Source organism: Arachis hypogaea, chromosome 6 (genome assembly GCF_003086295.3).
Source record: "Arachis hypogaea cultivar Tifrunner chromosome 6, arahy.Tifrunner.gnm2.J5K5, whole genome shotgun sequence".
Lineage (NCBI taxonomy): Eukaryota > Viridiplantae > Streptophyta > Magnoliopsida > Fabales > Fabaceae > Arachis > Arachis hypogaea.
In genome coordinates, this window is record NC_092041.1 from 37416506 (window position 1) to 37488594 (window position 72089).

General features: G+C 38.9%; 2 non-coding genes across 2 annotated transcripts; one reads left to right on the forward strand and one right to left on the reverse strand.

The window, feature by feature from the left end:
• Nucleotides 1-19641: 19641 nt before the first annotated feature.
• On the forward strand, nt 19642-19745 carry LOC112700414 (small nucleolar RNA R71). Its single transcript, XR_003153321.1, has one exon. It is a non-coding gene; the product is annotated as a small nucleolar RNA R71 (small nucleolar RNA).
• Nucleotides 19746-27006: 7261 nt separating this feature from the next.
• On the reverse strand, nt 27007-27110 carry LOC112700039 (small nucleolar RNA R71). The gene has a single exon (XR_003152964.1). It is a non-coding gene; the product is annotated as a small nucleolar RNA R71 (small nucleolar RNA).
• Nucleotides 27111-72089: the final 44979 nt, after the last annotated feature.

Here is a 72089-nt window from a genome sequence, read left to right on the forward strand (position 1 = left end):
GCTCCATTAGAAAGCTCTCTTAGTTTTCATTCTTGCTTTGGATCTTTGGTGAAGAATTGAAGAACTTCTGTTTCAATCTCACCTTGAGATCTCTTCTTTAATTTTCTGCATAATTGAATTCTACTTTCTGTTCATTTCTTCTTCTTCTACGATTTCTGCAATTTGCTTTCCTTTATTTCTTTTGCAATTGTTGCTGTTGGATCAAGGAAGGGAGTGAGATCTAGACTTGTTTTCTAGTCTCTTTGGTTCCTTGAGATCTTCAATTTTATTTTGCAATTGAGTTGAGTTCTTGGCAGCTCTTCTGTTTTTACTGTTCCATTGGCTTTCAATTTACTTTCAAGCAATTTAATTCTTCTGCACTTGTTCTTTATTTTACATTTCTGTTCATGATCCTAAATTACTTTCCTGCAAGTTAATCTCCCTGCAATTGTTCTACGCTTTGCTTTACTGCTCTCTTTAATTTCCAGCACCCAACCCCCTTTACATTTGATGCAATTTACAATTCTTGCAATTTAAGTTTCAGCTATTTTACTTTCTTGTTCTTTAAGTTTCAGCAATTTAATTATTCTGCACTTTTAATTCTCTGCCATTTATTTTCTGTTGGCTATACTTCATCCAAATTCACTTCAATGTTAGCTTGACTAAACTAATCACCCACTAAAATTGCTTGATCCATCAATCCCTGTGGGATCGACCTCACTTTAAGTGAGTTATTATTACTTGATGCGACCCGGTACACTTGCCGGTTGGATTTGTCTGTTGGAAATTTATTTTTCCACAAAAACACCATCAAGTTTTTGGCGCCGTTGCCGGGGATTGATTAGATCAACAATGATTAAGTGGGTGAGAAGTCTAGATCAAGCATTTTTTTGTTTTTGTTCTCTGTTTTAAAGTGAAACTAAGGTGTTTGAGTTTTTGCCTCACTAAGAAATTCTCATCTCTGATATGAGTAATTTAAATTTTTCTTGGTGTTGTGTTTTCCAAAATTTAAATGGAGTTCAACTCATCTTATGATCAAACAAATTTTATGGGATATTACCCACCATCACCAATCTCTAATGGTGGTTGGGAATATCACCAAGGAATCACAGATTCTGAGCACTCCAATCCATGGAGATTTGCTTCACAGACACAAGATGAGCAAGAAAATCATATGGTATATTTTCTTCCACCACAAAATGATGCTAGTCATGATTCTAATGGTGGCTGGGAAGGAAATTCTAATGCTCCATATGATATTCATCCAAAGATATCATCACTTGACCATGCTTCAACAGAAAGCCTCTATCAAAATTCACCACCCACACAAACTTCCATGAACCAAAGCCTCTCAAAGCTTGAGACCATGATTGAAAAATATGAGAGCGAGGCACAGATATCCTGGAACGAGCAAGAGAATTCATTCAAAAACATGGAAATAATGTTAGCTCAATTGGTGAGTGCAACAAGGAAAGAGGAAAAACAAGAGGAAGAGACTAATAAGTCAAGTGAATCTTTAGTGAAGAAGAAAGAGGTGGTGGAAATATTTGAACCTGAAACTGCCCTTGAGATGACAAGAGTACATGACAACTCACAACTCTCACAAACTTCCCTGGACCAAAACGCCTCAACACTTGAATCCATGATTGAAAGGTATGAAGAGGAGATGAAGAAAGCTTGGGAAGATCAACAAACCTCCTCTATGAAAGAGCTATTAAAGCAAATGTTGAGTGTAAAAGAGGAAGTGGAAGAACAAGCTAGTGAGGAGGATAATCAAGAACGTCCGAACTCAAGGGAAACAGAGAGGCACATGAAGGATAAGCTCATGGAGCCACCAATTCAAAAGGCTCTGGATGAAGATCAAACTCCAAAAATCACACAGCAACCATGTCTTAACAACAAAGAAGTGAAGGCAACTAACAAGAGCACCAATTCTGTCCCTAAGTCAGCAAGCAAGCTCAACCAAGCCAATTTCAAAAGAAAGCTTGCTGAGAGGAAACCAAGAAAGGGGACAAGAGCTGAAACTTCTCCCCCCTTGAAGTCATTCCTCTTAACCAATTGGAAGAAGAGGAAGAAAGTGAAGAACAACATGTCAAGCTAATGACACTAAAAGAGCACTTGTTGGGAGGTAACCCAACCGTAGGTATAATTTCTTCTCTGCTTTGTTTTCGTTCTTTACTTTGTTTAAATTCAATAAATGGGCATATGGTTACATTCTAAGTTTGGTGTTGTCTTGCAACAACTTGTTTTCAATCTTTTTGGATGATTGCATCAAATCAAAAATGGAAGTGACACACTAAGATTCTAAGTTTGGTGTGCCACTTAATTCTCTATGCAATTCATTAAGCAACACCACTTGTCTGCATAATCATAAGGCCTTTGCAGTGTTGTTTTTCTTTTGGTTTGACACTTTGTTATTCTATTTACTTTAATTATTTCCTTATTTTTAATACTTCCACTTATTTTGCTTCTTAACTGTTTTTGTTAATATATTACCAAGAGATCCTTATTCATGACATATTGATGGCTTGGTGATTGTATTTAACATATAACAGTTTCTTTTGTTTAGTTTTAATTCAAATAAATTGACATATGGTTGTATTCTAAGTTTGGTGTTGCTATGCAACAAAATTTGGTTCCAATCCTTACAAGATACTTGCATCAATTCCAAGTGAAAGTGTCACACTAAGTTTGGTGTGCCACTTATATTTTTTTATGCAATGTATCATGCACACCATCTTATGTTTGTGATCATAGTGTTTTTATTTATCTGTGCCTTGATTGTTATCTTAATCTTGCTTGCCTAAACACATATGCTACTGACATCCTTTTGTGTGAGACATTCATGATCCATTTTAGACCCCACCACCATTGTTCTAATTGTTGCTTAAGGAAGAGCAAGCATTCTGATTTGGTATGGGAAAGAGAAGAATGGGAGGAAAATGAAAACAATAGAGAAGATGGACTACAAGGTTGTAAAGTTCCTTTTCCTCTCATTTGTTTCTAGCACTGTAAATTGCATGATTGTCACATTATCTTCTTTGTATGCATGTGTGGTATGAATAAGCATAGGCTAAATTTTGATTTGTAACATGTTGCTGTGGCATTATAACTACCAACTTGAGCTTTGTGAATTCAAAAGCAAAAAAAAAAGCATCATGATCATAAACAAACAAGGAATTAAAGAAGAATTTAGCATGTGCGTACAAGTATTGGAAAGCTAGTATGATTGATTGTTGCTCAATTGCATTGGATTTTATTTAATTAAAGTTTTTCATCTAGTATATTTTGTGAAATCTTTTGAAATCATGAAAACCTTGAAGAAGCAAATACAATTAAAGCAAGAAAAGAAAAAGGGAAAGAATGAGGAAGCTGAAGGCTCTGAGTACCAATGGCAATTTATTTGCTAAGTGCTTGTGGTGTTTATGTATCAAGCCAAATGCTTGAAAACAAAACACTTAGAAGTCAAGGCTAGGCTCAAGTGCAAAAGCACTCCCTCAAAGCTCAAGGCTCTGAGCATCAATGATTAGAGAGTCAAGAAAAGAAAAGAAAAATGAGCTTAATGAAGTCCTCTAATTAAATGCTTGTGGTGCTTATGTATCAAGTGGTAATACTTGAAAACAAAGCATTTAGAAGTCGTAGCTTTGTTATTAACTCATGGGCAAAGCACCCAAAAGGAGAAGCTAAAAAAAAAAAATTCAAAAGCTTGTTTCAAGGAAGAATTATAAGAAAAAGATTTCATAAAATATGCTAGATATAAGCATCAATCATTTACATCTCTTGTGTAATTGTAGCATGCATAGAAAACTAGCTTTTCATGAACATTAACTTGCTACTCTTCTTACCTTGGATTGTCAATTTCTATTGCATGATTCTTTTCTTGCTTGGGGACAAGCAAGGTTTAAGTTTGGTGTTGTGATGACAAGTCATCATATACCCATTTTCTATGCTTTTTCATACAAGAAATTGATGATTTGTGTTTAAATATTAAATGCTTTTGTGCTTAAATGATATATTTTCTTGATCTTTTAATTTTATAAATCTTGTAGAAAAAAAAAGAAGAAAAAGAAGCAAAGACGCACAAAAAAGGAGAAAAAAAGAGCTTTGGGACACACTTTGAAGTTGGAGCACACTTTGGAGCCTTAGGCCACGCTTTTAAAAGCGTGGCCCATGACAAAATCAAAGAGGAAAACATCCAGCACGCACACTGCCCTGCCCTTGCCAAGGGCAGGGCAGAATCATAATGAAGCAAAGTGAGGATGAAGCAAATTTTCGCTAAGTTAAAATCTGGCCGCTCACAGCATGACCATGCCTACTTCAAAAGGGCTATAACTTGAGCTACAGACGTCCGATTGATGTGCTTCCAGTTGCGTTGGAAAGCTGACATTCAGAGCTTTCCAACGATATATAGCAATCCATATTTGGCGTACAATTGAGGCAGGAACGAAAGGCATCTTTAAGGGCCATGAGAAAGCAAGAAACTAGGCCTTACTTTGGTGCCAAGAAAACCAAGGAAAAGAAGAAGCGTGTGTAGCATCTAAGTTTCGAACTTGGGACGTCAAAGTGAAAACACTGCCCTGCCCTCCGCGAGGGCAGGGCAGCATTTTGGTGATGCACACACATGCACCAATCTGGCGCACCAAGGGAAGGCTCGGCAGCATCATTCTGGCGCACAGGCATCATCCGGCAGCACCATTCTGGTGCACCAAAAAACTCTGCCCTGCCCTCCGCGAGGGCAGGGCAGCATCCTGCAGCACCAACTCACACCAACCAGCACGCACCAAGGGCGCACGAACATTTTCTGCCCTGCCCTCCACAAGGGCAGGGCAGCCTCCTGGGAGTGTTATGGGCCAAAAATCAACCAAAATTCAATTTAATTCAATTCCTCACCAAATTGAAACAAGGCCAACCAAACCCATTTCTCCTCAAATCCAAAGCAAGCTAAGCCCACATCATCACTCAAAGGCACATGGATCAATTAAATTAGGATTTTCATTTTTGTAATTTGTTTTAATTTCATTTTCATTTTTCATTTTTAAAGGCTATATAAAGGCATCATTTTCATCTATTGTGGAGAGCCCCATTAGAGAATATTTGAGTGCAGCTCCATTAGAAAGCTCTCTTAGTTTTCATTCTTGCTTTGGATCTTTGGTGAAGAATTGAAGAACTTCTGTTTCAATCTCACCTTGAGATCTCTTCTTTAATTTTCTGCATAATTGAATTCTACTTTCTGTTCATTTCTTCTTCTTCTACGATTTCTGCAATTTGCTTTCCTTTATTTCTTTTGCAATTGTTGCTATTGGATCAAGGAAGGGAGTGAGATCTAGACTTGTTTTCTAGTCTCTTTGGTTCCTTGAGATCTTCAATTTTATTTTGCAATTGAGTTGAGTTCTTGGCAGCTCTTCTGTTTTTACTGTTCCATTGGCTTTCAATTTACTTTCAAGCAATTTAATTCTTCTGCACTTGTTCTTTATTTTACATTTCTGTTCATGATCCTAAATTACTTTCCTGCAAGTTAATCTCCCTGCAATTGTTCTACGCTTTGCTTTACTGCTCTCTTTAATTTCCAGCACCCAACCCCCTTTACATTTGATGCAATTTACAATTCTTGCAATTTAAGTTTCAGCTATTTTACTTTCTTGTTCTTTAAGTTTCAGCAATTTAATTATTCTGCACTTTTAATTCTCTGCCATTTATTTTCTGTTGGCTACACTTCATCCAAATTCACTTCAATGTTAGCTTGACTAAACTAATCACCCACTAAAATTGCTTGATCCATCAATCCCTGTGGGATCGACCTCACTCTAAGTGAGTTATTATTACTTGATGCGACCCGGTACACTTGCCGGTTGGATTTGTGTGTTGGAAATTTATTTTTCCACAAAAACACCATCAATCCCTGGCTAGTGTTCAACGCTAGCAAAACACTCTATCCAGACTATTATGTTTTCACTGCTAAACATTGCTATCTCTGTTTTGGCTGCTGCACCTAATCATGAACCTAAAAAAACTTAAAAAAATAAAATTAAGTAATAAAAATAAATAGAAATAATTAATTAGCGTTGGGTTGCCTCCCAACAAGAGCTTATTTAAAGTCACTAGCTTAACGGTTAGCTCCTTACGGAGAATGATATGGGCTCAGAATTTCGTCCCTTACAGTGAACTTTCTTCCTGTTTTCTCGTAAATGAGCTCTACATGCTCTAGATATAGGACACAACTCACTGTATGTGGTGTGACTGGCTTCTTGGTGAAGACAACTCACATGGCAAGTGAGAGGCCTTCAGTGGAGAATTTCTTGTCCCTCCAGCCTTTAGGTACTTTCTTCCTAGTACCTTTGTTCTGAGTACCTGTTAATGGCTGCCCAACACCAAACTTAGAATTGATGTTTGGGGGCTTAGTAAAGCTCTGCACTGAAAGATATGGTTGGAACACTAAGTGTTGCACAGTTATCTCTCTATTTTCAGAGGGAGAGTTAGGATGAGGCATATTGAACAAGATGTGATCCTTTCCTAGTTGTAAAATTAGTTCGCACTTAGCTACATCAATGATAGCATTGGTAGTGGCTAGGAAAGGTCTTCCAAATAATGATGGATTCATCCTCATCTTCCCTAGTGTCTAAGATTATGAAGTTTGTAAGGATGTAAAGGTCTTCAACCTTGACCAATACATCCTCTACTGAGCCATATGCTTTCTTCATTGATTTGTCTGCCATCTCTAATGAGATGTTCGCAACTTGTACCTCAAAGATTCCCGACTTCTCCGTTACGGAGAGTGGCATGAGATTTATACTTGACCCTAGGTCACAAAGAGCCTTCTCAAAGGTCATGGGACCTATTGTGCAAGGAATTAGGAAGTGATGAGCGGATAATTTATACGCTTTTTGGCATTGTTTTTAGGTAGTTTTTAGTATGATCTAGTTACTTTTAGGGATGTTTTCATTAGTTTTTATGTTAAATTCATATTTCTGGACTTTACTATGAGTTTGTGTGTTTTTTTGTGATTTCAGGTAATTTCTGGCTGAAATTCAGGGACCTGAACAAAACTCTGATAAGGAGGCTAACAAAGGACTGCTGATGCTGTTGGAATCTGACCTTCCTGCATTCGAAATAGATTTTCTTGAGCTACAGAACTCCAAATGGCACACTCTCAACGGCGTTGGAAAGTAGACATCCAGCGCTTTCCAGCAATATATAATAGTCTATACTTTATTCGGGAATTGATGACGTAAACTGGCGCTCAACGCCAGTTCCATGTTGCTGTCTAGAGTCAAACGCCAGAAACACGTCACGACCCGGAGTTGAACGCCCAAAACACATTACAACTTGGCGGTCAACTCCAAGAGAAGCCTCAGCTCGTGGATAGATCAAGCTCAGCCCAAATATACACCAAGTGGGCCTCGGAAGTTGATTTATGCATCAATTACTTACTCATGTAAACCCTAGTAGCTAGTTTATTATAAATAGGACTTTTTACTAGTGTATTAGACATCACTGGACGCCTAGTCCTTAGACCATGGGGGCTGGCCATTCGGCCATGCCTGAACCTTTCACTTATGTATTTTCAATGGTGGAGTTTCTACACACCATAGATTAAGGGTGTGGAGCTCCGCTGTACCTCAAGTTTTAATGCAATTACTACTATTTCCTATTCAATTCCATTTATTCTTGTTCTAAGATATTCGTTGCACTTCAACTTGATGAATGTGATGATCCGTGACACTCATCATCATTCTCACCTATGAACACGCGTGATTGACAACCACTTCTGTTCTACCTTAGGCCGGGCGCATATCTCTTGGATTCCTTAATCAGAATCTTCGTGGTATAAGCTAGAATTGATGGCGGCATTCATCGGAATCCGGAAAGTCTAACCTTGTCTGTGGTATTCCGAGTAGGATTCCGGGATTGAATGACTGTGACGAGCTTCAAACTCCTGAAGGCTGGGCGTTAGTGACAGACACAAAAGAATCAAGGGATTCTATTCCAACCTGATTGAGAACTGACAGATGATTAGCCGTGCTGTGACAGAGCATTTGGACCTTTTTCACTGAGAGGATGGGATGTAGCCATTGACAACGGTGATGCCCTACATACAACTTGCCATGGAAAGGAATAATGTAAGAAAAATGTAATTTGAGCAGTAGGAAAGCAGAGATTCAGAAGGAACACAGCATCTCCATACGCCTATGTGAAATTCCCACCATTAATTTACATAAGTATTTCTATCCCTTTATTTTATTTATCTTTTAAATATCTAATCCGATTACCTATAAGTCTACCTGACTGAGATTTACAAGATGACCATGATGGTGTTTTTGTGGAAAAACAAATTTCCAACACACAAATCCAACCGGCAAGTATACCGGGTCGCATCAAGTAATAATAACTCACTTAGAGTGAGGTCGATCCCACAGGGATTGATGGATCAAGCAATTTTAGTGGGTGATTAGTTTAGTCAAGCTAATATTGGTGAGTGAGATTTGTTGCAGCAGAATGTAAATAGCAGTGAACTTAAATTGCAGAAAGTAAAGTGGCAGGAAACTTAAAGAGCAAGAAAAGTAAATTGGCAAAATCTTAAATGACAAGAAATGTAAATTGCATGAAAAGTAAAGGGGGTTGGGTGCTGGAAATTAAAATTCAACAGGAAAGTGTAAATAGCAATCAAACAGAGAAGTAAAAGGTGCAAAATCATGCAACAGATCTAAACAGAAAATGGAAATTGCTTGAAGAATTCTAAACAGAAAAGCAGTGCTTAATTTGCAGCAATTTAAAAGAATGTTAAAGATCTCAGGATTGGAGGAGACTAGATAACAAGTCTAGATCTCAAATCCTTCCTTGATCCAACAAGAACAATTGCAGAAGAAGTAAAAGAAAGCAAATTGCAGAAATTGCAGAAGAAAAAATGAACAGAAAGTAAAATTCAACTATGCAGAAAATTAAAGAAGAGATCTCAAAGTGAGATTGAAACAGAAGTTCTTCAATTCTTCACCCAAGATCCAAAGCAAGAAAAGTAAAGAGTGCTCAAGAAGGAACCAGGAGGAAGAGAGATCAATTCTCCTTCCTAATTCTCTAAGAAATTCCAAAGTTTAAAATTAAAATGCAAGTAGAAAAGAAAATTCAAAAATAAAGTCTCGAGCCCCCCAATTACATAAAACTAGCTCCTATTTATACACTTTCTATTCTTGGATTTTGGGGTTTGGATGGGCTTTTGATTTGGTGAATAAATGAATTAAAATGGGGTTTTAATTTGAATTTTCGGCCCATGAAAAGTTACTCCCAGGAGGCTACCCTGCCCTTGTGGAGGGCAGGGCAGGATTTGGTGCGTTGTGGTGCATCCTTGGTGCAAGCTGGTGCGGCCTTGGTGCGTGAAATGCTGCCCTGCCCGCGCCAAGGGCAGGGCAGGAAAAGTTGGTGCGCCAGAACGTGCCACGGTGCTGCCAGAATCAAGAATTGGTGCGCCAGAAATTTTCCTTGGTGCATGGAATGCCGCGAGGGCAGGGCAGAAAAATATGGTGCTGCCAGGATTGAGTTGCGATGCACGCTGGTGCTGCCAGGAGAGAATTGGTGCGCCAGATTTGTGTGTGGTGCGCCAGATTTGTGCACCAATCCAAATGCTGCCCTGCCCTCGCGGAGGGCAGGGCAGTGTTTCCACTTTGATGTTCCGTGTTCAAAACACGGCTGGCACACACGCTCTATTAATTTCCTTGGTTTCCTTGTGTCTCCCTCTTCGAGCCTTGGTGGAAGCATTTTGGTTTATTTTCGCTTGTTTTTGGCTCTTAAAGATGCTTTCCGTTCCTGCCTCAATTGTACGCCAAATATGGATTGCTATATATCGTTGGAAAGCTCTGAATGTCAGCTTTCCAACGCAACTAGAAGCACATCAATTGGACGTCTGTAGCTCAAGTTATGGCCATTTGAAGTAGGCATGGTCATGCTGTGAGCGCCCATATTTTAACTTAGCCAAAATTTGCTTCATCCTCACTTTGCTTCATTATGATTTTGCCCTGCCCTTGGCAAGGGCAGGGCAGTGTGCGTGCTGGGTGTTTTCCTCTTTGATTTTGTCATGGGCCACGCTTTTAAAAGCGTGGCCTAAGGCTCCAAAGTGTACCCCAACTTTAAAGTGTACCCCAAAGCTCTTTTTTCTCCTCTTTTTTGTGCTTCTTTGCTTCTTTTTCTTCTTATTTTCTACAAGATTTATAAAATTAAAATATCAAGAAAATATATCATTTAAGTACAAAAGCATTCAATATTTAAGCACAAATCATCAATTTCTTGTATGAAAAAGCATAGAAAAATAGGTATATGATGACTTGTCATCACAACACTAAACTTAAACCTTGCTTGTCCCCAAGCAAGAAAAGAATCATGCAATAAAGATTGACAATCCAAGGTAAGAAGAATAGCAATTCAATGTTCATGGTAAGCTAGTTTTCTATGCATGCTTCAATCACAAAAGAAATGTAAATGATTGATGCTTCCATTTAGCTCAATTTATGAAATCTTTTTCTTATAATTCTTCCTTGAAACAAGCTTTTGATTTTTTTTTTAGCTTCTCCTTTTGGGTGCTTTGCCCCATGAGTTAATAACAAAGCTACGACTTCTAAATGCTTTGTTTTCAAGTATTACCACTTGATACATAAGCACCACAAGCATTTAATTAGAGGACTTCATTAAGCTCATTTTTCTTTTCTTTTCTTGACTCTCTAATCATTGATGCTCAGAGCCTTGAGCTTTGAGGGAGTGCTTTTGCACTTGAGCCTAGCCTTGACTTCTAAGTGTTTTGTTTTCAAGCATTTGGCTTGATACATAAACACCACAAGCACTTAGCAAATAAATTGCCATTGGTACTCAGAGCCTTCAGCTTTCTCATTCCTTCCCTTTTTCTTTTCTTGCTTTAATTGTATTTGCTTCTTCAAGGTTTTCATGATTTCAAAAGATTTCAAAAAATGTACTAGATGAAAAACTTCAATTAAATAAAATCCAATGCAATTGAGCAACAATCAATCATACTAGCTTTCCAATACTTGTATGCACATGCTAAGTTCTTCTTTAATGCCTTGTTTGTTTATGATCATGATACTTTATTGCTTTTGAACTCACAGGATTCAAGTTGGTAGTCATAATGGTATAGCACCATATTATAATTCAAAATTCAAGCTATGCTTTATTCATACACATGTGTAAACAGAAAAGATGAAGACAATCATGCAATTTAAGTGCCGGAAACAAAGGAGAGGAAAAGGAACTTTACAACCTTGTAGTTCATCTTCATTATTGTTGTCCTTTTTCTCCAATTCTTCCGTTTCCCTTGCCAACTTAGAGTGCTTGCTCATCCTCAAGCAATAATTAGAACAATGGCTATGGGGCTTAAGATGGATCATGAATGTCTTACACAATGCAATGTTAGTAGCACATGTGTTTTAAGCAAGCAAAATGAAAGATAACAATCAAGGCACAAGAGACATAGACATTTTGATTGCATAGATAAGAAGGTGTGCACAATACATTGCATAAAAGATAAGTGGCACACCAAACTTAGTGTGACACTTTCACTTGGAATTAATGCAAGTGTCTTGTAAGAATTAGAATAAAATTTTGTTGCATAGCAACACCAAACTTAGAATGCAACCATATGTCAATTTATTTGAACTAAAACTAAACAAAAGAAACTGTTATTTGTTGAATACAATCACCAAGTGAAGAATCTATCATGAGTAAGGATGTTTGGGTGATGTATTAACAAACACAGTTAATAAAAGAAAGCATAAAAAACAAGGAAATGACTAAAACAATCAAGAAAACTAAAATTATCTAACTAAAAAAAAATTAACACTGCAGCGGCATTATGATTATGTAAACAAGTGGTGTTGCTTGAATGAATTGCATAGAAAAATAAGTGGCACACCAAACTTAGAATCTTGGTGCGTCACTTTCATTTTTGATTTGATGCAATCATCCAAAAAGATTGAAAACAATTTGTTGCAAGGCAACACCAAACTTAGAATGTAATCATATGCCAATTTATTGAATTTAAACAAAGCATAGAAAGAAATGTACCTACGGTTGGGTTACCTCCCAACAAGTGCTCTTTTAGTGTCATTAGCTTGACATGTTGTTCTTCACTTTCTTCCTCTTCTTCCAGTTTGTTAAGAGGAATGACCTCAAAGGAGGGAAAGATTCAGCTAGTGTCCCTTGTCTTGGCCTTTCCTCAACAAGCTTCCTTTTGCAAATGGCTTGATTGATCTTGCTTGCTGGATTAGGGACAGAATTTGTGTTCTTGTTAGTTGCCCTCACTTCTTTGGATTCAAGACTTGGTTGCTGTATGATTATTGGAGTTTCATATTCATCTAGAGCTTTTTGAATTGGTGGTTCCATGAGCTTTTCTTCTATGTACTTTTCTACTTCACTTGAGTTTGACTTCTCTTGAGTATCCTCCTCACTAGCTTGTTCCTCCACTTCCTCTTTTACACTCAACATTTGCTTTAATAGCTCTTTCATGGAGGAGGTTTGTTGATTTTCCCAAGCTTTCTTCATCTCCTCTTCATATTTTTCGATCAGTGTTGAGCATCTTTGGTCCAGTGGAGTTTGAGGAGGTTGTGAGTGTTCAGGTTCTCTTGTCATCTCAAGTGCAGTTTTAGGTTCAAATGTTTCCACCACCTCTTCCTTCTTTGCAATTTCACTTGATGCAGTAGCCTCTTCCTCTTGTTTTTCCTCCTTCTTCGTTGCACTCACCACTTGAGCTAACATTATTTCCATGTTTTTTAATGAATTCTCTTGCACGTTCCAGGATATCTGTGCCTCCCTCTCATATTTTTCAATCATGGTCTCAAGCTTTGAGAGGCTTTGGTTCATGGAAGTTTGTGTGGGTGGTGAATTTTGATAGAGGCTTTCTGTTGAAGCATGGTCAAGTGATGATATCTTTGGATGAATATCATATGGAGCATTAGAATTTCCTTCCCAGCCACCATTAGAATCATGACTAGCATCATTTTGTGGTGGAAGAAAGTATACCATATGATTTTCTTGCTCATCTTGTGTCTGTGAAGCAAATCTCCATAGATTGGAGTGCTCAGAATCTGTGATTTCTTGGTGATATTCCCAACCACCATTAGAGATTGGTGATGGTGGGTAATATCCCATAAAATTTGTTTGATCATAAGATGAGTTGAACTCCATTTAAATTTTGGAAAACACAACACCAAGAAAAATTTAAATTACTCATATCAGAGATGAGAATTTCTTAGTGAGGCAAAAACTCAAACACCTTGGTTTCACTTTAAAACAGAGAACAAAAACAAAAAAATGCTTGATCTAGACTTCTCACCCACTTAATCATTGTTGATCTAATCAATCCCCGGCAACGGCGCCAAAAACTTGATGGTGTTTTTGTGGAAAAATAAATTTCCAACACACAAATCCAACCGGCAAGTATACCGGGTCGCATCAAGTAATAATAACTCACTTAGAGTGAGGTCGATCCCACAGGGATTGATGGATCAAGCAATTTTAGTGGGTGATTAGTTTAGTCAAGCTAATATTGGTGAGTGAGATTTGTTGCAGCAGAATGTAAATAGCAGTGAACTTAAATTGCAGAAAGTAAAGTGGCAGGAAACTTAAAGAGCAAGAAAAGTAAATTGGCAAAATCTTAAATGACAAGAAATGTAAATTGCTTGAAAAGTAAAGGGGGTTGGGTGCTGGAAATTAAAATTCAACAGGAAAGTGTAAATAGCAATCAGACAGAGAAGTAAAAGGTGCAAAATCATGCAACAAATCTAAACAGAAAATGGAAATTGCTTGAAGAATTCTAAACAGAAAAGCAGTGCTTAATTTGCAGCAATTTAAAAGAATGTTAAAGATCTCAGGATTGGAGGAGACTAGATAACAAGTCTAGATCTCAAATCCTTCCTTGATCCAACAAGAACAATTGCAGAAGAAGTAAAAGAAAGCAAATTGCAGAAATTGCAGAAGAAGAAATGAACAGAAAGTAAAATTCAACTATGCAGAAAATTAAAGAAGAGATCTCAAAGTGAGATTGAAACAGAAGTTCTTCAATTCTTCACCCAAGATCCAAAGCAAGAAAAGTAAAGAGTGCTCAAGAAGGAACCAGGAGGAAGAGAGATCAATTCTCCTTCCTAATTCTCTAAGAAATTCCAAAGTTTAAAATTAAAATGCAAGTAGAAAAGAAAATTCAAAAATAAAGTCTCGAGCCCCCCAATTACATAAAACTAGCTCCTATTTATACACTTTCTATTCTTGGATTTTGGGGTTTGGATGGTGGTGGATGAAATTGTGATCACTATTCTTTGTACTTGTATGGATTTATTCAATAATTGTCTTTATTTGAATTCACAACTCCGTTCAACTAACCAGCAAGTGTACTGGGTCGTCCAAGTAATAAACCTTACGTGAGTAAGGGTCGATCCCACAGAGATTGTTGGTATGAAGCAAGCTATGGCCACCTTGTAAATCTCAGTCAGGCAGATAAAAATGGTTTATGGGTTTTCGAAAAAAAAGATAAGAAAATAGAAATAAAAAGGGATAGAAGACTTATGCAGATTCATTGGTGAGAATTTCAGATAAGCGAATGGAGATGCTGTATGGCTCAAGGACGCCTGCTCTCCTACTGCTTTTACTCAATCCTTCTTACTCCTTTCCATGGCAAGCTTTGTATAGGGGTTCACCATCAGCTGTGGCTACTTTCATCCTCTCGGGAAAATGATCCTATGCGGTTGTCAGTCGCACGGCTAATCGTCTGGAGGCATCACCCATGGTTGATGGCTACATCCCATCCTCGCAGTGAAAACTAATGCTCACGCACTCTATCACAGTACGGCTAATCACTGGTTGGTTCCCGCTCCTACTGGAATAGAATCCCTCGATTCTTTTGCGTCTGTCACTAACGCCCAGCAGGTTGCAAGTTTGAAGCACGTCACAGTCATTCATTACCGGAATCCTACTCGGAATACCACAGACAAGGTGAGACTTTCCGGATCCTCATAAATGCCGAATGGCCAGCCCTCTCCATGATCAAGTGACCGAATGATAAAAGGCTTAAAGTGGTCAAAAGATGTCTAATACAATAGATAAATGTCCTATATATACCAGTCTAGCTACTAGGGTTTACATGAGTAAGTAATTGATGCATAAATTCACTTCCGGGGCCCACTTGGTGTATGCTTGGGCTGAGCTTGATTAATCCACGAGCTGAGGCTTCTCTTGGAGTTGAACTCTGAGTTTTGACGTGTTTTGGGCGTTCAACTCCGGATCATGACGTTTTTCTGGCGTTTAACTCCAGACAGCAGCGTGTACTTGGCGTTCAACGCCAAGTTACGTCGCCATTCTTCGAATAAAGTATGGACTATTATATATTGCTGGAAAGCCCTGGATGTCTACTTTCCAACGCCATTGAGAGCGCGCCAATTGGAGTTCTGTAGCTCCAGAAAATCCATTTCGAGTGCAGGGAGGTCAGATTCCAACAGCATCAGCAGTCCTTTTGTCAGCCTTCTTCATAGTTTTGCTCAAATCCCTCAATTTCAGTCAGAATTTACCTGAAATCACAGAAAAACACACAAACTCATAGTAAAGTCCAGAAATGTGAATTTAACATAAAAACTAATGAAAACATCCCTAAAAGTAGCTTAAACTCACTAAAAACTATCTAAAAACAATGCCAAAAAGCGTATAAATTATCCGCTCATCACAACACCAAACTTAAATTGTTGCTTGTCCCCAAGCAACTGAAAATCAATTAGGATAAAAAGAAGAGAATATACTATAAAGTCCAAAATATCAATGAATATTAATTTAATTAGATGAGCGGGACTTGTAGCTTTTTGCTTCTGAACAGTTTTGGCATCTCACTTTTTCCTTTGAAGTTTAGAGTGATTGGCTTCCCTAGGAACTTAGAATTTCGGATAGTGTTATTGACTTTCCTAGTTAAGCATGTTGATTCTTGAACACAGCTACTTATGAGTCTTGGCCGTGGCCCTAAGCACTTTGTCTTCCAGTATTACCACCGGATACATAAATGCCACAGACACATAACTGGGTGAACCTTTTCAGATTGTGACTCAGCTTTGCTAGAGTCCCCAGTTAGTGGTGTCCAGAGCTCTTAAGCACACCCTTTGGCCTTGGATCACGACTTTAACCACTTAGTCTCAAGCTTTTCACTTGGACCTTCATGACACAAGCACATGGTTAGGGACAGCTTGATTTAGCCGCTTAGGCCTGGATTTTATTTCCTTGGGCCCTCCTATCCATTGATGCTCAAAGCCTTGGATCCTTTTTACCCTTGCCTTTTGGTTTTAAGGGCTATTGGCTTTTTCTACTGCTCCTTCTTTTTCTTTCTCAATTTTTCGCCATTTTTTTTTCGCAAGCTTCCTTTTTCACTGCTTTCTCTTGCTTCAAGAATCAATTTCATGATTTTTTTCAGATCATCAATAACATTTCTCTTTGTTCATCATTCTTTCGAGAGCCAACAATTTTAACACTCATAAACAACAAGATCAAAAGACATATGCACTGTTCAATCATTGATTTAGAAAACAAAAAGTATTGTCACCACATCAATATAATTAAATTAAATTCAAGGATAAATTCGAAATTTATGTATTTCTTGTTCTTTTGAATTAAAACACTTTTTATTTAAGAGAGGTGAAGGATTCATGGAATTATTCATAATCTTTAAGGCATGGTTACATACTAATGATCATGAAGTAAAGACACAAAACATAGATAAACACAATATTAAAAACGAAAAACAGAAAGAAAATAAAGAACAAGGAATGAATCCACCTTTAGTGGCGTCTTCTTCTTGAAGGACCAATGATGTTCTTCAACTCTTCTATGTCCCTTCCTTGCCTTTGTTGCTCCTCCCTCATTGCTCTTTGATCTTCTCTTATTTCTTGGAGAATGATGGAGTGCTCATGATGTTCCACCCTTAATTGCTTCCAATATTTGTGTGGAGGACAACTTATCCCCTGAGGTATCTCAGGGATCTCTTGATTTGCAGCCACATGTTCTAACCAACTGAGCTATTCCAGCTTATATATAAGTCTTTCCATCTCCCAAGACTCAGAGGTGGAAGCTTTTGTCTTTCCTTTGAGGTTTCTCTGGCCTTAGGTGCCATTAATGGTAATGGAAAAGCAAAAAGCTATGCTTTTACCACACCAAACTTAAAATATTGCTCGCCCTCGAGCAAGAAAAGAAAGAAGAGAAGAAGAAGAAGATGGAGGTGAGTTAGGGGAGATGGATTCGGCTATATGGGTGGGGTTGGGTGGGAAAGAGGAGGTTGATGTGAATGGTGAATGGGGTGATTGGGAAGAGGATTTGAGGTGATTGATGAAGAAGATTGGGAATTGTGACATGGGGAATTCAAATCACAAAAATAGGATTAGGAGGGAAGGTGGGAATATGGTAGGTGGGGATCCTGTGGGGTCCACAGATCCTGAGGTGAAAAGAAATACCATTCCTTCACCATATAGGCATGAAAATTGCCTTCATGCATCATTCTGGCGTTCAAACGCCCATTGGTGCATGTTCTGGGCGTTCAACGCCCATGTGATGCATGTTTCTGGCGTTGAATGCCAGTTTCATGCTTGTTCCTGGCGTTCAGCGCCAGTTTGTCCTCTCTGTGCACCATCCTGGCGTTTAACGCCAGGTTGTTGCTTGTTTTGGGTGTTCAGCGCCAGAATGGTGCTCTGTTCTGGCGTTAAACGCCGGCCAGATGCACCTTCTGGGCGTTGAACGCCAGCCCGTGCGTCCTCCAGGGTGAAAAAATTTTTTTCTTCTGTTTTTGACTCTGTTTTTAATTTTTTTTATTTTTTTGTGATTCCTCATGATCATGTACCTAATTAAACACAAAAATAACACTAAAACAAAATAAAATAAAATTAGATAAATAAAATTGGGTTGCCTCCCAACAAGCGCTTCTTTAATGTCAATAGCTTGACAGTGGCTCTCATGGAGCCACAAGGTGATCAGGTCAATGTTGTATAGTTGCCAACACCAAACTTAGAGTTTGGATATGGGGTCTTAACACCAAACTTAGAGTTTGGTTGTGGCCTCACAACACCAAACTTAGAGTTTGACTGTGTGGGCTCTTCTTGACCTTGAACTGAGAGAAGCTCTTCATGCTTACTCTCTTTTGTCACAGAGGGATGGCCATGTGCCTTAAACACAAGGTAGTCCCCATTCAATTGAAGGACTAACTCTCCTCTATTGACATCTATCACAGCTTCTGCTGTGGCTAGGAAAGGTCTTCCTAGGATGATGCATTCATCATCTTCCTTCCTAGTGTCTAGGATTATGAAATCAGCATGGATGTAAAGGCCTTCAACCTTTACTAAAACGTCCTCTACTATTCCATAAGCTTGTCTCACTGACTTGTCTGCCAGTTGTAATGAGAACAAGGCAGGTTGTACCTCAATAATTCCCAGCTTCTCCATTACAGAGAGTGGCATAAGATTTATCCCTGACCCTAGATCACATAGAGCCTTTTCAAAGCTCATGGTGCCTATGGTGCAAGGTATTAAGAATTTGCCAGGATCTTGTTGCTTTTGAGGTAGAGTTTTCTGAATCCAAGTATCTAGTTCACTAATGAGCAAGGGAGGTTCACTTTCCCAAGTCTCATTACCAAACAGCTTGGCATTCAGCTTCATGATAGCTCCTAAATATTGAGCAACTTGCTCTTCAGTCACATCTTCATCCTCTTCAGAGGAAGAATAGTCTTCAGAGCTCATGAATGGCAGAAGGAGATTTAATGGAATCTCTATAGTCTCTGTATGAGCCTCAGATTCCTCAGGATCCTTAATAGGAAACTCCTTCTTGCTTGAAGGACGTCCCAGGAGGTCTTCCTCACTGGGATTTTCGTCCTCCTCCTCCTTAGTACATTCGGCCACTTTGATTAAATCAATGGCTTTGCACTCTCCTTTTGGATTCTCTTCTGTGTTGCTTGGGAGAATACTGGGAGGAGTTGCAATAACTTTCTTACTCAGCTGGCCCACTTGTGCCTCCAAATTTCTAATGGAGGATCTTGTTTCATTCATGAAACTGAAAGTGGCCTTTGACAGATCAGAGACTATATTGGCTAAATTAGAAGTGTTTTGTTCAGAATTCTCTGTCTGTTGCTGAGAAGATGATGGATATAGCTTACTATTGTTCAGCCTATTGCGTCCACCATTGTTAAAGCCTTGTTGAGGCTTTTGTTGATCCTTCCAGGAGAAATTTGGATGATTTCTCCATGATGGGTTATAGGTGTTTCCATAAGGTTCACCCATGTAATTAACCTCTGCCATGGCAGGGTTCTTAGGATCATAAGCTTCTTCAGAAGCTACCTCTCTAGTATTGTTGGATGCATGTTGCAATCCATTCAGATTTTGAGAGATCATGTTGACCTGTTGAGTCAACACTTTGTTCTGAGCCAATATGGCATTCAGAGCATCAATTTCAAGAACTCCTTTCTTCTGAGGTACCACATTATTCACGGAATTCCTCTCAGAGGTATACATGAACTGGTTGTTTGCAACCATGTCAATGAGTTCTTGAGCCTCTTCAGGCGTTTTCTTCAGGTGAATAGATCCACCTGCAGAATGGTCCAGTGACATTTTCGAAAATTCAGAGAGACCATAATAGAATATATCTAACATGGTCCATTCTGAAAACATGTCAGATGGACATCTTTTGGTCAGCTGCTTGTATCTTTCCCAAGCTTCATAGAGGGATTCACCATCTTTTTGCTTGAAGGTTTAAACATCCACTCTCAGCTTGCTCAGCTTTTGAGGAGGAAAGAATTTATCCAAGAAGGCAGTGACCAGCTTATCCCAGGAGTCCAGGCTATCCTTAGGTTGTGAATCCAACCATATTCTCGCCCTGTCTCTTACAGCAAAAGGGAAAAGCATGAGTCTGTAGACTTCAGGATCAACTCCATTCGTCTTTACAGTCTCACAGATCTGCAAGAACTCAGTTAAAAACTGATAAGGATCTTCAGAGGGAAGTCCATAAAACTTGCAGTTTTGTTGCATTAATGCAACTAGTTGAGGCTTAAGCTCAAAGTTATTGGCTCCAATGGCAGGAATGGAGATGCTTCTTCCATCAAACTTGGACGTTGGCTTTGTGAAGTCACCAAGCATTCTCCTTGCATTATTATTATTATTTTCGGCTGCCATGTCCTTCTCTTGTTCGAAAATTTCTGAAAGGTTGTTTCTGGATTGTTGTAATTTAACTTCTCTTAATTTTCTCTTCAGAGTCCTTTCAGGTTCTGGATAAACTTCAACAAGAGTGCCTTTTTCCCTGTTCCTGCTCATATGAAAGAGAAGAAAACAAGAAAAGAAAGAGGAATCCTCTATGTCACAGTATAGAGATTCCTTTATGTTAGTAGAAGAAGAAAGGGGTGAAGAATCCAAATACAAGGGATATAAGAAGTTTGGATTCTTAGATGAAGAGAGGTGAAGAGAATTGTTAGTAATTAATTAATTAAATAGAAGAAGAGAAGAGAAGAGAAATTTTCGAAAATAATTTTTGAAAAAGAGGTTAGTAATTTTCGAAAATCAAAGACAAAATATAATTAAAATTAAAATTTAAAACAAAAAAAGAATTTTTGAAAAAGAGAGGGAGAATTTTCGAAAATTAGAGAGGGAAAAGTAGTTAGGTGGTTTTGAAAAAGATAAGAGACAAACAAAAAGTTAGTTAGTTGATTGAAAAAGATTTGAAATCAAATTTTGAAAAAGATAAGAAGATAAGAAGTTAGATGAGATATTTTGAAATCAAATTTTGAAAAAGATAAAATTTTTGAAAAAGATAAGATAAAAGATAAAATAAAAGTTTTAAGAAAAAGATATTTGAAAAAGATTTAATTTTTAAAATTACTTAACTAACAAGAAACTACAAGATAAGATTCTAGAACTTAAAGATTGAACCTTTCTTAACAAGAAAGTAACAAACTTCAAATTTTTGAATCAATCACATTACTTGTTAGCTAATAAAGATAAGAGAAAGATTTTTGAAAATATTTTGAAAAATAATTTTGAAATTTTCGAAAATGATAAAAAAAAATGAAAAAGATATGATTTTTGAAAAAGATTTAAAAAGATAAGATTTTTAAAATTGAAATTTTGACTTGACTTGTAAGAAACAACTAATTTTAAAAATTTTTGACCAAGTCAATCCAAAATTTCGAAATTTTTGGAGGGAAATAAGAAAAAAAGATATTTTTTTTTATTTTTGAATTTTTAATTAAGAGAGAGAAAAACAACAAAAATACTCAATGCATGAAATTTTTAGATCAAAACAATGAATGCATGCAAGAATGCTATGAATGTCTAGATGAACACCAAGAACACTTTGAAGATCATGATGAACATCAAGAACATAATTTTGAAAAATTTTTGATGCAAAGAAAACATGCAAGACACCAAACTTAGAAATCTTTAATGCATGGAAAATATGAATGCAAAAATGCACATGAAAAACAACAAACAACACTAAACAAGAATTCATCAAGATCAAACAAGAAGACTTATCAAGAACAACTTGAAGATCATGAAGAATACTATGAATGCATGCAATTTTCGAAAAATGCAAGAAAAATTTTAAAAGCATGCAATTGACACCAAACTTAAAAATTGACTCAAGACTCAAACAAGAAACACAAAATATTTTTGATTTTTATGATTTTCTAATTTTTTTGTATTTTTATTTTATTTTTTCGAAAAACATAATTAGAAAAATGAAAAAGAAAAGAAAAATTTTGAAAAATATTTTTGAAAAGAAAATTACCTAATCTGAGCAACAAGATGAACCGTCAGTTGTCCATACTCGAACAATCCCCGGCAACGGCGCCAAAAACTTGGTGGACGAAATTGTGATCACTATTCTTTGTACTTGTATGGATTTATTCAATAATTGTCTTTATTTGAATTCACAACTCCGTTCAACTAACCAGCAAGTGTACTGGGTCGTCCAAGTAATAAACCTTACGTGAGTAAGGGTCGATCCCACAGAGATTGTTGGTATGAAGCAAGCTATGGCCACCTTGTAAATCTCAGTCAGGCAGATAAAAATGGTTTATGGGTTTTCGAAAAAAAAGATAAGAAAATAGAAATAAAAAGGGATAGAAGACTTATGCAGATTCATTGGTGAGAATTTCAGATAAGCGAATGGAGATGCTGTATGGCTCAAGGATGCCTGCTCTCCTACTGCTTCTACTCAATCCTTCTTACTCCTTTCCATGGCAAGCTTTGTATAGGGGTTCACCATCAGCTGTGGCTACTTTCATCCTCTCGGGAAAATGATCCTATGCGGTTGTCAGTCGCACGGCTAATCGTCTGGAGGCATCACCCATGGTTGATGGCTACATCCCATCCTCGTAGTGAAAACTAATGCTCACGCACTCTGTCACAGTACGGCTAATCACCGGTTGGTTCCCGCTCCTACTGGAATAGAATCCCTTGATTCTTTTGCGTCTGTCACTAACGCCCAGCAGGTTGCAAGTTTGAAGCACGTCACAGTCATTTATTACCGGAATCCTACTCGGAATACCACAGACAAGGTGAGACTTTCCGGATCCTCATAAATGCCGCCATCTATCTAGCTTATACCACGAAGATTCTGTTGGGGAATCTAAGAGATACGCATTCAAGCTCTGTTGCATGTAGAACGGAAGTGGTTGTCAATCACGCGCGTTCATAAGTGAGAATGATAATGAGGGTAATCTGACTCATAACATTCATCATGTTCTTGGGTACGAATGAATATCTTGGAATAAGAATAAGAGAGATTTGAATAAAAGATAATAGAATTTCATTAATACTTGAGGTACAGCAGAGCTCCACACCCTTAATCTATGGTGTGCAGAAACTCCACTGTTGAAAACACATAAGCAAAAGGTTCAGGCATGGCCGAATGGCCAGCCCTCTCCATGATCAAGTGACCGAATGATAAAAGGCTTAAAGTGGTCAAAAGATGTCTAATACAATAGATAAATGTCCTATATATACCAGACTAGCTACTAGGGTTTACATGAGTAAGTAATTGATGCATAAATTCACTTCCGGGGCCCACTTGGTGTATGCTTGGGCTGAGCTTGATTAATCCACGAGCTGAGGCTTCTCTTGGAGTTGAACTCTGAGTTTTGACGTGTTTTGGGCGTTCAACTCCGGATCATGACGTTTTTCTGGCGTTTAACTCTAGACAGCAGCGTGTACTTGGCGTTCAACGCCAAGTTACGTCGCCATTCTTCGAATAAAGTATGGACTATTATATATTGCTGGAAAGCCCTGGATGTCTACTTTCCAACGCCGTTGAGAGCGCGCCAATTAAAGTTCTGTAGCTCCAGAAAATCCATTTCGAGTGCAGGGAGGTCAGATTCCAACAACATCAGCAGTCCTTTTGTCAGCCTTCTTTAGAGTTTTGCTCAAATCCCTCAATTTCAGTCAGAATTTACCTGAAATCACAGAAAAACACACAAACTCATAGTAAAGTCCAGAAATGTGAATTTAACATAAAAACTAATGAAAACATCCCTAAAAGTAGCTTAAACTCACTAAAAACTATCTAAAAATAATGCCAAAAAGCGTATAAATTATCCGCTCATCAGATGGGCTTTTGATTTGGTGAAGAAAAGAATTAAAATGGGGTTTTAATTTGAATTTTCGGCCCATGAAAAGTTACTCCCAGGAGGCTGCCCTGCCCTTGTGGAGGGCAGGGCAGGATTTGGTGCGTTGTGGTGCGTCCTTGGTGCAAGCTGGTGCGGCCTTGGTGCGTGAAATGCTGCCCTGCCCGCGCCAAGGGCAGGGCAGGAAAAGTTGGTGCGCCAGAACGTGCCACGGTGCTGCCAGAATCAAGAATTGGTGCGCCAGAAATTTTCCTTGGTGCATGGAATGCCGCGAGGGCAGGGCAGAAAAATATGGTGCTGCCAGGATTGAGTTGCGATGCACGCTGGTGCTGCCAGGAGAGAATTGGTGCGCCAGATTTGTGTGTGGTGCGCCAGATTTGTGCACCAATCCAAATGCTGCCGCCCTCGCGGAGGGCAGGGCAGTGTTTCCACTTTGATGTTCCGTGTTCGAAACACGGCTGGCACACACGCTCTATTAATTTCCTTGGTTTCCTTGTGTCTCTCTCTTCGAGCCTTGGTGGAAGCATTTTGGTTTATTTTCGCTTGTTTTTGGCCCTTAAAGATGCTTTCCGTTCCTGCCTCAATTGTATGCCAAATATGGATTGCTATATATCGTTGGAAAGCTCTGAATGTCTGCTTTCCAACGCAACTGGAAGCACATCAATTGGACGTCTGTAGCTCAAGTTATAGCCATTTGAAGTAGGCATGGTCATGTTGTGAGCGCCCAGATTTTAACTTAGCCAAAATTTGCTTCATCCTCACTTTGCTTCATTATGATTCTGCCCTGCCCTTGGCAAGGGCAGGGCAGTGTGCGTGCTGGGTGTTTTCCTCTTTGATTTTGTCATGGGCCACGCTTTTAAAAGCGTGGCCTAAGGCTCCAAAGTGTACCCCAACTTTAAAGTGTACCCCAAAGCTCTTTTTTCTCCTCTTTTTTGTGCTTCTTTGCTTCTTTTTCTTCTTATTTTCTACAAGATTTATAAAATTAAAATATCAAGAAAATATATCATTTAAGTACAAAAGCATTCAATATTTAAGCACAAATCATCAATTTCTTATATGAAAAAGCATAGAAAAATAGGTATATGATGACTTGTCATCAGACCATAGCTTGCTTCATACCAACAATCTTTGTGGGATCGACCATTACTCACGTAAGGTATTACTTGGATGACCCAGTACACTTGCTGGTTAAGTTGAACGGAGTTGTGTCCACACATAGCATAGAGCCATAATAATGATTCCATACAATAACAAAGAGACCAACTTTGATGATCACAATTTCGTCCACCAAGTTTTTGGCGCCATTGCCGGGGATTGTTCTAGTTTGGACAACTGACGATTCATCTTGTTGCTCAGATTAGGTAATTTTCTTTTCAAAATTTTTAAAAAAATCTTTTTCAAAATTTTTCTTTTCTTTTTCGTTTTTCCAAACTTTATTTTCGAAAAAATTAATAAAAAATCCAAAAAAAAAATTAATAAAATCAAAAAAATCAAAAATATTTTATGTTTCTTGTTTGAGTCTTGAGTCAACTTTTAAGTTTGGTGTCAATTGCATGCTTTAAAAATTTTTCTTGCATTTTTTCAAAAATTCATGCATTCATGGTGTTCTTCATGATCTTCAAGTTGTTCTTGACAAGTCTTCTTGTTTGATCTTGATGTTTTCTTGTTTTGTGTTGCTTGTTGTTTTTCATATGCATTTTTCGTTTGTTAGAGTCCATGCATTAAAGATTTCTAAGTTTGGTGTCTTGCATGTTTTCTTTGCATCAAAAATTTTTCAAAAAAATGTTCTTGATGTTCATCATGATCTTCAAAGTGTTCTTGGTGTTCATCTTGACATTCATAGTGTTCTTGCATGCATCATGTGTTTTGATCCAAAATTTTTAAGTTTTGGGTCATAATTGTGTTTTTCTCTCTCATCATAAAAAATTCAAAAATCAAAAAAATATATCTTTTCCTTATTTCTCTCCAAATTTTCGAAATTTTGGGTTGACTTGGTCAAAAATTTTCAAAATTAGTTATTTCTTACAAGCCAAGTCAAATTTTCAAAATTTAAAAATCTTATCTTTTCAAAATCTTTTTTCAAAAATCATATCTTGTCCAATTTTTCCTCTTTTTCAAAAATTTCAAAAATCTTTTTCAAAATATTTTCAAAATCTTTTTCTTATCTTTATATCTAATTTTCGAAAATTATGCTAACAATTAATGTGATTGATTCAAAAATTTGAAGTTTGTTACTTTCTTGTTAAGAAAGGTTCAATCTTTAAATTCTAGAATCTTATCTTGTAGTTTCTTGTTAGTAAAGTAATTAATTTTAATTTAAAAAAAATTAAATCTTTTTCAAACATATCTTTTCTATCTTATTTTCTTATCTTTTTATCATATCTTTTTCAAAATTTTATCTTTTTCAAAAATTTGATTTCAAAATATCTTATCTAACTTCTTATCTTCTTATCTTTTCAAATGTGATTTTAATATCTTTTTCAACTAACTATTTGACTTTTGTGTGTTTCTTATCTTTTTCAAAACAACTTAACTACTTCTCATTCTCTAATTTTCGAAAATACCTCTCTCTTTTTCAAAATTTCTTTTTAATTGTTTTAAATTTTAATTTTAATCATATCTTATCTTTAATTTTCAAAATTACTAACTCCTTTTCAAAAATTAATTTTCGAATTCTCCCTCTCTTTTCTCATTCTATTTAATTATTTATTTACTAACACTTCTCTTCACCTCTCTTCATCCAAAAATCCGAACTCACTCCTCCCCCTGTGTTTGGATTCTTCACTCTTCCTTCTTTTATTCTCTTCTTCTTTTACTAACATAAAGGAATCACTATACTGTGACATAGAGGATTCCTCTTCTTTTCTTATTTTCTTCTCTTTCATATGAGCAGGAGCAAGGAAAAAGGTACTCTTGTTGAAATTGATCCAGAACCTGAAAGGACTCTGAAGAGGAAACTAAGAGAAGCTAAATAATCCAGAAACAACCTTTCAGAAATTTTCGAACAAGAGAAGGAGATGGCAGCCGAACCCAACAACAATAATGCAAGGAGAATGCTTGGTGACTTCACAAAACCAACGTCCAAGTTTGATGGAAGAAGCATCTCCATTCCTTCCATTGGAACCAACAATTTTGAGCTTAAACCTCAACTAGTTGCTTTAATGCAACAGAACTGCAAGTTTTATGGACTTCCATCTGAAGATCCTTACTAGTTTTTAACTGAGTTCTTGCAGATTTGTGAGACTGTTAAGACAAATGGAGTAGATCCTGAAGTCTACAGGCTCATGCTTTTCCCTTTTGCTCTAAGAGACAGAGCTAGAATATGGTTGGATTCACAACCTAAGGATAGCCTGGACTCCTGGGATAAGCTGGTCACGGCCTTCTTGGATAAATTCTTTCCTCCTCAAAAGCTGAGCAAGCTTAGAGTGGATGTTCAGACCTTCAAACAAAAAGATGGTGAATCCCTCTATGAAGCTTGGGAAAGATACAAGCAGTTGACCAAAAGGTGTCCATCTGACATGTTTTCAGAATGGACCATATTAGATATATTCTATTATGGTCTATCTGAGTTTTCGAAAATGTTACTGGACCATTCTGCTGGTGGATCCATTCACCTAAAGAAAACACCTGCAGAAGCTCAAAAACTCATTGACATGGTTGTAAATAACCAATTCATGTACACTTCTGAGAGGAATTCCGTGAATAATGGGATGCCTCAGAGGAAGGGAGTTCTTGAAATTGATGCTCTGAATGCCATATTGGTTCAGAACAAAGTGTTGACTCAGCAAGTCAACATGATCTCTCAAAGTCTGAATGAATGGCAAAATGCATCCAACAGTACTAAAAAGGCAGCTTCTGAAGAAGCTTATGATCCTGAGAACCCTGCAATAGCAGAGGTAAATTACATGGGTGAACCTTATGGAAACACCTATAACTCATCATGGAGAAATCACCCAAATTTCTCATGGAAGGATCAATAAAAGCCTCAACAAGGCTTTAATAATGGTGGAAGAAATAGGCTCAGTAATAACAATCCTTTTCCATCATCTTCTCAGCAACAGATAGAGAATTCTGAACAAAGCTCCTCTAATTTAGCAAATTTAGTCTCTGATCTGTCAAAAGCCACTTTCAGTTTCATGAGTGAAACACGATCCTCCATCAGAAATCTGGAGGCATAAGTGGGCCAGCTGAGTAAGAAAGTCATTGAAACTCCTCCCAATATTCTCCCAAGCAATACAGAAGAGAATCCAAAAGGAGAGTGCAAGGCCATTGATGTGATCAATATGACCGAATGCACAAGGGAGGAGAAGGACGAAAATCCTAGTGAGGAGAACCTCCTGGGACGTCTCGCAAGCAAGAGGGAGTTTCCTAGTAAGGATCCAAAGGAATCTGAGGCTCATATAGAGACCATAGAGATTCCATTAAATCCCCTTCTGCCATTCATGAGCTCTGAAGACTATTCTTCCTCTGAAGAGGATGAAGATGTGACTGGGGAGCAAGTTGCTCAATATTTAGGAGCTATCATGAAGCTGAATGCCAAGTTGTTTGGTAATGAGACTTGGAACAGTGAACCTCCCTTGCTCATTAATGAACTAGATACCTGGATTCAGCAAACTCTACCTCAAAAGAAACAAGATCCTGGCAAGTTTTTGATACCTTGTACCATAGGCACCATGACCTTTGCAAAAGCTCTGTATGATCTGGGGTCAGGATAAATCTTATGCCACTCTCTGTAATGGAGAAGCTGGGGATCATTGAGGTACAACCTGCCTTGTTCTCATTACAATTGGCAGACAATTCATTGAGACAAGCTTATGGATTAGTAGAGGACGTGTTAGTAAAGGTTGAAGGCCTTTACATCCCTGCTGATTTCATAATCTTAGACACTAGGAAGGAAGAGGATGAGTGCATCATCCTTGGAAGACCTTTCCTAGCCACAGTAGGAGCTGTGATAGATGTCAACAGAGGTGAATTAGTCCTTCAATTGAATGGGGACTACCTTGTGTTTAAGGCACATGGCCATCCCTCTGTGACAAAAGAGAGTAAGCATGAACAGCTTCTCTCAGTACAGAGTCAAGAAGAACCCCCACAGTCAAACTCTAAGTTTGGTGTTGGGAGGCCACAACCAAACTCTAAGTTTGGTGTTGGAACTATACAACATTGACCTGATCACCTTTGTGGCTCCATGAGAGCCCACTGTCAAGCTAATGACATTAAAATAGCGCTTGTTGGGAGGCAACCTAATTTTTTATTTATCTAATTTTTAATTTATTTTATTGTTATTTTGTGTTTTATTAGGTACATGATCATGTGGAGTCACGAAAAAAATATAAAAATTAAAAACAGAATCAAAAACAGCAGAAGAAAAATCACATACTGGCGTTCAACGCCAGTAAGAAGCATCTGGCTGGCGTTCAACGCCAGAACAGAGCATGAATCTGGCGCTGAACGCCAGAAACAAGCAACATTCTGGCGTCTGAACGCCAGGAATGTGCCTTGAGGAAAGCTGGCGCTGAACGCCAGTAACAAGCATAGAACTGGCGTTCAACGCCAGAAACATGCTACACATGGGCGTTGAACGCCCAGAGTGTGCATCATCTCGGTGTTCAAATGCCAGAATGGTGTGCAAAGTCATTTTACTTGCCTAATTGGTGCAGGGATGTAAATCCTTGACACCTCAGGATCTGTGGACCCCATAGGATCATCTCAGGATCTGTGGACCCCACAGGATCCCCACCTAACATATTCCCACCTTACCTCCTAATCCTATAACACTGTTCCCCAAAACACACTTCCCAACAACTTCAATCTCTCTTCCCAATTACCCCCTTCACCACTCACATCCATCCACTCTTCCCCATAAACCCCACCTACCTTCAAAATTCAAAAACACTTTCCCACCCAAACCCACCCTAAATGACCGAAACTACACCCTCTCCCCTCCCTATATATACCCTTCCATTCTACTTCATTTCCACACAACAAAACCCCCTCTTCTATACCTTGGCCAACTCCATCTCCCCTCACTCTCCTCCATATTTTCTTCTTCTTCTTCTCTTCTTTCTTCTCTTGCTTGAGGGCGAGCAATATTTTAAGTTTGGTGTGGTCAAAGCATAATCTTCTTTGTTTTCCATTACCATCAATGGCACCTAAGGCTGGAGAATCCTATAGAAAAGGAAAAGGGAAGACAAAAGCTGCCACCTCTGAGTCATGGGAGATGGAAAGATTCATCTCCAAAAGCCATCAAGACCACTTTTATGATGTTGTGGCAAAGAAGAAGGTGATCCCGGAGGTCCCTTTCAAGCTCAAGAAAAATGAGTATCCGGAGATTGATGCAAGTGGAAATTGTCTCTCAACAAATTTCCTTCGGCGAGTGTACCGAATTTGTCGTCAAGTAAAAACTCACAATAGAGTGAGGTCGAATCCCACAGGGATTGATTGATCAAGCAACTTTAATTAGAAGATTGTTCTAGTTGAGCGAATTCAGAATTTGGGTTGAGAGTTGCAGAAAATAAAATGGCTGGAATGTAAATGACGGAAAAGTAAATGCTAGAATTAAAGAACTGGATGTAAATGACTGAAATTAAATTGCAGAATTGTAAATGGGAATGGGGTGTTTGCTCATGAAAATAAACGCAGAAATTAAAGAGAATGGGTGAGATCAGAATTGGGGAGTTCATTGGGCACAGGAGATGTTGCAATTCTCCGGATCAAGTTCATTTTCATCTCTTCCTCAATTAATGCACTCATTGATCTCCTTGGCAATCTTAATTGATTGAATTACAATTTCTTGCAATTCAATCTCTCAAATCTTGATCAATAGCCAATTCCTTGGTCAGTTGCTCATGAGAAGAGATGAAGTGTGGTCACTAATTATACCACATGCATTTCCCAAATCAAGTTTTGAGAGGATTATAGTCACATATCCATCCAAACCCAATTTGGTCCAGCAAGAGAAAGCATTTCTAGCTTGATCTCTTCATTCCTCTTTCAAGGTTCAGAAGGGATCCAAGTTTGAATAGTTTCTTTTCCAAGATAACTACCCAATGGGATGAAGATCGAAAGCTTTCAAGTAAAATCAAGAGAAAAGATAGAAGAAGAATGAAGAAAATTAGTATTGATCCATCAAATTTCAACAGAGCTCCCTACCCAATGAAATGGGTTTAGTTGTTCATAGCTCTAAAAAATGAAAACAAAGATAGAGAATACATTCTGAACTAAAAGAGTAGAGAAAGTAAAAATTAGAGAGTAATGCTTTCTCCCCCTTTCCATAACTCTTTCCAACTCCCCAAAAAATTCAAAGCTACTCCTATATATACTACTCTTCTATTCTTCTAGTTGATTATTCAAGTCTTGGGCCTTTGGATCTTCAGTTTTGAGCAATTCTCTTCTTCAGTTGGGCTTGGTTTTACTTGTAGAGAGAAAGTGTGAAGTGGGCAGAGACTTTAGCTCAGGACGTTAGAGGTGTTAACATTCAGTGAGAAAATGGGTTCGAAAACGTTAGTGTCATTCAACTTTTTCACTAACATTTCTTACCCAAGTAAGGCTACGTTAACCTCAACGTTAGTGGCACAAACGTTGCCACTAACGTTGCCTCTTTGTCCTTCGCACACGTTATTGGGACTCAACTTTCCCAATAACGTTGAGAGCCTCCCCCTTTCCTACGTTAGAGTCCACATTAACTCAGTTAACGTGGCTCTTTTAATGTAGGCGTGCCAATCTTCGAGAACGTTAGTGACACTCAACATTGTCACTAACGTTCCAATATGCCCCTATCTCACGTTAGAGTCCACGTTAACTAGGTTAACGTGGCTTCTAACGTGGCCTTGCAAACCATTTCCATCGTTAGTGACAATGTTGAGTGTCACTAACATTGGCTTATCTTTCACTCATCGCCGTTAGCTTCCACGTTAACTAAGTTAACGTAGAAGTTAACGTGGCTCCTTGGGGTTTTGTGGTTGCTTCCAACTTTAGTGACAATGTTGGGTGTCACTAACGTTGTCGACCATTCTTGCTTCTCACGTTAGCTCCCACGTTAACCAAGTTAACGTGGAAAGTTAACGTGGTACATTGCACCTTAGGCCAACGTTAGTGACAATGTTGAATGTCACTAACGTTGGCTTCCTTCCCCTTGTTAACGTTAGAGGCCACGTTAACCAAGTTAACGTGGAGTCTAACGTGGCCACTTATGATCATTGGCCAACGTTAGTGATAATGTTAAGTGTCACTAACGTTGGCTCAAAGTCCTTTCTTCACGTTAGAGCTTACGTTAACTTAGTTAACGTGACTCTTTACGTGGGCAATGATGGCTTCGAGAGCGTTATTGGCAATCACTTTTCTCATTAACTTTGCAAGTTACCTCCCATTCCACGTTAGTGGCCACGTTAATTAGATTAACGTGACTGCAAAGTGGTTCTTCCTTGCTTCCTTTGGTCCTGAAATCAAGCAATAGAGTGCATCAAAGTTCTAGTCCAAGTCATGGGTAATGCAACATACAATTTGTCACTAAATTCATGCAAAATCCTCATGAAATCATGTAAAATGCACAATGTATGCTTGAATCAAGGTGTAAGTGAATATCTACCCAAAACTAGCTTATTTCCTAAGAAAATGCATGAAACTACCCTAAAAACAGTAAAGAAAAGGTCAGTGAAACTGGCCAAGATGCCCTGGCATCACAACACCAAACTTAAAGCTTGCTTGTCCCTAAGCAAGTACTGGAACAAGAAAATGATGAATGAAATAGCAAGAGGAATAAGTCATTCTTGTGGAGGTCATGTTACTGATTTTATGGTGGTTTCATGCATAGCAACTTAGGTTCATTCCATTACTGGCTTTCAGACCTTTATCATGTTCTAAAACACTGGCTTTGCTTACATACCATGAGACTTTTATTGATCCTTTTATTGTCATTTCAGGGCTTATTTGTGTTCTTCAGGCTAGGTGCTCTGTAATGGGGCAACTCTTTAAGATAAGCTTTCAGCCAACACTCCCGAACCAGTTGGTTCAAGGTGCTAGGTGTTGAGACACCCCTAAGGACTTACTCCCTCAAGTCTCTCCCCCATACATATACACCACAGGCATCTGGTTCATTTATTTTCCTTCTTGAGACCTTGGTGTCCGGCACTTCTTTGGGTTACTAAATGCTCTGTAGTGAGGGTTACTCTTGATAGTGGACTTTCAGCTGATAATCCCGGGTTAGTTAACCCAAGTTACCAAGTGATAAGGCACCCCTAAGAGCTTATTCATCCAAGTAAATCCCTCAACAGGAGCACCACAGACACATGCTTCAAGATTAAAAACCATTGGTGCCTAGCCTTATTGCTTACTCTTTTTCTTTTGTTTTTCACTTTCATTGTTCTTTCCCTTTCTCTTATTAGAATCTTCTTACTTAGCTGGTCTCATGGGGTGTGTTCAAAGCATAGTATTCAGAACAGATAGTTGTCTTCCCACCTTATGGTTGAACCAACTTAGCTAACTTATGATCACACCAAAGATTCAGAAAATTACTCCTTATGATGAACTCCACTGGTCTTTTTAAAACACAATCATTCTCTTTTTTATTTGATTCAAAAGGACACGCATACAATAAGTAATGGTATGATGCAGTAACACTTAAAGAACCAACAAACATAGACCTAAGCAATAAAAACTTAAAATGCAGAGTTGCATTAGGTTCCAATTAACGCATGACTATTAATTAACAGTGCATTCGGACTTCCAATTTTTGACACGATGAGTAGATGGAATTAAGTAGCAATACAACCTTTGAGAGATGGTTTGCTACGCCAATCCAGTTGCCTTCATGTTGTCATTGTCATAGTTCTTGATGCCTTACTTTCTTAGTTGAAGGTGCACCATCTCCTCACAAGCTTCCTGCAAGGTTATTGGAAGTTGCTTGTTTCCCAAGCACTTGAGGAATAGTCAGCTCGCATGTATGCTTATGATTTCTGAACTTATTTTGGTTGTGTGAACACCAAACTTAGTTCCTTGCCTACTACAAAACCTTGCATGCATAAGTAAAACCTCGTATCTTACTGTTAGCAACCAATTAACTAAAGACTAATCTATATCCAAGTGGTTCCCTTAGTTGGTTAGAGCTAGCAATGTGCTTTGAGAGTATAGTGTGATTTTAACTAGCATCCTCTGATGGGACACCAAACTTAGAATCGCACTTTCACTCTTGAATTGTTTTGGTGTGGAACACCAAAACTTAGCTCCTTGCAATGTCGGGGAAACAACTTGTGATATTTATTGAAATGCAGCTGAAAAAGTAGTTACCTAAGGTTGGGTTGCCTCCCAACAAAGCGCTTCTTTATCGTCACTAGCTTGACTATTCCTCCTCTACTTGAGATGATAGTTTACTCTGGGGTTTTCCCCCATGTTGCCCAGATAATGCTTGAGTCTTTGTCCGTTCACTGTAAAAGTCCTCCCTGACCTTTCATCCATGATTTCGATGTGTCCATATGGTGAGAGTTTAGTGACAATGAAAGGCCCTGACCACCTCGATTTGAGTTTTCCTGGGAATAGTCTCAATTTGGAATTGTAGAGGAGTACTTGCTGCCCCTTTTCGAAATCCCTGGGTGCAAGATGCAGGTCATGTCTCCTTTTTGCCTTCTCCTTATATATCTTAGTATTTTCATAAGCTTGTGACCTGAATTCCTCCATTTCTTGCAGTTGCAAGATCCTCTTTGCACCAGCAGCAATGCTGTCAAAGTTCAGTATCTTGATGGCCCAGAGAGCTTTGTGTTCCAATTCTAGTGGTAAATGGCAAGCTTTCCCATAAACCAGTTGATATGGGGACATTCCCAGTGGTGTTTTGAATGTTGTCCTGTATGCCCAAAGAGCATCATCCAGCTTCTTCGCCCAATCCTTTCTTGATGCATCTACAGTCTTCTCCAGAATTCTCTTTAGCTCTCTATTGGATATCTCCGTTTGTCCACTTGTTTGGGGATGGTAAGGTGTGGCAACCTTGTGTTTCACCCCATATCGTAGGAGAAGAGTCTCTAGTGGTTTGTTACAAAAATGGCTCCCTCCATCACTGATGAGGGCTCTTGGGACTCTGAACCGGCTGAAAATATTCTTCCTGAGGAAGTTCATGACCACTTTGTTTTCATTTGTTGGGGTTGCAATGGCCTCTACCCATTTGGACACATAATCCATTGCTACCAAGATGTACTTGTTTGCATATGAGGTTGGGTATGGTCCCATGAAATCTATTCCCCACACATTAAATACTTCCAGTTCCAAAATGAAATTCTGTGGCATGGCATTTCTTTTGGGCAAGTTCCCAGATCTTTGGCATTCATTGCAACTCCTTACCAATTCTTTGGCATCCTTGAAAAGGGTGGGCCAAAAGAATTCACTTTGTAACACCTTTGCTGCAGTCCTGTCCCCTCCAAAGTGGCCTCCGTAGCATGAGCCGTGGCAATTCCATAGTACTTCTCGTCCTTCCTCTTCTGAAACACATCTTCTAAGGATTCCATCTGAACACTTCTTGAAGAGATAAGGCTCGTCCCAGAAAAAGTATTTTGCATTATTCATGAGCTTCCTCTTTTGATGTTTATTGATCCCTGGAGGTAGAGCCCCAGTTGCCTTTAAGTTGGCAATGTCTGCAAACCATGGAGCTTTGTTTACTGTCATTAACTGCTCATCAGGGAAGAGCTCGTTCACACTCATATCATGTGTTCCCCCTTCCTCAAGAGGAATCCTGGATAGGTGATCTGCCACCTTGTTCTCCACTCCCTTCTTGTCTCTGATTTCAATATCAAACTCCTGCAATAATAAGATCCATCTTATTAGTCTTGGTTTTGATTCTTGCTTGGCAAATAAATATTTAAGTGCTGTGTGATCTGTAAGAACAATTACTTTAGCACCAATGAGGTACGATCTAAACTTGTCAAATGCAAAAACTATGGCTAGCAATTCCTTTTCAGTAGTGGTATAATTTCTTTGAGCATCATTGAGGACCTTACTAGCATAGTATATCACATGGACTAAGTTATTTTTCCTTTGCCCTAACACTGCCCCTACTGCAAAGTCAGATGCATCACACATCAATTCAAAGGGTAAGTTCCAATCAGGTGGGGAGATGATAGAGGCAGAGGACAATCTTTCTTTCAAATGCTTGAATGCCGATATACAGGTTTCATCGAAGATGAATGGTGTATCTGACACAAGGAGATTACTCAAGGGCTTAGCTATTTTTGAAAAATCTTTAATAAATCTTCTGTAAAATCCAGCATGCCCTAAAAAGCTTCTAATTGCCTTGACATCACTGGGTGGAGGAAGCTTTTCAATAAGTTCCACTTTAGCCTTGTCCACTTCGATTCCTTGGTTAGAAATCTTATGGCCAAGAACTATTCCTCCTGTCACCATAAAGTGACATTTCTCCTAGTTCAACACCAAATTGGTCTCTTGGCATCTTTTCAATACCAAGGTTAGGTGATTCAAGCAACTAGTAAAGGAATCTCCGAATACCGAGAAATCATCCATAAAAACTTCAATGAATTTTTCTATCATATCTGAGAAGATAAAAAGCATGCAGCGTTGGAAAGTCGCAGGTGCATTACATAGCCCAAATGGCATGCGCCTGTAGGCAAAGACTCCATATGGATAGGTAAATGAAGTTTTCTCTTGGTCTCTAGGATCAACCACTATTTGGTTATATCCTGAATAACCATCAAGAAAATAGTAATAAGCATGTCCTGCGAGTCTTTTCAACATCTGATCCATGAATGGGAGAGGGAAATGATCCTTTTGTGTAGCTTCGTTGAGTTTTCGATAGTCAATGCACATCCGCCATCCTGTGACGGTCCTTTTAGTATCAGTTCGTTCCTCTCATTGGGAACCACAGTGATTCCTCCCTTCTTGGGCACAACATGCACGGGGCTGACCCAAGGGCTGTCTGAGATCGGGTATATTACTCCTCCTTGCCAAAGCTTCATAACCTCTTTCTGTACCACTTCCTCCATGATTGGGTTCAGCCTCCTTTGGGATTGAATGGATGGTTTTGCATCATCTTCCAACAGTATTTTATGCATGCATATAGCTGAATTGATTCCCTTCAGGTCAGCAAGGGTCCATCCAATGGCGTCCTTATGCTCCCGTAGCACCTTGAGCAGTTCATCCTCTTGATCTTGGCTGAGGCACGAGCTTATAATCACTGGGTAGTTTTCATTTTCTCCTAGGTATGCATATTTGAGAGTGGGTGGCAATGCTTTGAGTTCAACCTTAGGTGCTTCTGAGTTTTCAGTCTCTTCCTTTGGTGCATCTTGAACGTGACTCTCTACTGTTGCAGCATCCTCACTTGGTATATACTCCTCCTCCATTGATCTCTCGGGCTCTTCATGCTCTTTTTGTTCGAAACACTCCTGCACTTCTTCTTCAAGTGCGTCTATCCTCATGCATTCCCCTAATTGTTCTGGTGGGTAACTCAGGGCCTTGAACACATTGAATGTCATCTTTTCATTGTGTAATCTCAAGGTAAGATCACCTTTTTAGACATCAATGATAGCTCCAGCAGTAGCCAAGAACGGCCTTCCCAGAATAATGGAGGTTTTGGCTTCCTCCTGCATGTCCAACACTACAAAATCTGCCGGGAATATGAAGTCTCCTACGTTCACCAACAAATCCTCTACTATGCCATGAGGGAATTTGAACGATCGATCTGCCAGTTGTAAGGCCATTTTTGTTGGTTTAGCCTCCTCGATCCTCATCTTCCTCATCATTGCTACTGACATTAAATTGATGCTAGCTCCTAAGTCACAAAGGGCCTTCTCTACTGTGATTTCCCCTATAATTCAATAGATCTGAAAGCTCCCAGGATCTTTCAACTTCTGGGGTAGTTTGTGCTGGATGATAGCACTACATTCTTCAATTATTATCACAGTCTCATTGTTCTTCCAGCTTCTCTTCTTAGTCATCAGCTCCTTCAGGAACTTGGCATAGAGTGGCATTTGTTCTATTACTTCAGCAAAGGGTATGTTGATTTGTAGTTTCTTAAATATTTCCAAGAATCTCACGAACTGGTTGTCATCTTCCTTTTTCTTCAACTGCTGAGGATATGGAGCTCTTGAGATGTTCAGTTTTGGCATCCCTTTTTCTTTTTGTGGACTTGAAGTGGGAGTTTGAACTCCATCTTGCTCTTCTCCCTTTTCAGTTGAGCCTTCTTCTTGTGGTTTTTGGGAGAGTTCTTTAAGTTCCTTCCCACTCCTAAGTGTTATAGCTTGACACTCCTCCTCTTTGCTTGAATTATTATTATTGCAAAAGTTGTGGTTAGAAAGCTACTTAAATAGATAACCAATTTGTGTCTCCAGTTTCTTGATGGCAGCATTTTGATTATGCATGTTTGACTGCACTTCCTCTCAAAATACCTTACTGTTTCTGACGTTCTTGCATACTCCTTCAAGTAAGGTTTCAAGCTTAGAGAGTCTGTCATCAATTGATGGTAAATTGGGATTAGAGGTGGAAGGATGAGAGGTGTTGTTGTGGGGGTGTTGATATATCCTCTGTGTGAATTGTTGATGAGCTGCATTGTTGTTGGAGTTGTAACATCTTTGGTCTTGGCTTTGCTCTTGCTGATTCCCCCACCCAAAGTTTGGGTGGTTCCTCCATCCAGAGTTGTATGTCTTGGAGTATGGATCATGGTTCTGTCTAGGTGAATTCCCAATGTAGTTGGCTTGCTCAAGGTCCTCTTCTTCAACTTCTTCTTGGTTGTTGATGAGGTGGTGATTGTTGCCACTTGGTTCCTTTCCATCTCTTGGTCAGGTCAGCTAACTGCTTGGTAATGAGCTTGTTCTGAGCCAGCAAAGCATCTACATTGTTTAGCTCCATTACTCCCTTAGTGTTCCCTCTTTCAGAAGCATAGAAGTAGTCATTCTCAGCTACAGTTTCAATGACATCTATGACTTCTTCAATGGTCTTCTTCTTGTTCAAGGATCCTCCAGAGGAATGATCTACTGCCTTCTTTGATTCATATGACAAGCCTTCATAGAAGATATGCAACTACACCCATTCATTAAACATATTTGGTGGACACCTTCTTGTTAGGTCTTTGAACCTTTCCCAAGCATCATAAAGTGTCTCCCCATCTTGCTGTCTAAACGTCTGTACTTCAGTTCTCAGCCTATTGATCCTTTGCAGGGGGTAAAACCTTGCCAAAAATTTATTCACTACCTCCTTCCAATTTGTCAGGCTTTCTTTTGGGAAGGATTCGAGCCATTTAAATGCCTTGTCCCTGAGTGAGAAAGGGAACAAGAGCATCCTATAGACATCCTGGTGGACTCCATTGGACTTCACTGTGTCACAAATCCTCAAGAAGGTGGTCAAGTGTTGATTCGGATCTTCTTGAGCACCTCCTCCAAATGAGGAATTATTCTGCACAAGAGTGATGAGCTGAGGTTTTAGCTCGAAATTGTTGGCATGTATGGTGGGCTTCTGAATGCTGCTCCCACAGTTTCCTGGGTTGGGATTGATATAAGAGCTTAACACTCTTCTATCCTCCCCAACATGATTTGCTCTACCTCCTCCCCCATGGTTATTAGCCTCTTCTTCATGTTGGTTTTCTATGTTGCCTTCCATGTTTAGTTCAAAGTGTTCCTCCTCCTCTTCAGCACCGATTGCACATTTCCCTCTTGCTTCCCTCCTTAATCTAAGGAGGGTCCTTTCTAGTTTAGAATCGAAGGAATTTGAAGCCCCGCTTCTTCTCCCTGTCATACAACCAACAAGTACAAGCAAGTAAAAATATGTGCAGATAGTTTTGTTGTCAGAATTAGTGTTAGTTGTGAGTGATGCAATATATCAAACAGTTAGTGGGTTAGCAAACTGAATTGTAAATAACAAAGAAAAACGAAAGAGTAGAGGGGGAAGGGAAGAAGTTAACTAAGATAGAAAGTAAATTACTCAAACAGAAAATTAAATAAAAAAAAACAAAAATGCTCAATCTAGTAATCTTCAAATCTAATCATTGTTGATGCACAATTAATCCCCGGCAACGGCGCCATAAACTTGATGCAAGTGGAAATTGTCTCTCAACAAATTTCCTTTGGCAAGTGTACCGAATTTGTCGTCAAGTAAAAACTCACAATAGAGTGAGGTCGAATCCCACAGGGATTGATTGATCAAGCAACTTTAATTAGAAGATTGTTCTAGTTGAGTGAATTCAGAATTTGGGTTGAGAGTTGCAGAAAATAAAATGGCTGGAATGTAAATGACGGAAAAGTAAATGCTAGAATTAAAGAACTGGAAGTAAATGACTGAAATTAAATTGCAGAATTGTAAATGGGAATGGGGTGTTTGCTCATGAAAATAAACGCAGAAATTAAAGAGAATGGGTGAGATCAGAATTGGGGAGTTCATTAGGCACAGGAGATGTTGCAATTCTCCGAATCAAGTTCATTTTCATCTCTTCCTCAATCAATGCACTCATTGATCTCCTTGGCAATCTTAATTGATTGAATTACAATTTCTTGCAATTCAATCTCTCAAATCTTGATCAATAGCCAATTCCTTGGTCAATTGCTCATGAGAAGAGATGAAGTGTGGTCACTGATTATACCACATGCATTTCCCAAATCAAGTTTTGAGACGATTATAGTCACATATCCATCCAAACCCAATTTGGTCCAGCATGAGAAAGCATTTCTAGCTTGATCTCTTTATTCCTCTTTCAAGGTTCAGAAGGGATCCAAGTTTGAATAGTTTCTTTTCCAAGATAACTACCCAATGGGATGAAGATCAAAAGCTTTCAAGTAAAATCAAGAGAAAGGATAGAAGAAGAATGAAGAAAACTAGTATTGATCCATCAAATTACAACAGAGCTCCCTACCCAATGAAATAGGTTTAGTTGTTCATAGCTCTAAAAAATGAAAACAAAGATGGAGAATACATTCTGAACTAGAAGAGTAGAGAAAGTAAAAATTAGAGAGTAATACTTTCTCCCCCTTTTCAGAACTCTTTCCAACTCCCCAAATAATTCAAAGCTACTCCTATATATACTACTCTTCTATTCTTCTAGTTGATTCTTCAAGTCTTGGGCCTTTGGATCTTCAGTTTTGAGCAGTTCTCTTCTTCACTTGGGCTTGGTTTTACTTGCAGAGAGAAAGTGTGAAGTGGGCACAGACTTTAGCTCAGGACGTTAGAAGTGTTAACATTCAGTGAGAAAATGGGTTCGAAAACGTTAGTGTCATTCAACTTTTTCACTAACGTTTCTTACCCAAGTAAGGCTACGTTAACCTCAACGTTAGTGGCACAAACGTTGCCACTAACGTTGCCTCTTTGTCCTTCGCACACGTTATTGGGACTCAACTTTCCCAATAACGTTGAGAGCCTCCCCCTTTCCTACGTTAGAGTCCACGTTAACTCAGTTAACGTGGCTCTTTTAACGTAGCCATGCCAATCTTCGAGAACGTTAGTGACACTCAACATTGTCACTAACGTTCCAATATGCCCCTATCTCACATTAGAGTCCACGTTAAGTAGGTTAACGTGGCTTTTAACGTGGCCTTGCAAACCATTTCTATCGTTAGTGACAATGTTGAATGTCACTAATGTTGGCTTCCTTCCCCTTGTTAACGTTAGAGGCCATGTTAACTAAGTTAACGTGGACTCTAACGTGGCCATTTATGATCATTGGCCAACGTTAGTGATAATGTTAAGTGTCACTAACGTTGGCTTAAAGTCCTTTCTTCACGTTAGAGCTCACGTTAACTTAGTTAACGTGACTCTTAACGTGGGCAATGATGGCTTCGAGAGCGTTATTGGCAATCACTTTTCTCATTAACTTTGCAAGTTACCTCCCATTCCACGTTAGTGGCCACGTTAATTAGATTAACGTGACTGCTAAGTGGTTCTTCCTTGCTTCCTTTGGTCCTGAAATCAAGCAATAGAGTGCATCAAAGTTCTAGTCCAAGTCATGGGTAATGCAACATACAATTTGTCACTAAATTCATGCAAAATCCTCATGAAATCATGTAAAATTCACAATGTATGCTTGAATCAAGGTGTAAGTAAATATCTACCCAAAACTAGCTTATTTCCTAAGGAAATGCATGAAACTACCCTAAAAACAGTAAAGAAAAGGTCAGTGAAACTGGCCAAGATGCCCTGGCATCAGAGATCCGACATGAGATCCGAAGAAGAGGTTGGGAAGTCCTAACCAACCCCATGCAACAAGTCGGAATCTTAATGGTTCAAGAATTCTATGCCAATGCATGGATCACTAAGAACCATGATCAAAGTATGAACCTGAGTCCAAAGAATTATCTCACAATGGTTCAGGGGAAATACTTAGATTTTAGTCCAGAAAATGTGAGGTTGGCGTTCCACTTGCCCATGATGCAAGGAGATGAACGCCCCTACACTAAAAGGGTTAACTTTAATCAAAGGTTGGACCAAGTCCTCATGGACATATGTGTGGAAGGAGCTCAATGGAAAAGAGACTCCAAAGGCGAGCCAGTTCAACTGAGAAGACTGGACCTCAAGCCTGTGGTTAGAGGATGGTTGGAGTTCATTCAACGCTCCAACATTCCCACTAGCAACCGATCTGAAGTTGCTGTGGATTGGGCCATCATGATTCATAGCATCATGATTGGAGAGGAAGTAGAAGTTTATGAAGTCATCTCCAATGAAATCTACAAAATAGCCAAAAAGCCCTCCACCATGGCAAGGCTAGCTTTTCCTCACCTTATTTGCCATCTATGTTACTCAGTTGGAGTTATCATAGAAGGAGATGGTGCACGAAATTGCAATCACACTTTGCAATCCCGCACAACTAACCAGCAAGTGCACTGGGTCGTCCAAGTAATACCTTACGTGAGTAAGGGTCGATCCCACGGAGATTGTCGGCTTGAAGCAAGATATGGTTATCTTGTAACTCTTAGTCAGGATATCAAAGATTATCAGGATTGATTGTAAAAAGCAAAAGAACATAAAACAGGTACTTGAATTGCAGTGATGGAGAATAGGCTGAGGTTTTGGAGATGCTTTGTCTTCTGAACCTCTGCTTTCCTACTGTCTTCTTCTTTAAACACGCAAGGCTCCTTCCATGGCAAGCTGTATGCAAGGGTTTCACCGTTGTCAGTGGCTACCTCCCATCCTCTCAGTGGAAATGTTCAACGCCCCCTGTCACGGCACGGCTATCCATCTGTCGGTTCTCGATCAGGCCGGAATAGAATCCAGTGATGCTTTTGCGTCTGTCACTAACGCCCCGCCTTCAGGAGTTTGAAGCTCGTCACAGTCATTCAATGATTGAATCCTACTCAGAATACCACAGACAAGGTTTAGACCTTCCGGATTCTCTTGAATGCCGCCATCAGTTCTAGCTTATACCACGAGGATTCTGATTAAAGAATCCAAGAGATATCTACTTAATCTAAGGTAGAACGGAGGTGGTTGTCAGGCACACGTTCATAGTTGAGAATGATGATGATTGTCATGGATCATCACATTCATCCGTTTTAAGAACAAGTAATATCTTAGAATGGAAGCAAGCATGATTGAATAAGAAACAGTAGTAATTGCATTAATCCATCAAGACACAGCAGAGCTCCTCACCCCCAACCATGGGGTTTAGAGACTCATGCCGTGGAAAGTACACAAAGAAACGTGTAAAGTGTCATGAGGTCCAGATACAATGTCAAAAGATCCTATTAATAGTGAACTAGTAGCCTAGGGTATACAGAAATGAGTAAATGACGTAAAAATCCACTTCTGGGTCCACTTAGTGTGTGCTTGGGCTGAGCAATGAAGCAATTTCGTGTAGAGACCTTTTCTGGAGTTAAACGCCAGCTTTTATGCCAGTTTGGGCGTTTAACTCCAAGTTTTATGCCAGTTCCAGCGTTAAACGCTGGAAATTCTGAGGCTGATTTGCCACGCCGGTTTGGGCCATCAAATCTTGGGCAAAGTATGGACTATTATACATTGCTGGAAAGCCTAGGATGTCTACTTTCCAACGCCGTTGAGAGCGTGCCAATTGGTCTTCTGTAGCTCCAGAAAATTCACTTCGAGTGCAGGGAGGTCAGAATCCAACAGCATCCGCAGTCCTTTTCAGTCTCTGAATCAGATTTTTGCTCAGGACCCTCAATTTCAGCCAGAAAATACCTGAAATCACAGAAAAACACACAAACTCATAGAAAAGTCCAGAAAAGTGAATTTTAACTAAAAACTAATAAAAATATACTAAAAACTAACTAGATCATACCAAAAACATACTAAAAACAATGCCAAAAAGCGTATAAATTATACGCTCATCACAACACCAAACTTAAATTGTTGCTTGTCCCCAAGAAACTGAAAATCAAAATAGGATAAAAAGAAGAGAATATACTATAGACTCCAAAATATCAAGGAAACTTAGCTCCAATTAGATGAGCGGGACTAGTAGCTTTTTGCCTCCGAACAGTTTTGGCATCTCACTCTATCCTTTGAAGTTCAGAATGATTAGCATCTATAGGAACTCAGAACTCAGATAGCGTTATTGATTCTCCTAGTTAAGTATAATGATTCTTGAACATAGCTAGTGTATGAGTCTTGGCTGTGACCCAAAGCACTCTGTTTTCCAGTATTACCACCGGATACATACATGCCACAGACACATAATTGGGTGAACCTTTTCAGATTGTGACCCAGCTTTGCTAGAGTCCCCAATTAGAGGTGTCCAGGGTTCTTAAGCACACTCTTTTTGCCTTGGATCACAACTTTATTTCTTTCTTTTTCTTTCTCTTTCTTTCTTCTCTCTCTTTTTTTTTCGAATTTTTTTTTTGTATCCACTGCTTTTTCTTGCTTCAAGAATCAATTAAATGATTTTTTTAGATCCTCAATAACAGTTCTCTTTTTCCTCATCCTTTCAAGAGCCAACAATTTTTAACATTCTCAAAACAACAAATTCAAGAGACATATGCACTGTTCAGGCATTCATTCAGAAAACAAAAAGTATTGTCACCACATCAAACTAATTCAACTAGTTTCAAGGATAAATTTCGAAATCCTGTACTTCTTGTTCTTTTGTGATTAAAGCATTTTTCATTTAAGAGAGGTGATGGATTCATAGGACATTCATAGCTTTAGGACATGAATTTTAAATTTTATTAATTATGAAATAAGAACAAGACTCAAAAATAGATATAAGATTAGACTAGAAAATAAAAATAGAAAACAAAAATTTTTAAATAGGCTCCTAATGATAGAGGTTTTCATAGAGTTAGGACTCAACAACCTTGATTTTGAGAAGTGGATGCTCCCTCAACTTGAGATGAGAGCTTTTGGCGTTTCAACTCTTGGAGTTCACGCCCCTGCATCTCTTGTTCCTTCAGCAATTTGCAGAGCATGCAGTTCTGATTCTGATGTTCTTCCTTCAGTTGCTCCATAGTTTCTTGTAACTTGATGATAGATGCTTCTAGGCTGGTCCAGTAGTCAATTTTAGGAAATTCAGGGAGGAACTCCTGCGCCCTCCTTTTGATAGAGTTGTCTTGCATTTGTCCTTCCATTGACTTCTTGGTGATTGGATGTTCAATGGGTATGAATTCATCTACTCCCATCTTTACCCCAGCCTCTTTACAGAGCAAGGAGATCAAGCTTGGGTAAGCCAATTTGGCTTCAGTGGAATTTTTATTTGCAATTGTGTAGATCTCACAAGCAATCACATGATGAACCTCCACTTCTTTTCCAAGCATAATGCAATGAATCATCACTGCTCTCTTGATAGTGACCTCAGAACGGTTGCTAGTGGGCAATATGGAACGCCCAATAAAGTCTAGCCAACCTCTTGCAATTGGTTTGAGGTCTCCCCTCTTGAGCTGGTTTGGGACACCCTTAGAATTGGTTATCCACTTAGTTCTAGGGAGGCATATGTCCTCTAGAACTTGATCCAACCCTTTATCTGCTCTCACCATTCTCCTATTAAAGGATTCAGGATCATCTTGCAGTTGAGGCAATTTGAAGATTTCTCTTATTTTGTCCAGATGGAAGTACATAACTTTCCCTCTGACCATGGTTCTGTAGGTATGGTAAGCAGTTCCAGTCATTCTCTGCTTATCTGTTAGCCACAGATTTGAGTAGAATTCCTGAACCATATTCCTTCCAACCTTTATCTCAGGATCGGTTAGAACTTCCCATCCTCTGTTTCGAATTTGCTCTTGGATCCCCGGATATTCATCTTCTTTCAGATCAAATTTAACTTCCGGGATCACTGACCTAAGACCCATTATTTTGTGATAATGGTCTTCATGTTCTTTGGTTAAGAACTTCTCTTGATTCCAAAGATTCTTTGGATTATTCTCTTTCTTTCCTCTTAAATTGGTTTGTTTTCCCTTAGGAGCCATGATCTTGATGAATCTTGGCTTAGTGATCACGGAAAAGCACACCAAACTTAGAGGTTTGCTTGTCCTCAAGCAAAAGAAAGGAAAGAAGAGAGAGAAGAGAAGAGCAAATTCGAATGGTGTGGGGGAATTAGGGGGCCAAACGTGTATTTATAAAGTGGGGAGGAGAGATTTCGAAAAAAAGAAAAATTTGAAAGAAGATTTGAGAAGATATGGAAAGAATTTGAGAGAAGGGTGAGTTTTTGAAGAAGATTTTGGATTGATTTGAGAGATTTGAAGAATGATTTTAGATTTTTGAAAATTTGAAAGTGAATGATGAAAGGTTAAGATGCATTTATGTAGAAAAGTATGGGTAAGAAAAGGAAAGTTTGAAAAAAAATTGATTTGAAAACAAAATCTTGGTCCCCCCACCTTTCTGGCGTTAAACGCCCAGAATGGCACCCATTCTGGCGTTTAACGCCCATTTGTTGCCCCTTGTGGGCATTTAACGCCCAGCCAGGTGCCCTGGCTGGCGTTAAACGCCAGAATTCCTTTATCACTGGGCGTTTTTCTAAAACGCCCAGGATGCTGCACACCTGGCGTTAAACGCCCAGAATGGTGCCCATTCTGGCGTTTAACGCCCAAAATGGCACCTTTACTGGCGTTTTTTCGCCAGTAAGCTCTTTTTCTCTGCTTTTTGAGCTGAATCCTTCTGTAACTCTGTGAATTCCTTCATTTTTGATACTTGCCTTTGTAAAAACAAAACATATAACCTGCTAATGACTGGGTTGCCTCCCAGCAAGCGCTTCTTTACTGTCTTTAGCTGGACTTTTACTGAGAATCACTCAAGTCTCAGTTTTGAGCATTCCTGCTCAAAATTGCCTTCAAGATAATGCTTGATTCTCTGTCCATTAACAATGAACTTTTTGTCAGAATCAGTATCCTGAAGCTCAACATATCCATATGGTGACACTCCTGTAATCACATACGGACCCCTCCACCGGGATTTAAGTTTTCCTGGAAACAATCGGAGCCTAGAGTTGAAGAGTAGAACTTTTTGTCCTGGCTCAAAGACTCTGGTTGACAACTTCTTGTCATGCCACTTCTTTGCCTTTTCCTTATAAATTTTTGCATTTTCAAAGGCATTGAGTCTGAACTCCTCTAGTTCATTTAGCTGGAGCAATCTTTTTTCACCAGCTAACTGAGCATCCATGTTTAGGAATCTGGTTGCCTAGTAGGCTTTATGTTCCAGTTCCACGGGCAGATGACAGGCCTTCCCATACACCAGTTGGTATGGAGAGGTTCCTATAGGAGTCTTGAATGCTGTTCTGTATGCCCACAGAGCATCATCCAAGCTCTTTGCCCAATCCTTTCTTCGGGCTATCACAGTCCGTTCCAGGATTCTTTTTAGCTCTCTATTAGAGACTTCAGCTTGCCCATTTGTCTGTGGATGATACGGAGTTGCCACTTTGTGTCTAATTCCATATCTAACCATAGCAGAGTATAGCTGTCTATTGCAGAAATGAGTGCCCCCGTCACTGATTAGTACTCTGGGAACACCAAATCTGCTGAAGATGTGTTTCTGGAGGAATTTCAGCACGGTCTTGGTATCATTAGTGGGTGTAGCAATTGCTTCTACCCACTTAGATACATAGTCTACTGCCACCAGAATGTAAGTGTTTGAGTATGATGGTGGGAATGGACCCATGAAGTCAATTCCCCAAACATCAAACAATTCTATCTCTAATATCCCGTGTTGAGGCATGGCATATCCATGAGGTAAGTTACCAGCTCTTTGGCAACTGTCATAGTTACGCACAAACTCTCGGGCATCTTTATAGAGAGTAGGCCAGTAGAAGCCACATTGGAGGACTTTAGTGGCTGTTCGCTCACTTCCAAAATGTCCTCCATACTGTGATCCATGGCAGTGCCATAGGATCCTTTGTGCTTCTTCTCTGGGTACACATCTGCGGATCATTCCGTCTGCACATCTCTTAAAGAGATATGGTTCATCCCAGAGGTAGTACTTGGCATCTGAAATTAATTTCTTTCTTTGCACTCTGCTGTACTCCTGGGGTATGAACCTCACAGCTTTATAATTTGCAATATCTGCAAACCATGGAGCTTCCTGAATGGCAAAGAGTTGCTCATCTAGGAAGGTATCAGAGATCTCAGTAGAAGGGAGGGACGCCCTAGCTACTGGTTCTATTCGGGACAGATGATCAGCTACTTGGTTCTCTGTCCCTTTTCTGTCTCTTATTTCTATATCAAACTCTTGCAGAAGCAACACCCATCTGATAAGCCTGGGTTTTGAATCCTGCTTTGTGAGTAAGTATTTAAGAGCAGCATTGTCAGTGTACACAACCACTTTGGACCCCACTAGATAGGATCTAAACTTGTCAATGGCATAGACCACTGCAAGTAACTCTTTTTCTGTGGTTGTGTAATTCTTCTGTGCGTCATTTAGAACATGGCTGGCATAATAAATGACGTGCAGAAGCTTGTTATGCCTCTGTCCCAACACTGCACCAATGGCATGGTCATTGGCATCACACATTAGTTCAAATGGTAATGTCCAATCTGGTGCAGAGATGACTGGTGCTGTGACCAGCTTAGCTTTCAGGGTCTCAAATGCCTGCAGACACTGTGTGTCAAACACAAATGGTGTGTCAGCAGCTAGCAGGTTACTCAAAGGTTTTGTAATTTTCGAAAAATCCTTTATAAACCTTCTGTAAAATCCTACATGCCCCAGAAAGCTTCTGATTGCCTTAACATTGGCAGGTAGTGGTAATTTTTCAATTACCTCCACCTTTGCCTTATCCACCTCTATTCCCCTGCTTGAAATTTTGTGCCCAAGGACAATTCCTTCAGTCACCATAAAGTGACATTTTTCCCAGTTTAAAACCAGGTTAGTCTCTTGGCACCTTTTCAGGACAAGTGATAGGTGGTTAAGACAGGAGCTGAATGAGTCTCCGTATACTGAGAAGTCATCCATGAAGACTTCAAGAAATTTCTCCACCATATCAGAGAAGATAGATAGCATCCATCTCTGAAAGGTTGCAGGAGCATTACACATACCAAAAGGCATCCTTTTGTAGGCAAACACGCCAGAAGGGCAAGTAAATGCTGTTTTCTCTTGGTCCTGAGGATCTACTGCAATTTGGTTGTAACCTGAATAGCCATCCAAAAAGCAGTAATAATCATGACCGGCTAGTCTTTCTAGCATTTGGTCTATGAATGGTAAAGGAAAATGATCCTTTCTGGTGGCTGTATTGAGCCTTCTGTAGTCAATACACATACGCCACCCTATGACTGTTCTTGTAGGAACCAGTTCATTTTTTTCATTATGAACCACTGTCATGCCTCCCTTTTTGGGGACAACTTGGACAGGGCTCACCCAGGGGCTATCAGAAATAGGATAAATAATCCCAGCCTCTAGTAATTTAGTGACCTCTTTCTGCACCACCTCCTTCATGGCAGGATTTAGCCTCCTCTGTGGTTGGACCACTGGTTTGGCATTATCCTCCAACAGGATTTTGTGCATGCATCTAGCTGGGCTAATGCCCTTAAGATCACTTATGGACCATCCAAGAGCTGTCTTGTATGTCCTTAGCACTTGAATTAGTGCTTCCTCTTCCTGTGGATTTAAAGCAGAGCTTATAATCACTGGAAAAGTGTCATTTTCTCCCAGAAATGCATACTTCAGGGATGGTGGTAGTGGTTTGAGTTCAGGTTTGGGAGGCTTATCCTCCTCCTGAGGAATTTTCGAAAATTCCTTTGTTTCCACTGATTCTTCTTGATCAGGTTGAGCATCCTTGAAGATGTCCTCAAGCTCTGATTCTAGGCTTTCAGTCATATTGACCTCTTCTACCAGAAAGTCAATAATGTCAGCGCCCATGCAGTCACTTGGTGTGTCTGGATGCTGCATAGCTTTTACAGCATTCAACTTGAACTCATCCTCATTGACTCTCAGGGTTACTTCCCCTTTTTGTACATCAATGAGAGTTCGTCCAGTTGCTAGGAAAGGTCTTCCTAGAATGAGAGTTGCACTCTTGTGCTCCTCCATTTCCAGCACCACAAAGTCAGTTGGAAAGGCAAATGGCCCAACCTTGACAATCATGTCCTCTATTATGCCTGATGGATATTTAATGGAGCCATCAGCAAGTTGGAGGCATATCCGGGTCGGTTTGACTTCTCCAGTCAACCCAAGCTTTCTGATAGTGGATGCGGGTATTAGATTGATGCTTGCTCCAAGATCACATAGGGCTGTCTTGGTTCAAGCACCTTCTAATGTGCATGGTATCATAAAGCTTCCTGGATCTTGAAGCTTTTCTGGTAAGCTTTTTAGAATGACTGCACTGCATTCTTCAGTGAGAAACACTTTTTCAGTTTCTCTCCACTCCTTCTTATGACTTAAGATTTTTTTCATGAATTTAGCATAAGAAGGTATTTGCTCAAGTGCCTCTGCAAACGGAATCTTTATTTCAAGAGTCCTTAGATAGTCTGCAAAGCGGGCAAATTGCTTATCCTGTTCCGCTTGGCGGAGTTTTTGAGGATAAGGCATCTTGGCTTTATATTCTTCAACCTTAGATGCTGCAGGTTTATTCCTTACAGAAGTGGTTGAAGAAGCCTTGTTAGAGGGATTACTGTCAGCACTATCAGGTGTCTGATCCTCCCTTGGCGTCTGAACGCCAGGATTGGGTGGAAAATGGGCGTTTAACGCCAACTTTTCCCCCTTTTCTGGCGTTTGAACGCCAGAACTGGGCAGGGAATGGGCGTTTAATGCCAGCTTTCCCTCCCTTTCTGGTGTTTGAACGCCAATAACATTCCTCTCTGGGCTCTTACTGTCCTCAGAGGGATTTTGAACAGTGGTTTGGTTATCCCATGTCAATTGTTCCTTGTTTGGCTTTTTGCTACTTTGAGCAGTGTTATTCAGTGTCTTCCCACTCCTCAGTTGAACTGCTTGACATTCCTCTGTTATCTGTTTAGATATTTGCTGTTTTGCTTGATTCAACTACAGTTCTATGTTCTTGTTAGCAACTTTAGTTTCATGGAGCATTTCTTTAAATTCTGCTAACTGTTCTGTCATCAGGAGCAATTGTTGATTAAGCTCAATCATCTGTTCTTGAGGATTAGGATCAGTGACTACTGTCATGACTTCCTCTTTTGGAGAGAACTCATTGCTAGAGTACAAATATTGGTTTCTAGCAACAGTGTCTATAAGCTCTTGAGCTTCTTCAATTGTCTTCCTCATGTGTATAGATCCACCAGCTGAGTGGTCTAAAGACATCTGAGCTTTTTCTGTAAGCCCATAGTAGAAGATGTCTAACTGTACCCACTCTGAAAACATTTCAGAGGGGCATTTTCTTAGCATACCTCTATACCTCTCCCAGGCATTATAAAGGGATTCATTACCCTCTTGTTTAAAGCCTTGAATGTCCAGCCTTAGCTGTGTCATCCTCTTTGGAGGGTAAAAGTGATTCAGGAATTTGTCTGATAACTGTTTCCATGTCTTTATGCTTGCTGTAGGTTGGTTATTCAACCACCTTTTAGCTTGATCTTTTATAGCAAATGGAAACAGTAATAGTCTGTAGACATCCTGATCCACCTCTTTATCATGTACTGTGTCAGCAATTTGTAAGAACTGTGCCAGAAACTCAGTAGGCTCTTCTTGTGGAAGACCGGAATACTGGCAATTTTGCTGCACTATGATAATGAGTTGAGGATTTAGCTCAAAGCTGCTTGCTTTGATGGGAGGTGTACAGATGCTACTCCCATATGCAGCTGTAATGGGGTTAGCATATGACCCCAGAGTCCTTTTGGACTGATCAATCCCACTTAAGTCCATAATGGATAAAGGGAAATGATATGGATTGCAAATAGATAAATTTTGTTTTTTTTTTTTTGAATTAACCGAAAAAATAAAATAAAACAAAAGGAAACTAAAATAAAAAATTCGAAAATCAAAAAGAAAATAAGATCAAAGCAAATTGAGAACTGAATCAATTAGTTAATTAAAAAGATTTTGAGATTAGCAATTAGAAAGATATGATTGAAAAATTTTTATGAAAAAGATTTGATTTTTGAAAAGAGGAAAGATAAAAACAACAAAATGACACCAAACTTAAAATTTTTAGAAAATCAAACACTAATTTTTCGAAAATTTTTAAGGGAAAAACACAAAGAGGACACCAAACTTAGAATTTTTTAAAAATCAAAAAGAGACTAAGGACATGCAAATTCGAAAATTAAAAGAAAAACAAAAGCATGCAATTGACACCAAACTTAAAATATGAAACTAGACTCAACTAAAAGACTCTAAACCAACAAAAATAAACAGTCCTAATCTAAGCAACAAGATAAGCCGTCAGTTGTCCAAACTCGAACAATCCCCGGCAACGGCGCCAAAAACTTGGTGCACGAAATTGCAATCACACTTTGCAATCCCGCACAACTAACCAGCAAGTGCACTGGGTCGTCCAAGTAATACCTTACGTTAGTAAGGGTCGATCCCACGGAGATTGTCGGCTTGAAGCAAGCTATGGTTATCTTGTAACTCTTAGTCAGGATATCAAAGATTATCAGGATTGATTGTAAAAAGCAAAAGAACATAAAACACGTACTTGAATTGCAGTGATGGAGAATAGGCTGAGGTTTTGGAGATGCTCTGTCTTCTGAACCTCTGCTTTCCTACTGTCTTCTTCTTCAAACACGCAAGGCTCCTTCCATGGCAAGCTGTATGCAAGGGTTTCACCGTTGTCAGTGGCTACCTCCCATCCTCTCAGTGGAAATGTTCAACGCACCCTGTCACGGTACGGCTATCCATCTGTCGGTTCTCGATCAGGCCGGAATAGAATCCAGTGATTCTTTTGCGTCTGTCACTAACACCCCACCTTCAGGAGTTTGAAGCTCGTCACAGTCATTCAATCATTGAATCCTACTCAGAATACCACAGACAAGGTTTAGACCTTCCAGATTCTCTTGAATGCCGCCATCAGTTCTAGCTTATACCACGAGGATTCTGATTAAAGAATCCAAGAGATATCTACTTAATCTAAGGTAGAACGGAGGTGGTTGTCAGGCACACGTTCATAGTTGAGAATGATGATGATTGTCATGGATCATCACATTCATCCGTTTTAAGAACAAGTAATATCTTAGAATGGAAGCAAGCATGATTGAATAAGAAACAGTAGTAATTGCATTAATCCATCAAGACATAGCAGAGCTCCTCACCCCCAACCATGGGGTTTAGAGACTCATGCCGTGGAAAGTACACAAAGAAACGTGTAAAGTGTCATGAGGTCCAGATACAATGTCAAAAGATCCTATTAATAGTGAACTAGTAGCCTAGGGTATACAGAAATGAGTAAATGACGTAAAAATCCACTTCTGGGTCCACTTAGTGTGTGCTTGGGCTGAGCAATGAAGCAATTTCGTGTAGAGACCTTTTCTGGAGTTAAACGCCAGCTTTTATGCCAGTTTGGGCGTTTAACTCCAAGTTTTATGCCAGTTCCAGCGTTAAACGCTGGAAATTCTGAGGCTGATTTGCCACGCCGGTTTGGGCCATCAAATCTTGGGCAAAGTATGGACTATTATACATTGCTGGGAAGCCCAGGATGTCTACTTTCCAACGCCGTTGAGAGCGTGCCAATTGGTCTTCTGTAGCTCCAGAAAATCCACTTCGAGTGCAGGGAGGTCAGAATCCAACAGCATCCGTAGTCCTTTTCAGTCTCTGAATCAGATTTTTGCTCAGGACCCTCAATTTCAGCCAGAAAATACCTGAAATCACAGAAAAACACAAAAACTCATAGTAAAGTCCAGAAAAGTGAATTTTAACTAAAAACTAATAAAAATATACTAAAAACTAACTAGATCATACCAAAAACATACTAAAAACAATGCCAAAAAGCGTATAAATTATCCGCTCATCAGGAGACATCCTCATTGAAGAGGATAAGCCCATCACCTAGAAGAGGATGGAGCAAGCAAGAGAGACCCTCCACAGATCTCAAGAGATGCATGAGGAAGCTCATCATTAAGAAATCCCTGAGATGCCTCAAGGGATGCGCTTTCCTCCCAACAACTATTGGGAACAACTCAACACTTCCTTAGAAGATTTGAGCTATAATGTGGAACAATTAAGGGTGGAACATCATGAGCACTCCATCATTCTCCATGAAATAAGAGAAGATCAATGAGCAGTGAGGGAGGAGCAACAAAGGCAAGGAAGGGACATAGAAGAGCTTAAGGACATTGTTGGTCCTTCAAGAAGAAGACGCCACTAAGGTGGATTCATTCTTTGTTCTTATTTCTTTCTGCTTTTCAATTTTTATGTTGTGTTCATTTATGTTTTGTGTCTCTACTTCATGATTATTAGTGTTTAGTAACTATGTCTTAAAGTTATGAACAATTCCATTAATCCTTCACCTCTCTTAAATGAAAAATGTTTTTAATTCAAAAGAACAAGAAGTACATGAATTTCGAATTTATCCTTGAATTTAGTTCAATTATATTGATGTGGTGACAATATTTTTTGTTTTCTGAATGAATGCTTACAGTGCATATTTTTTATCTTGTTGTTTATGAATGTTAAAACTGTTGGCTCTTGAAAGAATGATGAACAAAGAGAAATGTTATTGATAATCTGAAAAATCATGAAATTGATTCTTGAAGCAAGAAAAAGCAGTGAAAAAGCAAAAGCTTGCGAAAAAAAAAGTGGCGAAAAAAATAGAAAGAAAAAGAAAAAGCAAGCAGAAAAAGCCAATAGCCCTTAAAACCAAAAGGCAAGGGTAAAAAGGATCCAAGGCTTTGAGCATCAGTGGATAGGAGGGCCCAAGGAAATAAAAAATCCAGGCCTAAGCGGCTAAATCAAGCTGTCCCTAACCATGTGCTTGTGGCTTGTAGGTCCAAGTGAAAAGCTTGAGACTGAGTGGTTAAAGTCGTGATCCAAAGCAAAAAGAGTGTGCTTAAGAGCACTGGACACCTCTAACTGGGGACTCTAGCAAAGCTGAGTCACAATCTGAAAAGGTTCACCCAGTCATGTGTCTGTGGCATTTATGTATCCGGTGGTAGTACTGGAAAACAAAGTGCTTAGGGCCACGGCCAAGACTCATAAGTAGCTGTGTTAAAGAATCAACATACTTAACTAGGAAAGTCAATAACACTATCCGAAATTCTAAGTTCCTAGAGAAGCCAATCATTCTGAACTTCAAAGGAAAAAGTGAAATGCCAAAACTATTAAGAAGCAAAAAGCTACAAGTCCCGCTCATCTAATTGAAATTAATATTCATTGATATTTTGGAATTTATAGTATATTCTCTTCTTTTATCTTATTTGATTTTCAGTTGCTTGCGGACAAGCAACAATTTAAGTTTGGTGTTGTGATGAGCGGATAATTTATATGCTTTTTGGCATTGTTTTTAGGTAGTTTTTAGTATGATCTAGTTACTTTTAGAGATGTTTTCATTAGTTTTTATGTTAAATTCACATTTCTGGACTTTACTATGAGTTTGTGTGTTTTTCTGTGATTTCAGGTAATTTCTGGCTAAAATTGAGGGACCTGATGATGATGCTATAACTGGGTATAGCTACGATTAAGGGAAATTGCACAAACGGCAAAATTCCTTCCGGCAAGTGCACCGGTTATCGTCAAGTAAAAACTCACAATAGAGTGAGGTCGAATCCCACAAGGATTGGTTGAATGAGCAATTCTAATTAGAAGTTTGATTAGTTGAGCGGAATCAACTTTTGGATGTGAATTGCATAAAGTAAATTGGCGGGAAATGTAAATTGCAAGGAATTGAAATGACTGAATCTTAAATTGCGAGAATTAAAGTGCGAGAAGCTAAATTGCTGAAATTAAAAGGGATGGGGGTGATTGCATGAATTAAATTTGCAGAATGTAAATAGAAGGGGGTAGATCAGAGAGATGGGTTCATTGGGGTCAGGAGATATTGAAATCTCCGAATCAAAACATTTTCATCTCTTCCTCAACCAATGCATTCATTGAATCTTGCTTGGCAATCTTATATGATTGGATCCCAATTCCTTGGCTCACCAATTCTCTCTAAAAACAAACAGATTCCCAATCCCTTGGTTTAAATGTTCATAAGAAGAGATGATTGCTCGATCACTGATTATACCACACAGTTTCATGAACCACAATTTGGTAGGATTACATGTCACAATATCCATCCAAACCCCAATCCAATTCACTGTGAGAAAGCTTCTCTAGCATGAATCCTCCATTCCTTTCCCAAGGTTCCGAAGGATTCCAATTATGGATAGTTTCTTTCCCAAGACAACTAACCAATGGAATTAGATCGAGAAGCTTTCTAACAAAATTCAAGAGAAAAGATTGAAGAAGAAGATGAAAACTATTATTGATTCATTGAATTACAATAGAGCTCCCTAACCCAATGAAAGGGGTTTAGTGAGTCATAGCTCAGAATTCAATTACACAATGAAAAATTCTAAAGTGTCCCAAAAGGTGTAAAAAAAAGTAAAAGTTCCCTAACTAACTTCAATTCTATCCTATTTATACACTTTCTAAATTGAGCTTCTGTTGTGTTTCTTGGGCTTTGAGGTCTTTCCTTGATTCCCTTTTGCTTTAGGCTTATGGTCCAAAATCCTGATGAGGCTGTGATACAATTCTGCAACATTCATTGAGCAAACTAAGTGATAAACAATTAATGACACAAGACTCAACAATTTGAAGTTCCAGACTCATCAATTCTTCAGGCCCAATTCCCATAAGCCATGATATTCAATTGGGTTTCATGCCATAATAAGTTTAAGTTAATATTTGTGCTCAATTGCTAACTTAAACTTCAATAAAATTGGCCCAGAAACCTTTTCAATTGGTGGTGTTTGAGTTGAAGTTTAAGTTTTAGTTTAAGGTCAAACTAAAACTTAAACGTGGAATTGGAAGAAAGCAACCCAGGAGAGTGAATATATCGAACACGTTTAACCTCCAGTTTGAGGTCAAACTGGAGGTTAAACTTGGAAATGAAGAAAGCAAGCTCTGGAGGGAATTAGGATCGAACACGTTTAACCTCCAGTTTGAGGTCAAACTGGAGGTTAAACGTGGAATGAAGAAAACACCCTGGAGGAAGGAAAACCATCGAACACGTTTAACCTCCAGTTTGAGGTCAAACTGGAGGTTAAACGTGGAAACACTTCCCTTTCATTGAGTCGTCACTTTGTCCTCTTGTCAACCTTGCCAATTTGATGCCAAATATGGACTATTATACCTCGTTGGAAAGCTATGGATGTCTACTTTCCAATGCAACTGGAAGCACCTCAATTGGAGTTCTACAACTCGAGTTATACTCCATGGAAGGTGAAGAGGTCAGCTGGCCTGATTGCATGTTGGTATTCTCTTCTATGCACATTACGGGGCTGTTTTCGCCCTCAATTTTTAGTATCCACCATGCATGCCATATATGCTTGGAAAGCTCTAGATGTCTTCTTTCCAATGCATTTTGAATCACCTCATTTGGAGTTTTGTAGCTCAAGTTATTTATGTTTGAAAAAGGCATGGTCAAACTGTCCCATATAACACGTTTAACCTCCAGTTTGAGGTCAAACTGGAGGTTAAACTTGGAAATGAAAATCACACCCTGGAGGAGAATGACCATCGAACACGTTTAACCTCCAGTTTGAGGTCAAACTGGAGGTTAAACGTGGAACTCTCCTGGTGCCTATCTAGCTTTTGGCGTTTAACCTCCAGTTTGAGGTCAAACTGGAGGTTAAACGTGGAATGCTTCTTGGTGAGAAATGAAGTGTCGAACACGTTTAACCTCTAGTTTGAGGTCAAACTGGAGGTTAAACGTGGAAATGCTTTTGTGCCTCCCTTAGTTCAATTCATCATTCTGGCGTTTAACCTCCAGTTTGAGGTCAAACTGGAGGTTAAACGTGGAATGCTCATTAGTGCCATTTTTCATCCTGGCGTTTAACTTCCAGTTTGAGGTCAAACTGGAGGTTAAACGCCAGTTACAGCATTTCCTTTCTACTTATGAATTTGGCGTTTAAGCTCCAGTTTAACCTTAAACTGGAGCTTAAACGTTCCATTTAATAATCAAGCTTCCTTTATTGATTCTTGTTGCTTCCTTGCCTAGCCTCTTCTTCCCTGAAATCATCCAAACAATTACATCAAAGTCTTGCGAAATTTCATGAGAATTCATCCATTCATAGCATTCAAGTAATATCACTAAAAACTCATGGAATTTGCATCAAAATCATAATGTTTTGGATGGTTCATTGCTTTGTTGTTCATTTAACCATTCTTGGTTACTTTAAGCTCAAGAAAATGCATAAAACAACTAAAACTAACAGAAAATGCTAGTGAAACTAGCCTAAGATGCCTTGGCATCACCTGAGCAAAACTCTGATAAGGGGGCTAACAAAGGACTGCTGATGCTGTTGGAATCTAACCTCCTTGCACTCGAAATGAATTTTCTGGAGCTACAGAACTCCAAATGGCGCGCTCTTAACGGCGTTGGAAAGTATACATCCAGAGCTTTGCAGCAATATATAATAGTCCATACTTTATTCGGGAATTGATGACGTAAACTGGCACTTAACGCCAGTTCCATGTTGCTGTCTGGAGTAAAACGCCAGAAACACGTCACGACCCGGAGTTGAACGCCCAAAACACGTTACAACTTGGCGTTCAACTCCAAGAGAAGCCTCAGCTCGTGGATAGATCAAGCTCAGCCCAAACATACACCAAGTGGGCCCCGGAAGTGGATTTATGCATCAATTACTTACTCATGTAAACCCTAGTAGCTAGTTTATTATAAATATGACTTTTTACTAGTGTATTAGACATCTCTGGACGCCTAGTCCTTAGACCATGGGGGCTGGCCATTCGGCCATGCCTGAACCTTTCACTTATGAATTTTCAACGGTGGAGTTTCTACACACCATAGATTAAGGGTGTGAAGCTCTGCTGTACCTCAAGTTTTAATGCAATTACTACTATTTCCTATTCAATTCCATTTATTCCTGTTCTAAGATATTCGTTGCACTTCAACTTGATAAATGTGATGATCCGTGACACTCATCAACATTCTCACCTATGAACACACGTGATTGACAACCACTTCCGTTCTACCTTAGGCCGGGCACATATCTCTTGGATTCCTTAATCAGAATCTTCGTGGTATAAGCTAGAATTGATGGTGGCATTCATGGGAATCCGAAAAGTATAACCTTGTCTGTGGTATTCCGAGTAGGATTCCGGGATTAAATGACTGTGACGAGCTTCAAACTCCTGAAGGCTGGGCGTTAGTGACAGACGCAAAATAATCAAGGGATTCTATTCCAACCTGATTGAGAACCGACAGATGATTAGCCGTGTTGTGACAGAGCATTTGGACCTTTTTCACTGAGAGGATGGGACGTAGCCATTGACAATGGTGATGCCCTACATACAGCTTGCCATGGAAAGGAATGATGTAAGAAAACTGTAATTTGAGCAGTAGGAAAGCAGAGATTTAGAAGGAACACAGCATCTCCATACGCCTATCTGAAATTTCCACCATTAATTTACATAAGTATTTCTATCCCTTTATTTTATTTATCTTTTAAATATCTAATCTGATTCCCTATGAGTCTACCTGACTAAGATTTACAAGATAACCATAGCTTGCTTCCTACCAACAATCTCTGTGGGATCGACCCTTACTCACGTAAGGTATTACTTGGATGACCCAGTACACTTGCTGGTTAAGTTGAACGGAGTTGTGTCCACACATAGTATAGAGCCATAATAATGATTCCATACAATAACAAAGAGACCAACTTTGATGATCACAATTTCGTCCACCAGGAAGCATCCAGGATCTGGAAGCTTCTAAGGTAGCTTATGCTGAACTAAATTATGGAGTTCTTTGGAAAGCACTAGAGGTTCTTCCTCCAAAGGCTTTGTACCAAATAGCTTGGCATTCAGCTTCATGAGAGCTCCTAGTTATCGAGCAACTTGCTCTTTCCTAGTGTCCTCATCCTCATCCGAGGATGAGAATTCATTAGAACTTATGCACTGCAAGAGTGCATGCAAGAGAGCCTTTATGGTCTCTATATGAGCCTTGGCTTCCTTTAGTTCTTGGATAGGGATTTCTTGAGTGGGTATTGAGGACTCCAAGGGTGTGCCATCACTGGCGTTTAGCACCAACTCTTGTGGCTCTTTGGGCGTTGAATGCCCATCATGCACCTTTTCCTTACCAAGTTGGGCATTAAATTCCCTGTAGGGCTATCCTTGCTGGCATTCAACGCCAGAGTCCCTACTTGTCTGGGCATTGAACACCCAGTGAGGGCTTCCTCACTAGCGTTCAGTGCCAGGCTCTTGGCTAGTTTGGGCGTTGAACGCCCAATGAGGTCTTCCTCACTGGCATTCAATGCCATCCCGTTCTCTCTAGATTTGGTCTCAGCCTCAGTGGTGATGGCCTTGCACTCTTCTCTTGGGTTCACTCCAATGTTACTAGGAAGAGTGTTAGGAGGAGTCTCAGTGATCCTCTTACTCAGTTGACCAACTTGTACCTCCAAATTTTTTATGGAAGACCTTGTCTCAATTATGAAACTATGGGTGTTCTTAGAGAGGTTAGAGAATAAAATGGCTAAGTCAGAAAGGCTCTGCTTAGGAGTCTCCATATTCCCTTGAGAAGATGGGAATGGTGGCCTGATATTGAACCTATTATGGGTTCTTCCACCTTGATTGTCATTGAAACCTTTCTGAGGTTTCTGTTGATCCTTCCATGAAAGGTTTGGATGATTCCTCCATGAGGGATTGTAGGTGTTTCCATAGGATTCTCCCATGTAATTCACCTCCTCCATGGTAGGTTGATTAGGATCATAAACTTCTCCTTCAGGGAAAGCTTCCTGAGTGGTGCCAGCTGCAACTTGCATCCCAGTCAAATGCTGAGAGATCATATTGACTTGTTAGGTTAAGATCTTATTCTGAGCCAATATGGCATTCAGAGTGTCAACTTCAAGAACTCCTTTCTTCTGAGGGAGTTATAGTAAACTCTCGTTGCAAGTATAGTTACTAAACCAAGCAATCAATCTTTCTTACAAATGTTTTGGTTGTCACAACTAACAAACCCCTAAATAAATTGATAACCGAAGTATTTAAACCTCAGGTCGTCTTCTCAAGGAATTACAGGGAGGTATGTTCTTATTATTGGTTTTGAAGATTGTAAATCGGGGTTTTGAGAATGAGGAATAAATAAAATAAATGACAAGTAAAATAAATAAATGATTGTAAAATAAACTCTTGGCAAGGTATGAGAAATTGGAAGGCCTATCCTAGTTATCCTTATCAATGATGACGAAAATTGAATCTTGACTCCACTTAGTTAACCTCTGCTGTTGCAAAGGAAGGTCAAGTGGCTAATTAGTTTGATCTTCAAATCTTAGTTAATTCCTAGAAAAAGATTGGGATTATAGAAGTTCAAGCTAATTAGTAAAGATAGCGGTTATCGATCACGTTGAGTTTGATAACTCAAGAGTTACTGATTTCCTAACCCAAGCCAAGAATGTGGAAAGCTGAATTGAAATCATAAATCTGAAAACATCTCAATAATGTATAATCCTAACATGAAAAGTTCATAAGGCAATTGGGCAACATAAATCAAATACCAATAAAAGCATTAAAGTATCTGAAAATAAGAGATAAATATAAAGTAAAGGAAATATTGAACCTGATGAAGAGTTGAATCCTAAATCCTTTAAAAGGAATCCTAATCCTAAAACCTAAGAGAGAGGAGAGAACCTCTCTCTCTAAAAACTACATCTAAAACCTAAAATTGTGAATTATGAAAGCTTGATGAGTCTTTGCATGTTCCCTGACTTTAATCTGTGTTTCTGGGCCAAAAACTGGGTTGAAATCTGGCCCAGAATCTCTGCCAGCGACTTTTGTAATTTTGCAGATCGCGTACGTCATGCGGACGCGTCATTCGGCATTTTTCTTTTCCTTGCGGGCACGTCGTCCATGCCTCCGCGTCGCTTCTGCTTTTCCAATCCGCGCATCCGCGTCACTCATGCGGCTGCGTCACTACGAATTCCTTTCTTCCGCGTGGTCGTGTCGCTGACGCGTACGCGTCACTTCTCGCTACTCATCTCCTCAATTTCTTGTGTTCCTTCCATTTTTGCAAGCTTCCTTCCCAATCCCTCACTCATTCATGCCCTATAAAGCCTGAAACACTTAACACACAGATCAAGGCATCGAATGGTAATAAGAGAGGATTAAGATTAGTTAAATTAAGACCAAAGAAGCATGTTTCCAATCATGTAATAATTTTAGGAAGGAAATATAAATGCATGCTAATTATATGAATAAGTGGGTAAAGACCATGATAAACCACACAATTAAACACATTGTAAACCATAAAATAGTGGTTTATCAGAATCCAACCATATCTTAGCTTTGTCTCTTACAGCAAAGGGAAAGAGCATATGTCTGTAGATCTCAGGATCCACTCCATTGGTCTTAACAATATCACAGATTTGCAAGAATTTTGATAGGAATTAGTGTGGATCTTCTAGTGAAAGTATATGAAACTTGCAATTCTGTTACAGAAGAGAGACTAACTGAGGCTTAAGCTCAAAGTTTTTGGCTCCAATGGCAGGTACAGAGATGCTTCTACGATAAAAATCAGAGGTAGGCATGGTGAAGTCACCAAGAACCTTTCTTGCTTTTCCTTCATGATTAGGCTCGGCTGCCATTTCTTCACCTTCTTGTTCAAAATTTTCTGAAAGGTTTCTTCCGAAGTGTTGTGCTTTAATTTGTTGTAAGCTCCTCCTTAAAGTCCTCTCAGTTTCAGGATCAAGATTAAAGAGAGGCTCTTTATCCCTGTTCCTGGTCATAAAAAAGAAAACACAAATATGACAAGAAAAGAGGCTTCTATGCCTGAGGACAGAGAACTTCCATGAGATGTGAAGAAGAAAGGAAAGAAGAATAAAGATAGAAGAAGGAGAAGAAGAATTCGAATAAAGAGAGGAGAGGAATTCGAAAATTTGAAGTAGATAAGATAACCAAGAATAAGAATATTTTTGTTTTTTATTTTATTTATTTATTTAATTTGATAATTAAAAAGCTGATTAATTAAAGGGATTTGAAAATTAATTGATGAATTTTTGAAAATAGAAGAGAGAGATAGAAGAGAATTTTCAAAAATAGAAGAGAGAAAAATTAGTTGGGAAGTTTTGATAAAGAAGAAAGAGAAAACAAGTAACTAATTAAGAAAATATTTGAAAACAAGATAAGATAGAAGATTAGAAAAGATTTGAATTTAAAATTTGAAATTTGAAGTTTAAATATTGAATTTTGAATTTGAAACAAGATAAGATAAAGATTTGAAAAAGATTTGATTTTGAAATTTGAAATTTAAAATTTAAATTTTGAATTTTAAAATTTGAATTTTAAATAAGATAATATAAAATTTTTGAATTTTTAAGAAAGAAAAAAAAGATACGATAAGATTTTGAAAAAGATGTGATTTTTGAAAAGATTTGAATTTTGAAATTTAAAACTAAGATAAGATAAGATAATGACTTTGAAATTAATATTTGAAAAACTTGTTGATATTTTCGAAAATTAATGCAAAGATATGAAAAGATATTTAATTTTTTTGAAAAAGATATTTAATGCTGAGTAAGATTTGATTAGTTGAGGGTTTTTGGATTTAAAGTTGTTTTTGATGTGATTTAGGAGGAAAAAGTGCTTAAGGACCACCTGAAAGTCTAACCAAATTAGGAGCAGCAAAACCAGGTAGGGTTTAAAGAATTTAATCTTGATTGATTGTGTTTGAGTTGTGTAATTATGATATGGTTTGGCTGTGCTTGAAATTGATGATTTATATAAGTGATTTTGTTGAAAATTTGATGAAAATATGATGAAATTTGATGAAATTCAAGCTATGAATTTATGTTCTAGAGTGCAGCTGGAAACTGAAACCCTAGAGCTTAAATTGGGGTTCAATTTGTTTTAAAATCATGTGAAAAAAGATGGGATTTTAGTGGCGGGGAATTTATTATGAATTTCGGTAAAAATCGGTTGCTGAAAAGATTGAAAAACGGGTGAAAATAGAGAAAGAATCTGAAAAATTTACGAAGAACACGAAGAACACTTTGAGTGTGATGAAGAACATTGAAGAACAGGCTCTAGATCTTTAAAAGGGTAAGGAAGTAAAATTTTTGGTGTTTGAGGGGTCATTTGGTAATTTCTGAAAGTTAGGGTGGTTAAAGTAGAAACATTAAAAGTTACGGGTTGTAAAAAGTAAATTTTAAAGGTTAAAAGTTAAAGTGGGGTAATTTTTGAAAATTTAATGATAAAATAATAAATAATAATAAAATATTAAATAATACTATTTAATTAAAAATAATATTTTAATAAAAACAATAAAATAATACGGAAAAAGCAGTTTTCTGTAAAAGCTTTATAAAGACAACTTTAAGCGCAGAATCTCTTAACTACCTTCATAAAACACTTAGGGAGTGGTAATAACATGTTAGTGAGGCAAAGATAAAGGAAAGATAAAAAGTTAAAGAAAAGATAAAAACCAAAGAAAATTCTGTAAAGTTTTAATAATAGAAAAACAGACAGAGATTAGTGAACGAACTAGGGCAACATAGTTAGTCCTTGAGTTGCGAATAGGGTTAGGTATTATATGAAAAGTCAAACTGTTCTAGTATAGACTTAATGAACCTATACTTGGGACAGGCTAACTATTCATACCAAAATTTACATAAGCTTTAAATACATACGTTAAGCAGAGAAATCAGAGCAGAGTAGAGAATCACAAAGAACAGAGTAATAAGAGTAAAGTAAAGAGATAAAGAGAAAAAGAGTAAATATAGATATAAAGGAAGAGTAATTGATGCACGAAAACTTGTCTCAACAAATTTCCCTTCGGCAAGTATACCGAATTGTCGTCAAGTAAAAACTCACAATAGAGTAAGGTCGAATCCCACAGGGATTGATTCGTCAAGCAACTTTAATTGGAGGAATGTTCTAGTTGAGCTAAGCAGAAGTTGAGTTGATAATTACAGAAAATTAAATGGCGGGAAAGCAAATGACAGAAAATGTAAATGCTAGAAAAAAATGGCGGAATGTAAATTGCAGAAAGTAAATTGTAGAATCTTAAATGGGGATTTGGGGAGATGAACATAAAAGTAAATGGCAGAAGGTAAAGAGAATGCGTAAGATTAGAAATGGGGGATTCATTGGGCTTAGGAGATGTTGCATTCTCCGGATCATGTTCATTCTCATCTCTTCCTCAATCAATGCATTCATTGATCTCCTTAGCAATCTTAAGTGATTGGATCCCAATTCCTTGGCAACCCAATCTCTCTAAGCTTGAACAATTGCCCAATTTGTTGATTTAATTGCTCATGGGAAGAGATGAAGTATGGTCACTGATTATACCACATGTATTTCCAAATCAAAGTGTTGGTAGGATTATATGTCACTATATCCATACAAACCCCAATTTAGTCCAACATGAGAAAGCAATTCTAGCATGATCTCCTCATCCCTTTTCCAAGGCTCAGAGGAGATCCAATTATGGAGAGTTTCTTTTCCAAGACAACTAACCAGTTAATTTAAGATCGAAAGCTTTCTAGTAAATCAAGAGAAAAGAAAGAGGAAGAAGAACGAAAACTATAATTGATCCATCAAATTACAACAAAGCTCCCTAACCCAATGAAAAGGGGTTTAGTTGTTCATAGCTCTGAAAATGGAAGATGATAGAGAATAGTGCATTCTGAAAAGTGAACTAGAATTTGCAGGAAAAGTAAATATACAGAATGTAGTTCCCAATAATGCCAAGCCTCCTTTTCTAGTTCAAAACTACTTCCTATATAAACTACTCTTCTGATCTTCTAGTTAGCTCTTCAAGTCTTGGATATGGGCCCTTGATCTTTAGTTGAAGCAGTTACAGTCTTTAGTGGGCTCAGCTTTGCTTGCAGAAAGAATGTGAGTCAGGCATGGTAGGACATTAGTTAGGACGTTAGTGGCATTAACGTTAGGTGTAAACTTGGGATCAAAAGCGTTAGTGACGATAACTTTTTCACTAACATTCCAAACCAGTTGATCCGCGTTAACTTCAATGTTAGTGGTACTAACGTGACCACTAACGTAGCCTCTTAGCCCTTCGAAAGCATTATTGGCACTCACTTTTACTAATAACGCTGCTCCTTATCCCTCTTTCCCACGTTAATGACCCACGTTAGTGTAACTAACGTGGCCCATAACGTGGGCATGCCCAAGCTCGAGGGTGCTAGTGACAGTCACCTTTGTCACTAATGCTTCAAAACGCCCCTTCTTTTCACGTTAGTGCCTCACGTTAATGGCATTAACGTGACCACTAACGTGGTCGTGCTTGCCATCTCCAACGTTAGTGACAAAGGTTACTGTCACTAACGTTGGCCAATCATTCATTGCTCCATGTTACCATTCACGTTAGTGGTCTTAATGTGACCACTAACGTAGGCAATATTGGCCTGATCCAGCGTTAGTGACAAAGGTGAGTGTCACTAATGTTGGTGATCTCTTCTTTATTCCACGTTAAAGTTCACGTTAATTGAATTAACGTGACTCTTAACGTGGCTATGTGTGGCCTTTTGGAACGTTAGTGGTGTTTACTTTTACCACTAACGTTGGAGCTTCCCTTTCCTTCCACGTTAGTTCCCACGTTAATGTAACTAACGTGGCAACTAATGTGGGTTATGATGGCTTTCGAAGGCGTTATTGGTGATAACTTTTCCACTAATGCTGTAAGCTTGCTCCCATTCCACGTTAGTGGTCACGTTCTGAGACTAACGTGGCGGCTAACTTGGCTCTTCTTTGCTTCTTTTTGTCTTGAAATCAAACAAACAGGGTACATCGAAGCTTTGTTCCAAGTCATGAGATCATGCATAATCCATTTTATCATTCAATTCATGCATAATTTTCATGAAATCATGTAAAGTTCACAATGTTTGCTTGAATCAAGATGTAAGTGTATTTTTACCCAAAACTTGTTTATTTACTAAGAAAATGCATGAAACTACCCTAAAACAGTAAAGAAAAGGTCAATGAAACTGGCCAAGATGCCCTGGCATCAGTAATCAGAGAAAAGTAAAGAGATAGAGAGAACAGAGTAACCAGAGCAGAGTAAAGAGATACGGAGAGCAAAGTAACCAGAGCAGAGTAAAGAGATACAAAGAAAAGTGAAACCAGAACAGGGTAAAAAGATATAAAGAGAATAGTGATGACCAGAATTCACTACCTCTTTTAAAAATTTAGTGAATCAGTTCTTTTGGCAAGCGCACCAAAATTATCGCCAAGTAATAACCCACAGTAGAGTGGGATCGTATCCACATAGATTGGCAAATCCAAGAAGTTTTAATTGATTGATGAATTAGTCAAGCGGATCAATAAGATTGTGAAGTGTAGAATTGTAAATGGCATAAATGTAAATGACTAGAATATAAAGAAAAGCAATAAAGTGCAGAATTAGAAATTGCAGAATGTAAAGTGCTGAATCATAAATGACTTGAATGTAAATGGGAATAGGGAATTGCTGAATGTAAAATTAAGCAGTAAAGAAATGGATAGATAAGAATGGGGGAATTCATTGGGATTGGGAAATGTTGTCTCTTTGGATCAAATCTAGCTTATATCTTCTTCAATCATGCAACTCATTGACCTCTTGGCAATCTTGATTGATTGAGCCCCAATCCCTTGGTGACTCAATCTCTCAAATCTTGATCAATAGCCAATTCCTTGGTCTAATTGCTCATGAAGAGAGATATGCTTGGTCCCTGATTATACCACACACCCTTGTAGGTCCAAGTATAGGGGGGGATTATATGTCACGTATCCCATCACCAAAACCCAGAATCTACTCAAATGTGAGAAGGGATTTCAAGAATGGTTTCATGTTTCCTTTCCCAAGGTTCCCATGAAACCCAATTGCATTCAATCTCTTTCCCAAGATAATTGAACACTAAGTATTAAGAACGAAATTCCTTCTAGAAAATTAAGAGAAGATGAAGAGAAGAAGAATTTTACTATTATAAATCCATCAAGTACAACAGAGCTCTCTAAATGAGAGGGAAGACAGCTACTCATAGCTTGAAAAGTACTCAAAAGAGATGTGTAAAAGTGGATCTTAGAACTAGCTGCTTAACCCCTCTTCAATACTCTTTGGGGGTATTTATACTACTCCTAGTGAAAATAAAAGAATTACAAAAGTGAAAAAGGGAAAATTACATTTTGGAGGGAAAGAAAACACTCAATAAACGTGACTCCTTAGCTGGCGTGTGGTTGGCGCTTCATCGGCGTGTCACGTGCCCTTCAAAATGTCTTGGTGTGCCACGCTCAATCCTTCAAGTGGCACGCTCGTCCCTTGTCAACCATGGCGTGCCACGCCTTCGAACTCAAGTGGAACGCCATAGTGGCATTCTTGTGTTGGCGTGCCAAGCCTTCGAGCTCAAGTGGCACGCCCTTTGATTTTTCCACTTCGTTTTGCCTCTGGAAACTTGAACTAGCATGGCATGCCCAGGGTCTGGCGTGCCACGCCCTTGTTATGTGCTTGGCTAGGCTTCTCTAGAAAGTTACACTAGCGTGGCACGCCCAGGGTTTGGCGTGCCACGCCCCTTTGTGAGTGAGTGGTTCCTCTGTTTGGCGTGCCACGCCACGAACTCAAGTGGCATACCCCAATGATGCTTTGGCCTCTGAATGACACTGGCATGCCATGCCTGTTTGCTCAAGTGGCACGCCTAAGTGAAGAATACTGATTGGCGTGCCACGCCTATGATCTTGTCTCGCTCCAGTAAGTTGCGTGCCACGCCTTGGCCTTCAAGTGGCACATCAAAGTGACCTTTTCGAATAGGCGTGCCACGCCTTCGACACCAAGTGGCACGCCCAAGTGAGGTTTAGAGGTTGGTGTGTGGTGGACGAAATTGTGATCATCAACAATGGCTCCAAAGACTTGGTGCTCTCAAACGTGAATCTCACTTTGTCACAACTCCGTACAACTAACCAGCAAGTGTACTGGGTCGTCCAAGTAATACCTTACGTGAGTAAGGGTCGATCCCACAAAGATTATTGGTATGAAGCAAGCTATGGTCACCTTGTAAATCTCAGTCAGGCGGATTCAAATTTATAGTGGTTTTCAGAAAATATAAAGAGATAATTAATTAAATAATAAAGGATAGAAATACTTATGTAAATTCATTTGTGGGAATTTCAGATAGGTGTATGGAGATGCTGTGTTTCTTCTCAATCTCTGCTTTCCTACTACTTTCATCCAATCTTTGTCACTCCTTTCTATGGCAAGCTGTATGTAGGGCATCACCATTGTCAATGGCTATATCCCATCCTCTCAGTGAAAAAGGTACAAATGCTCTGTCACGGCACGACTAATCATCTGTCGGTTCTCGATCATGTTGGAATAGAATCCCTTGATTCTTTTGCGTTTGTCATCACGCCCAACAATCGCGAGTTTGAAGCTCGTCATAGTCATTCAATCCCAGAATCCTACTCGGAATACCACAGATAAGGTTTAGACTTTCCGGATTCTCATGAATGCCGCCATCAATTCTAGCTTATACCACGAAGACTCTGATCTCACGGAATGGAAGGCTCGGTTGTCAGGCGAGGGGCAACCATGTATCGTGCATCAGGAATCCAAAAGATACGCACTCTAGCTCTCGCCTTTAGAACGGAGTGGTTGTCAGGCACACGTTCATAAGGATGGATGATGATGAGTGTCACGGATCATCACATCCATCAGGTTGAAGTACGAATGGCATCTTAGAACAGGAATAAATCGAATTGAATAGAAAGTAATAGTAATTGCATTAAAACTTGAGGTACAACAGAGCTCCACACCCTTAATCTATGGTGTGTAGAAACTCCACCGTTAAAAATACATAAGTGATGAAGGCCCAAGCATGACCGAATGGCCAGCCCCCAAAACGTGATCACAGGATCAAAAATACAATCCAGGATGAAAATACAATAGTAAAATGTCCTATTTATAATAAACTAGCTACTTAGGGTTTACAGAAGTAAGTAATTGATGCAGAAATCCACTTCTGGGGCCCACTTTGTGTGTGCTTGGACTGAGCCTGAATGTTATACGTGCAGAAGCTTTTATTGGAGTTGAACACCAAGTTGTAACGTGTTTCTGGCATTCAACTCTGGTTTGTGACGTGTTTCTGCCGTTTGACTCTAGAATGCAGCATGAAACTGGCGTTGAGCGCCAATTTACGTCATTAAATCTCAAATAAAGTATAGACTATTATATATTGCTGGAAAGCTCTGGATGTTTACTTTCCAACGCCATTAAGAGCGCAGCATTTGAAGTTCTGTAGGGAGGTCAGATTCCAACAGCATCAGCAGTCCTTTGTCAGCCTTCTTATCAAAGTTTTCCTTAGGTCCCTCAATTTCAGCCAGAAAATACCTGAAATCACAGAAAAACACACAAACTCATAGTAAAGTCCAGAAATGTGAATTTAACATAAAAACTAATGAAAACATCCCTAAAAGTAGTTAGATCATACTAAAAACTACCTAAAAACAAAGCCAAAAAGCGTATTAATTATCCGCTCATCACAACACCAAACTTAAATTGTTGCTTGTCCCCAAGAAACTTGAAAATAAAATAGGATAAAAAGAAGATAATATACTATAAATTCTAAAATATCAATGAATATTTATTCTAATTAGATGAGCGGGACTTGTAGCTTTTTGCTTCTGAACAGTTTTGGCATCTCACTTCATCCTTTGAAGTTTATAATGATTGGCTTCTCTTGGAACTCAGAGTTCAGATAGTGTTAATTAATTCTCCTAGTTAAGTATGTTGAGTCTTGAACACAGCTACTTATGGGTCTTGGCCGTGGCCCTAAGCACTTTGTTTTCCAGTATTACCACCGGATACATAAATGCCACAGACAAATAACTGGGTGAACCTTTTCAGATTGTGACTCAGCTTTGCTAGAGTCCCCAGTTAGAGGTGTCCAGAGCTCTTAAGCACACTCTTTTTGCTTTGGATCACGACTTTAACCACTCAGTCTCAAGCTTTTCACTTGGACCTTCATGACACAAGCACATGGTTAGGGACAGCTTGATTTAGCTACTTAGGCCTGGATTTATTTCCTTGGGCCCTCCTATCCATTGATGTTCAAAGACTTGGATCCTTTTTACCCTTGCCTTTTGGTTTTAAGGGCTATTGGCTTTTTCTGCTTGCTTTTTCTTTTTCTTTCTATTTTTTTTTTGCCACCTTTTTTTTTGCAAGCCTTTTGCTTTTTCACTGCTTTTTGTTACTTCAAGAATCAATTTTATGATTTTTCAGATCATCAATAACATTTCTCTTATTCATCATTCTTTCAAGAGCCAATAATTTTAACATTCATAAACAACAAGATCAAAAATATGTACTGTTCAAGCATTCATTCAGAGAACAAAAAGTATTGTCACCACATCAATATAATTAAACTATATTCAAGGATAAATTCGAAATTCATGTACTTCTTGTACTTTTGAATTAGAAACATTTTTCATTTAAGAGAGGTGAAGGATTAATGGAATTATTCATAGCTTTAAGACATAGTTACTAACTACTAATGATCATGAAGTAGAGACACAAAACATAGAAAAACATATAACATAAAAACCGAAAAGCAGAGAAAATAAGAACAAGAAATGAGTCCACCTTAGTGAGGGTGGCACCTTCTTGAAGAACCAATGGTGCTCTTTGAGCTCATCTATGTTTCTTCCTTGCTTCTGTTGCATGATCCCTAGTGATTTTGGTGCTCCTATCCTTAGTTGCTCCCAATAATTGTGTGGTGGAAAATTTATCCCCTGAGGTATCTCAAGGATCTCTTGATTTGCAGTCAAATGTTCTACCACTGAGCTATAGACCCTTTAGATGAATCTCTCCATCTCCTATGACTCGGAGGTGGAAGCTTTTGTTTTCCCTTTCCTCTTTCTAGAGGTTTCTCTGGCCTTAGGTGCCATCAATGGTTATGGAAAAACAAAAAAAGCTATGCTTTTACCACACCAAACTTAGAATGTTGCTCGCCCTTGAGCAAAAGAAGAAATAATAGAAGAAGAAGAAGAAGAAGAAGAAGATATGGAAGAGATGGAGGGATGTGTGTATTCGGCTATATGGGTGGGATTGGGTGGGGAAGAGATAGATGGATGTGAGTGG